General features: G+C 31.6%; 5 protein-coding genes and 2 pseudogenes across 10 annotated transcripts; 1 reads left to right on the top strand and 6 right to left on the bottom strand.

Annotated features, from left to right (window-relative positions):
- Positions 1–1,708: 1,708 nt before the first annotated feature.
- LOC150029473 (uncharacterized) lies at positions 1,709–5,752 on the bottom strand (annotated as a pseudogene).
- A 15,525-nt stretch (positions 5,753–21,277) lies between these two features.
- LOC150029472 (uncharacterized) lies at positions 21,278–25,696 on the bottom strand (annotated as a pseudogene).
- A 6,687-nt stretch (positions 25,697–32,383) lies between these two features.
- On the bottom strand, positions 32,384–38,645 carry LOC137816675 (initiation factor 4F subunit (DUF1350)). 5 transcript variants are annotated; one of them, XR_016518776.1, is made up of 9 exons: positions 38,178–38,594; positions 37,844–38,047; positions 37,317–37,374; positions 37,064–37,126; positions 36,109–36,197; positions 33,777–33,892; positions 33,291–33,380; positions 33,048–33,179; positions 32,384–32,656 (listed from the first exon to the last, which is right to left on the bottom strand). XR_016518776.1 is itself a non-coding variant. In XM_068619924.2 (9 exons), exons 1-9 carry the CDS (start codon positions 38,528–38,530, stop codon positions 32,581–32,583), a joined length of 1,173 nt encoding a protein of 390 aa, XP_068476025.1. In that variant the 5' UTR covers positions 38,531–38,640; the 3' UTR covers positions 32,384–32,580. The 5 variants fall into 5 exon arrangements, 2 of the variants coding, with proteins under 2 accessions (XP_068476025.1, XP_068476024.1); XM_068619924.2 differs by having other exon boundaries at positions 32,384–32,661; positions 36,109–36,184; positions 38,178–38,640; XM_068619923.2 differs by having other exon boundaries at positions 36,109–36,184; positions 38,178–38,640.
- A 5,459-nt stretch (positions 38,646–44,104) lies between these two features.
- Positions 44,105–47,998, top strand: LOC137816676 (RNA demethylase ALKBH9B). Of its 2 annotated transcripts, none has more exons than XM_068619926.2 (6): positions 44,105–44,460; positions 44,555–45,025; positions 46,536–46,621; positions 46,712–47,022; positions 47,130–47,201; positions 47,296–47,998. In XM_068619926.2, exons 1-6 carry the CDS (start codon positions 44,262–44,264, stop codon positions 47,585–47,587), a joined length of 1,431 nt encoding a protein of 476 aa, XP_068476027.1. In that variant the 5' UTR covers positions 44,105–44,261; the 3' UTR covers positions 47,588–47,998. The 2 variants fall into 2 exon arrangements, with proteins under 2 accessions (XP_068476027.1, XP_068476026.1); XM_068619925.2 differs by having other exon boundaries at positions 44,118–44,460; positions 44,549–45,025.
- Positions 47,999–49,177: 1,179 nt separating this feature from the next.
- AIP2 (RING/U-box superfamily protein) lies at positions 49,178–52,414 on the bottom strand. The gene is made up of 5 exons (XM_068619928.2): positions 52,088–52,414; positions 50,752–50,980; positions 50,402–50,604; positions 49,579–49,794; positions 49,178–49,453 (listed from the first exon to the last, which is right to left on the bottom strand). The coding sequence occupies exons 1-5, from the start codon at positions 52,232–52,234 to the stop codon at positions 49,304–49,306; spliced, it is 945 nt and encodes a 314-aa protein (XP_068476029.1). The 5' UTR covers positions 52,235–52,414; the 3' UTR covers positions 49,178–49,303.
- Positions 52,415–59,767: 7,353 nt separating this feature from the next.
- LOC137816679 (F-box only protein 13) lies at positions 59,768–62,570 on the bottom strand. The gene is made up of 2 exons (XM_068619930.2): positions 61,777–62,570; positions 59,768–61,280 (listed from the first exon to the last, which is right to left on the bottom strand). Exon 2 carries the CDS (start codon positions 61,254–61,256, stop codon positions 60,030–60,032), a length of 1,227 nt encoding a protein of 408 aa, XP_068476031.1. The 5' UTR covers positions 61,257–61,280; positions 61,777–62,570; the 3' UTR covers positions 59,768–60,029.
- A 710-nt stretch (positions 62,571–63,280) lies between these two features.
- On the bottom strand, positions 63,281–70,056 carry LOC137816678 (ubiquitin carboxyl-terminal hydrolase 18). Its single transcript, XM_068619929.2, has 11 exons — positions 69,562–70,056; positions 68,760–68,967; positions 67,843–67,931; positions 67,656–67,741; positions 67,415–67,577; positions 67,162–67,285; positions 66,299–66,456; positions 65,327–65,411; positions 64,990–65,202; positions 64,815–64,876; positions 63,281–64,194 (listed from the first exon to the last, which is right to left on the bottom strand). Exons 1-11 carry the CDS (start codon positions 69,837–69,839, stop codon positions 63,504–63,506), a joined length of 2,157 nt encoding a protein of 718 aa, XP_068476030.1. The 5' UTR covers positions 69,840–70,056; the 3' UTR covers positions 63,281–63,503.
- Between the last annotated feature and the right edge of the window lie 2,033 nt (positions 70,057–72,089).

Raw genomic sequence — 72,089 nt, 5'->3', positions numbered from 1 at the left:
TATGATTTTTTTATGTGTATGTGAAAATATTTGTCCTTTCTTACTCCGTATGATGGTTTGACCATCCTTAAGTGAGTCAATTTATTTTAATTATTTCTTGTTAATAAAAAAAATATCAAATATAGTAATTAGTGAAAATTTATAATAAAAATTAGTCATTTATAAAAGTTAATAATACTTTATATCAATAATATGGTTAGTTAAAAGATAATAAATTAAAAAAAACTAATTTTTATATATTTCATTAAATTGATTTAATTAGTTTTTTTATTTTTTTTAACTTTAACATTGTTTATTATTACATTTTCTTATCAGCCTTCCTTTACTACATGTTACAATTTACAAAACAGAATTGCCTATATATCTTAATGGAACATCATTAATATAGACACAACTAATATATTAACTTAGAATGTTTAGTAGAAAAGAGTGGAAACATTTACAAGCTTGTAAAATAATGAAGTAAAGTCATAATTATATACATTTGGTTTAGTTTACTGTGTTTGATTTTTTAAATAAAAAATTAAACCAATCAATTTTGATCTAAAGAATGAAAGATAATTATTCACAAGCATTTTTTTTTGAATTTTAACTTCTAATAATATTTTAGGTTGGTGTGATTCAACTACGAAGAATTATGAAATCTAACCTCAGTTTTTAGTATACAGGTTTGAAAATTTTATTAAAAAGGAGAATATGAAAATGTTTAGTTTTATAAAAATGCTTTCATGTTAAACATCATTATGCAACTTGACATCTCAGCTAGACTGACATCTCAAGTAACAACAATCATCTATCATCCCGTGAAAAAAGTATTATTAAAAAAATACAAAAATATGAGGGGATTAGGCCAAAACTCATATGTTAACAAAAACGATACATAGGTAGACTATACCTATTCATAAAGAATTCTAATAATAGATTATATTAAGGAAATAATAATTATCAAATTATATGCAATTATTGTAGGCAATATTTGACGATATTGTACCCAATTATATGCAATTAATTTAATAATTATAGAATCTCATGATTAGTATCTTACCTAATTAGATTGTAATTTGGGAGATAGAAACTCCCTATATATTTCCTATACATGAGTGATGTAATATACACATAAGAGAATAAGAAACATCTCTTATTCATACCATTTTTTTATCATTTTCTTATAGATTAGATGAAAACTTATTATATCAATGTTGCTTATGAAAAAAAAAACAATGAAATTATTTTCTATGAATAAATCCTAAATTAGTCAACTTATCAGCATGCACATTCACTTCACGAAAAATATGATGAGTAATCATAAACCTGATTTTCCCACAGTAATTAAGAAAAGTATTTCATCAATTCCGAAGCATCCTAGGAACATTTGTCCTAGCAGTAAACGCATCACAAACCAAAGCAGAATCACATTCCAACCAGACACTAGTAAGCCCCATCTTTTGAGTTCCCTCCATAGCATGTATAACCTCATAAAACTCAGCAATTAGAGCAATCTGAACTTCAAGAAACGCAGAGAAAGCTCCAATAAATTCCCTCATACTCCCACAGAAAATACCTCCACAAGTAGCAAAACCAGGATATCCCCTAGTGTTGGGAAAAATGGGTAATTTTCCCACTAAAACAAAACCCTAACAGAGCTACCCGACAAAATCCAGTGTACTAAATCCAGGGAGCACACTATTGTAAGCTTGTCTTACAGATCATTAATTTTCCCATAGAGAAAATTCAAGTTCATCATCAAAGGTCCCATGACATTTCTCAACTTCATTGTTGAATTCAAGTGCATTATGTTCCATTTGGTGTAAGCAATTGAACCTCCAAACTGAAGTGACCAGACTCATATTGTCATCCCATTCCATTTGATGTTGCTCGCCCAATGCTCTGATCTCTTCCATGCCCTCTTCATCCATGTCCACATGCATGCTTCCACTAGCTTGGGTTGTAGTACTGGATTCAACGGTATTAATCACTGTGGAAACTCCTTATCCATGTGGTTGTGATATTTCAATCGAAGGAACGTCTTGACCAGTCACAAATGGAGGGAAAGTTAATGTTGGAGATGAGTAAGAGCACAGTGATGATTTATTGTTGTAAGGAAAAATGGCAGGTTCTAAATTGTTGTTGTTATTCAGCACACGGGTAGGATCTGAAATGTTGTTAAGCACAGGGATAGGATCCAACATGTTGTTATCCAACACAAGGGTAGGATCTAACATGTTGTTATCCAGCAAAAGGGTAGGATTCAAAGTGTTGTTATTAAGCAAAATGGTAGGGTCTAAAGTGTTCTTATTAAGCAAAGGGGCGGTTTTAAACTGTTGAATTTGTGTAGATTAAGATTGAATCCCAATGCCTGACTTGGAAGTATGAAATTGGGAGTTTCTGGATGAGGGTGTGGATGAGAAAATGGGGAAGGAATGGTGTTGGAGTATAAATTTGAAAGTGGAGGAGGAGGAAGAGGAAGAGGAGGTGGAGGAAAATGAAGAGAAGGAAGGGGTGGGAAAGGTGAGGAGAAGGAAAGATCATTTAAGTAATGTGAAATTTTGTTTGATGGTGGTAGAAACATCTTAGGCCTTCTCCTAGCCTTGAATCTTCCATCCGGGCTAAACCTTGAATAAAATGGAGGTTGGAAAGGCACTGGATGATGTTGTTGGAGTTGTTGATGCTCATTGGCCTGTTTCATGGTTGCCCTGTGGTATTTCAGGGCAGTGACAATCTCTTTCCTTGCCTCTGTCATATTCATTAGATTTTCTTGATAAGGCCTATTAGTAAGCCTTCTTCTAGCTTGTCTTCTGAGCTGTTGTTGGCCATGTTGTTGTCTTAGATTTTGATTTGGGGAAACATTGCAATCAACATTAGAATCATCAAAACTTGGGGCTTTGTTGTTCATGGTGGAGTGTATTGGTTTTGAGGTGTCCAGTTTTTTCTTATGATTGTAAGCAAAAGAGAGTTGAGAAGGAGGAGACGGAGGAGGAGGGTCTTGTTGAATTTCTAGTAACTTTTTTTGTTTTGTTGCTTTAGAGAATATCTCTACCTCTCATTTCTATGGGGTTTTGTATGAACTTGGATGTGAATAGAAGGAAGAAGGGAGAGGAAAGGTTGGTGGAATCGTGTTTTTTCTCCTATAATAGATACCAAGTACATAATATATAGGAAGACAGTGAAACAAAAAAGTCATGAATCTCCTTCAAGGCCTCGTGTATTATTATAAAGAGTTGGGGAAAACATAGAGCTTTTATGTTGTTTTGAACTTTTTCCTGTTTTGGCAAACTACGCTTGCTACCCTTTTATTACCACCCACTTTAAATGGATTCTTTATGTTTAATGGTCTCAATTAGTCACACACCAAGCCATGTCTTCAATGCTACAATACATACTTTGCCTCTTTCTGTTGATTAAGATATGAGTATTTTAAAATAAAAATATATAAATTTTTTAAATTTGAAATAAGTTCAAATTATATTATTTCAAGCATTTGCTTCTATTTTTGAAATAGTTCCATCTTTAACAATTTTGTAAAAAATATTTATCATTTAAGTTTTAATTAGCATGTCATGTATATATATAGAGAGAAAAAGAAATAAAGAAAGAAATGTATATTAACTGTATTTCTGTAAATTAATATTGGATCATGCAAATTTTTAGTTGAATGCACATTACTCTGTGTTTTCTTTGTTTTTTATATTATTTTGTTCTCCTTGTATAATCAAGCCAATTAACTAAACTGAATAATTTCACCCATCAACACTGAGATAAGATCGAAAAAAATGAAAATCGAAGAATAATTTAAAAAAGAAATTCTAACAGAAAGACACCAATTTCCTTTTACACAGAAAATAGAGAAATAATAGAGAAATAATTTTATATAGATGCATGCACACATCAATTAAACACTGTTAAATTACAATTTTCGATTCTTTAAGATTCCCATCATTTAAACACTGTTAATTAATATTCACTATAATTAAGTTTAATTCAATTTATAATTCCTAAAGTCGTATCTTAGAGATAAAAGAACTTAATAAGTTACTCCATCAGGTTTTATTATCTTTTTCATTTAGCCAGTAACAAAGAAATATAATAAAAAACTTTATTATAATAAAAATAAATATAGAATTTTCTTTTTTACTTCTTTATTTTCCACCTACATAATAAGTATGTAAATTATTTAAAGATTAAAAACACATAAATTGTGATGGATGAGTGTTTAAAATTCTTCACATTTACTATGAAATAATAACATTCATAACACACTTGTCATTTAAGAACTACAATGTTGTTACTTATAAGGTCTCTTTCTCCTACAAAAGGCGAATTTGAGGGGACCATTATTTTATTTTTCCAAAAAAAAAATCTGTCATTATCACTGATAGCTGTCGTTTTGCTGTCAAATTAATATGATTCTAGCGTAGACTTGTCTAACACTAGAGAGATGATAGTATAATTGTGGACAGATGTCCCCAAGTCGTCTCCCAACGAATCCAATAGTAAAATCAGTTGATCAGGGTTTAAAATCTACCTGCAAGCAATAAAAGTTAGCAATAACAATAAAGATGAAAAAGGGGTTTGAGATAGTTGTGCAAAATATATAAAAGAGATTAAAATAGCAAATAAAAAGCGGTTGATCCCAAGTTCTTCCACCATTGAATTCTTCACAGGTTCTCTAAAGATTAATCTTTTCTCAATCCTTCAACAGAGTTAAACCAGATTGAACATGCGCCAATCTAATTCAACTGAAACTCACCAGTAAAACATGCGTCTACTGGTTTAATCAATACCCACTTTGTTCCATGCGTATACTCCATGGGAATGCTTACCTCCTCTCTCTTGAATCATGTGCCCAAGAAATTAATTAGAACAATGCGAACTAACTAAGAAACCAAAGTTTAAGATAAGGAAGACTCTCAATCATGCGTTCAAGTACAACCTCTCACAAAATCCAGTTTTCCAGGAGATTAGACAATAAAAACAACTGCTATAGAGAATTAAAAATCGAAACTTTTATAGAACAAAACCTCAGAACTCAATGAGAAATTACAAAGGAATCAACCAAAAAGGTTTAGCCTTCCATGCGGAGGCAAAACAAAAGAATTATAAAGAAGAAAAGAAACTAAGAAAACCCTATGAAGCTCTCCCTCTTCTCCTTGATGCTTGTGTCCTTTTATAGGGCTTTTCTGCTCCAAGGATCTTGGGAAAATATTGCAGTTTAGATTTTGTAAACAATTTCCACTTTCCATAATTCTTTTTATTTTGCAGAAGATTTGCTTCCAATTCTGTTTCTGGAATCTTGTAGCTTTTATTTTCTCTTTCTTCTCCTCAAAATTTGTTTTCTGTTTTGATTCAAAGAAGCAACTTGGACTTTTGCATATTTGGCTCATTCACAAAGGTAGATGCTTCAGATAATTTACCCTAAAAACACAAAATTACCAAAGATAATAGTTAAGGCCAAAATAAACCCAATTATATGAATATTAATTAAAACAATGGATTTATTTATTATTATAGTCCAATAATCTATGAATAAGGCTAGTGAGTGTGAATAAACATATGCTCATCAATCACTACCAACTTTTCTTATTTCAAAGGGTCCCAATTTTGTTCAGAATTGCTACCTTTGATAGAGGCAAGTAAAACATAGTGGTCATCACTCCAAAAATGTTTCTCAACAAATTCATACATGCAAAATTGGAGGTGGAATTAGAGGAGGTGTAGGTGGAGGAGGAGGAATTCGGAGGTGGAGGTGGCGCATTTGGTTGTGGTGATGGCTTTGGAGTTAGTGGTGATAACTTTGGAGTTAGTGGTGGTGGTTGTGGCGGTGGAGTTGGATTTGGCCATGGACACTAAGTATAATGTAAGTAAGAGTGTTGATAAAAGTTTGGCATGCAAGAGTGACTGAAATTGTTTTACACATTCCATGTCTTGTTTTAAAGAAAATAATTTATGCTTATAACATTTGAATTAAGTTATATTGCATGTAGTGGTTTCTACTCTTCTATACCAGATGTTGTGCATGAGAAGCAAAGCTTTGTAACCATCCAACAATGGCAGAATAAGCTGGACCATATAAGAAGATCGCAAAAATCCAAAGATTGAATTAAATACTCAATGCTTACATGACTCAGACTCATTTTGGTTCCATTCTATTAATTTTGAAGACTTATGAGTCTTCTCTAGACTCAGTTATTTCAAGCTCAAATGTCTAGTATTTTTGTAAGCAAATGCGAGCACGACAACCATGCATTTCTATCTTTTGACAAATGGTGACTCTATTTTTTTCTTTTGTCTTCATTACAAAAGGTTAGAAAGAAATATGAAATTTTTATCTTCTTTGATCCATATACAACCGATCTAGATTGCATTGCATTCTTTTAATTTAGGATTTCTTTTATAGAAGTAAAGTTTTCAAATCAAATTAACCATCAATTAAATTAATAAATATTCTTTTTAAGTATAAGATTTTTGACTTGGAAAGTCTAAGTAAAGTTTTCAAATCAAATTAATCATCCATTAAATTAATAAATTTACAGTTAAAAATGTAATTGTTTAAGTTTAAATAAATTTAATTTAATTTTCAATTTAATCCATTAGGTTAGCTTGGATTTATCTTCTTGTTACTTCACCGTTTTCAATCCAACCCCTAATTATAGTTAAGTTAATTATAGTTAAGTGTTGTTGGTTTGAGTAATACTATACTCAAAGTAAATTTCGAGTTTGAATTTTATTAATGAAACAAAGAATCATTGGGATGAAAGACCATACGAAAGATAGTCAGTAAAATTTGATAACAAAAATTAGTCATTGATAAATTTTAATACTTTATATCAATAATATGTTTAAATAAAAAAATAATAAATTTAGAAGAAAAATAATTTTTATATAATTAAATTGATTTAATTAGTTTTTTTTATTTTTTTAACTTTAACTGTTTTTATTATTTTATTACGTTACAATTTAGAATACAGAATTGCCTATATATCTTACTCGAACATTGTTAATATAGAAACAACTAAATAATATATTAACCTATAATGTTTAGTAGAAAGGAATGTTTACAAGCTTGTAAAATAAATTAAGTAAAGTCATAATTATATAAATTTGGATTAGTTTAGTGTGTTTGATTTTTTTAATTAAACCAATCAAGTTTGATCTAATGAATAAAAGAGAATCAAATACAAGCATTTTTGTTGAATTTTAATTTCTAATAATACTTTAGGTTGGTGTGAACACTTGTGAAATCTAACCTCAATTTTTACAATAAAGTTTGAACAATTTATTAAAAAAAATGAAACTGTTTAGTTTATATATATATATATAAATTATTTAATGAGCAAAGTTTCAACCAAAACAACATGTTAGTGCATTTTTATATGTTTAATCGCACTTTTGAGTTTGATTGAAAAACAATTCACTAACTCTACCTTTGTAGGTTAGTTTAGCTTAAGTATGATCTATGATGTCACAAGGAAAGAAGTAAAGGAAGCGGTTTGGCGGTGTGAAGGTTCAAAAATGGGTTTAGTTTTAACTTCATCAAGTATAACTGGGATACTCTTAAGCACAACATCATGGAAGTTGTGCTTTGTTTTCAGGAAACAGGTTGCTTTTCGGAGGGTTGTAATGCCTCTTTTATAACCTTAGTACCTAAAGTAAGAGATCCCATAAATCTCGATCAGTATAGACCTATATCTCTAGTGGGCGCTTTATATAAAATTGTTACCAAGGTGTTATACTGTCGGATTAAGAATGTACTACCTATGGTTATTGATGACATCCAGTTGAAGGACAAAGGAACGTTAGATAGCGTCTTAGTGGCCAATGAGGTGGTTGAGGAGATAAGGAGGTTCCGAAGGAAGGATTGTGTCTGAAGGTGGACTATGAAAAGGCGTATGATTCGATAAGGTGGAATTTCTTATATGATATGCTACACAGGCTGGGCTTTCACTATAAATGGATCAAATGGGTCAGAGACTGCTTGGAGTCTGCAACGGTATCAGTTCTGGTGAATGGAAGCCCCACGACAGAATTTTATCCATCTAGAGGGTTGAGGCAGAGAGATCCATCAGCTTCATTCCTCTTTCTTGTTGTAGCTAGAGGCTTTGGCGGGCTAGTTAGACAAGCGCTTTAAGGAGAATCTACTTAAAGGTGTGAAGGTGGGAAGGAGTGAGATTGAATCTTGCATGTTACAATTTGCGGATGATATTCTAGTCATGTGTGAAGACTCCTTCTCCAATATCATTGCAATTAAAGCTATATTAAGGTGTTTTGAGTTGGTCGCTGGTTTGAAAATTAACTTCCACAAATCAAATGTTGAGAGGAATTCCCTTAAATGAAATGCAAAATCTTTAAATTGTACTCTCATAAGGATACCTTTCATTTACTTGGGGTTAGAAGTAGGAGGTAAACCATGGAAAAAGCAGTTCTGGGAGCTAATTTTGAATGAGATAAGTGTTAGGTTGAGTACTTGGAAGGGGAGATTCTTATCTTTGGCGAGAAGAATTTGCTTTATTAAGTTGGTATTTTGTGTCTTACCCCTACTTGATTTATCCTTTTATAAAGCTTCGGCATCAGTGTGTAATAGAATAATCAGTATCTATAGGAGGTTTCTTTGGGCATGGGAAAGATATCATACATCAATAGTCTGGGTCAGTTGGGAGAATGTATGTAAACCTTAGAGGAAGGAGGGTTGGGGATTAGAGATACCAGAATGTTTAACAGTGTTTTGTTTGCAAAATGGAAATGGCGGCTGGTGAGAAAAGAACAAGGAAAGTGAGAAGATATTTTTGCATCAAAATACAGCTTGGAATCAAGGCGAAGCCAGACCAATGTGAAATTTCAATCTTGGTGGTAGAGATACTTAAGTAAAGTATGTGGCGACGGAGAAGACCAAGGATGGTTCCAAAAAACATTAGTTTGGAAAGTTGGATCTGAGAACAGAGCAACATTCTGGGAAGATGTTTTGGTTGGTGATAATAAACTTGCTAATTTGTACCTTAGGTTGTACCCCATATCATTGGACTAGGGAATGATGATGGGCGACGTAGGTGTGTGGGAAGAAGTAGTTTGGTATTGGAGGTTGAGGTGGATGAGGGTCAGGTTTGACTGGGAATCTGTACAAGAAGAATAAATGTCAAGGTTCATCTCTGAAGAAGTTTTGAATAGGGAGGAATCATACCTCCAACTTTGGGAAGGGGATAGGGAATTCTCAGTTAAGTCAGCCTACGTGTGTGTCTCGCTAATCAAGTCAATGGCCCGACTGATGGACTCTTTAAAACAGTTATGGTAGAGTAAAACATTGTCTATTGTTTTAACTACTGCTTGGAGAATACTGTTGGATAATAAACTTGATAATTTGTACCTTAGGTTGTATCCCATATCATTGGACTAGGGAATGATGATGGGCGAGGTAGGTGTGTGGGAAGACGTAGTTTGGTATTAGAGGTTGAGGTGGATGAGGGTCAGGTTTGATTGGGAATTTGTACAAGAAGAATAAATGTCAAGGTTCATCTCTGAGGAAGTTTTGAATAGGGAGGAATCATACCTCCAACTTTGGGGAGGGAATACTATAGGGAATTCTCAGTTAAGTCAGCTTACGTGTGTGTCTCACTAATCAAGTCAATGGCCCGACTGATGGACTCTTTAAACAGTTATGGCAGAGTAAAGCATTGCCTAATGTTTTAACTACTGCTTGGAGAATACTGTTGGATAGAATGCCAACAAGAACCAACCTTATCAGAAGATGAGTGGTAGTTAGTTAATCTATTTGTGCGCTTTGACAAACTTTGGAAGAGACCTCTCAACACTTCTTCCTAGAATGTGCCATTGCGCAACGAGTGTGGGTTCTATGCTTTAGGTGGATAGGTATCATTTTTGTCCAACATAAGGATTTGAAGTGTCACTTTGAGAATTTCCACTTAGCATATTTGAGTATTAAGCAGAATCTGTATGGAAAGGCATATGGGTGGCTGTAGTAAGAGGAATTTGGGAGCAACGAAACTTGGTTATCTTTAAACAAGGAATACCAGATGCTGAAGAAATTCTCCATCAGACATAACTTAGATCATGGTTATGGATGAAACATAGGGTTCGTTCCTTCAATTATTATTTTTTGTATTGGCATTTGTATCCTCACCATTGTCTTAAAAGTTATTGTTAAAAAGGAAGGACACGAGAGTATCTTGGAATATCTTGGAAGTTCCTATTTTGAAGGGTGGAAGGTAGAAGTGGAAGTCTCTCTTTTTATCTTCTTTAATCCATAAACAATCAATATATATTTCAATAAGATTTTGGATTTGAAAAGTCAGTAAAGTTTACAAATGAAATTAAATCATCCATTAAATTAATACATTTTTAATCTACATTTAAAAATGTAATTTATATAAGATAAACTAATTAGGTTCGCTTTTGGATTTCTGTTACTTAACCGCTTTCAATTCAACCCCTCATTATAATTGTGTTGTTGGTTTGAGTAATACTAAACTCAACTTATTAAGTAAATTTCTGAGTTTGAATTTTGTTAATGAAAGAAAGAAGCGTTGGATGAAAAATTATAACGAAAAAGTCATTGATAAAAAGTTAATAATACTTTATATCAATAATATGATTAGTTAAAAAGATAATAAATTTAGAAGAAAATTAATTTTTATATATTTCATTAAATTGATTTAATTAGTTTTTTAAAAAAATTACTTTGTTTATATTCTTTTGTTACATATTACAATTTACAAAACAAAATTGCCTATATATCTTAATTGAACATTATTGATATAGACACAACTAATTAAATTTGGTTTAGTTTAATTTCTCAACCATTATACAAATCGAAAAATAACTTCATCCTTTCCAGAAACACTTTACCAACAACAAACAATAATCAAACCTTTAGTTTTATTTAATTTTCAATACAATATCTTTTAATAGTTTAAAATTCAATTGCAACAAGTCTACTACTATAACTTTAGAGTTCTGAATACTCTTAAAAGCTAATTTTTCAACCCAATCACTGCGTTACTTTAAAAAAACAAATGTTTATACATATAACTTTCCAAAATTTCAATAATTACATTATTGAAATATATTGTATTGATTGTAATATAATATTTGTTTGGTTATAACGGGTTATAACTTTGAAGTTTCTAATTTAGTAACTTATTTTTTTTAACTACAATATATTATATTATTGCTGGTACCTTTTTGCTATAGCATAATTATTTCAAATATAGTTGTAAGTACATGCCTTAAATGTGACATTAATACATGTATTAATTCCAAACCATTAATAAAATAACGTTTTCTTTTCTTTTCTTGATGGAGTGAATGAATAATTTTTAATAGTCAACTCCTAAAGCTCTTATGCATAATAAGTTAGACTCTTAATTAAAGTTTGTTTACCCAACTATAAAATTAAAGATTGATTTTAAAAATAAAATTTATTAATATTTTATAGATTTTTTTTCTTATGAGTTTATTAAAAAAATCTCATAAATATAAAAGTTAAATATAATTTTTGTTTCATGTAATGAAGAACTGTATTTCGTCCCTCATTGAATGTATAGTTATATTGCATCATTATAATTTTGATATAATGTAAAACATCCTCAGAACAATATTAACAAGTTTATGATGTGACAAATGAAGTTTGTGTATTTTACACTACAAGAAAATCATGAAATAGAAACCAATTTTAGAGAAAAAAAATTAATTAGTTGCTATAGTGACTAAATTAGAGACCATTTTAGGAACTAAATAAATTTTTAGTTTCTAAATTAGTTTCTATTATTGTTAAATGGTTTCTAAATTGGTATCTAATTATCAACTAAGGTTTTTGCTACTAAATTTAGAATCTAAATAATTGGTAATTAAAACATTGGTAGCTAATTAAATACCAATTAAGAAACTATTTCACAGTAATAGAAACTAATTTAGAAATAAAAAATTTATATAGTCTGAAAATGGTCTCAAATTTAGTCACTATAACAACTAATTATTTAACGATAGTCATATTTTTAGAGTAAAAACATCTATTGTTACTCATAAAACACCTATTGTTATTTAGACTGCATATTCCTGTCCATCTTCAGAGACCTTGCAGAGTTCTCTTTTATTGCCACAAACCACTGCATTAGTTGAATCACAGTATTTATGGTCATATTGGTTGACTTCTTTTCTTTCTGTTTCATGCACCTTACTCACAATAAATTACAATTTTCGATTCTTTAAGATTCCCATCAATTAAACACTGTTAATTAATATTCACTATAATTAAGTTTAATTCTATTTATTAATCTTAGAGATAAGAGAACACAATAAGTACTCTCAGTTTTTTATTATCTTTTTCGTTTAGCCAGTAACAAAGAAATATAATAAAAAACTTTATTATAATATATATAATTTTCTTTTTTACTTCTTTATTTTCCACCTGCGTAAGAAATATATATGTAAATTATTTAAAATTAAAAACAAATAAAAGCTTAATAATAAAAAATAGTTAATATTATTATTATTAAAACATTAATTGACATATATAAATATATGTAAAAAAAAATTTATAGATAACAAAAAATAAAATTAATAGAATTATTAAGAGTATTTTAACCCATTTAAAAAATATATAATGTAAAATATAATTAAAAGGATTTAAATCTTCTAATCCTCCAACAATTCAGAACCTAGAACAAAATAACCCACATTTAACCATACTTATTTTTTTCTCTTTCTTTATTTAAAAATAATCATATTTATTTTCTTTCCTTTCTTTATTTTATAAAATCTGCAAAATAATTTACATTTTTGAAACAACTTATTATTAATAATAATCATTTATATAATCTAAGAACTAAAAAGAGTTTATCTACATATAAATTTTACTAGGATTATTTTTTTATAATTATAATAATAGGGATTAATAAATAAAACAGAAGAATTAAAACTAAAAAAAGTCACTATAAAAACTAAAAATTTATTTCCTTTAAATTTCATCATGATTTCAAAAGAGTATAGATAAGACACCGGAAGGAGCATGAGACTTTATGTTACCTTCATACAAAATCAACATTGTTTCAAAAACTAGACGATAAATTTCTTAATGTTTGAATTGATTTCTTCACAAGATGAAATTAATTCACATTTACTATCAAATAATAAAATTGATAACACACTTGTCATTTAAAAACTATAAAAAAACTATAATGTTGTCACTCACCTCTTACCTCTAATAAATTTGTGAGGTCCCTTTCTCCTATAAAGACCAATTTGAGGGGACCATTATTATTTAATTATTTTAATTTGTCATTATCACTACCAACTTTTCTTATCTCAAAAGGGTCCCAATTTTGTTCAAAATTGCTACCTTTCGTAGAGGCAAGTAAAAGATAGTGGTCATCATTGTAAAAATGTTTCTCTAACAAATTCATACATGCAAAACTGGAGGTGGAATTGGAGTAGGTGTAAGTAGAGGAGGAGGGTTTGGAGGTGGAGTAGGAGGAGGCTTTGTAACCAATAATATTCTCACTACTAATTTCACTTGTTTAAAACCTACTCTTACCACCTACCTAACTACACTGTTCTAATAATTTTAAACCTAAACCTATGATAATAAATTCAACATAATTGAAAATGTGTGCAATTAATACATTTTTTATATTTCATGGTTCACTATAATGTAAATTTTATATGTTGCTATTTTCAAAATACTTTTTCATTTTTATGAGCATTATTGCAACCTGCACGTCAACACACACATATTTTTGTTTTTGTTTTAACTTGATGTTAGCTTTACGAAATAGAAGGATAGAAATTGCATAGGAACAACAAATAGTTATAAATGCATAGAAATGAAACTTGTTTCTTGCACTTAATTGAGAGCAGTGTGTAAATTGAAGTTTGAGCTAAAATGAAACCATCCAACAATGGCAGGATAAGTTGGACCATATAAGAAGGTCACAAAAATCCAAAGATTGAATTAAATAGATGGATGGTTACATGACTGAAACTCATTTTGGATCCACTCTATTAATTGTGAAGACCTATAAGTCTTCTCTAGGCTCAGTTATTTCAAGCTCAAATTCCTAGTTTTTTTGTAAGCAAATGTGAGCACGGTAGCCATGCATGCCTACCTTTTGACAAATGGTGATTTTATCTTCTTCTTATCTCTTCATTGCAAAAGATGAGAAAGAAATATAAGATTTTCTTATCTTCTTTGGTCCATACATAACTAACCTAGATTACATTTGCCAAATGGTGATTCTATCTTCTCCTTATCTCTTCATTGCAAAAGATGAGAAAGAATTATGAGATTTTCTTATCTTCTTTGGTCCATACATAACTAACCTAGATTGCATTGCATTCTTTTCATTTAGGATATCTTTTCAAGAAGTAATGTTTTCAAATCAAAGTAACCGTCAAATTAATAAATATTTCTTTTTAAGTACATGATTTTGGATTTGGAAAGTGAGTAAAATTTTCAAATGAAATTAAAATCATCCATTAAATTAATAAATATTTCAATCTACAGTTAAAAATGTAATTTATATATGTTAAAGTAATTTAATTTTCAATTTAATCCGTTAGCTTGGATTTATATTTTTGTTACTTCACCTCTTTGAATTCAACCCCTCATTATAGTTAAGTGTTGTTGGTTTGAGTAATAATAAACTCAACTTATTAAGTAAATTTCAGAGTTTGAATTTTGTTAATGAAAGAACCATTGGATGAAAGGAGAAGCCTCTTCAGTTTCCGATGAGGGGAGAGTTTTGAAAAGGTGGCACATACTTTAGTGGAGGAATTAATTCTGCTGGAAGCACTCAAAACTAACTTTGGAACTAAGGAAAGAGAGAAATATTAAATTGAAAAACGTGGATGGTTCCTGCTGAAATATGGGCAAATGACTTAATGTGTAGTAGTGGGCCGGTTCAGGCCCAATTGGGTACAAAAAGTTGGGTGGAAAAATCCTAATTTTTTACCTAATTGCTGACGTGGCTATACAGTTAGGGTTTGGTCTGGAGGAGCGGCGAACAGGATGGGAGGCGGCGGTGCCTGTGGAGGTCACGGCGGAGAATCAGAAGGTGAGCAAGACAGCGTGCCTGTTGGAGCGGAACTCTCTGCGATGCCGAGAATGGCCGCGACGCAGCGGAGGAAAACGTTGGGGGTTCCGACAAAGACACGTTCTTGAAGACGTCAAAGGCGGCAGAGCGGGGACGGAGGTTGGCGGTGGTGCGGTAGCGGGGGCAGCGTTGGAGTCGCGTGTGGCGGCGAACAGCGCTGGCGCTGTTGCGGGAGGTGGGGTACGGCGGCGGTACGGAGGTGCGCGGCGGGTGTGCGGTGGCAGGGACAGTGCAGGTTGATGAGGGGTGAGGTGGAGTTGATTGACGACGAAAGCAAAAGGAGTTCTTTCGACTCACGTGACAATTTGGAGGGTTATTAAAAATAAGGTAGTTTCTAAGATAAATTTGGAGAGACGAGAGATAGCGACCGAGAACAATATTTGTTACTTATTCGGATATTAGAGAGTCAACAAATCATTTATTTTTTGGATGCAAATTTAGAATCTTTGTTACTATTGGTTAAGAGTGAGTTCGGTTGATCTTATCGTCCCTTGACAACCCATAGCTTTGGTGCAAGAGTCCTCGATCACTGAGCTATTACGCACTCTTTTAAGGGTGGCTGCTTCTAGGCAAACCTCCTAGTTGTCTCTGCACCCTACCTCCTTTATCACTGAGCGGTCATTTAGGGACCTTAGCTAGTGATCCGAGCTGTTTCCCTCTCGACGATGAAGCTTATAGGTTAGCGAGATTTGAAGACATATAAATAATTGTTTAGGTAGAGGTGGAGTGATCGATCATACTGAAATTTTTTTTTAACACAAATTAAGGTTTGGTCTTTGATGCTTCAAAGGTGGAGTGATTCTTGATATTTTTTGTTTCTTTTGTAATAGGTAGTGTTGAGAAAGGCAATAGAAGATTTCTTTATAATTTTTTTATGTTTATGTGAAATATTTGTCCTTTCTTACTCGGTTTAACCATCCTTAAGTGAGCCGATTTATTTTAATTGTTTCTTGTTAATAAAAAAACATATCAAATATAGTAATTAGTGAAAATTTATAATGAAAATTACTCATTATCAATAATATGGTTAGTTAAAAGATAATAAATTAAAAAAAAAACTAATTTTTGTATATTTCATTAAATTGATTGAATTAGTTTTTTTATTTTTTTTAACTTTAACTTTGTTTATTCTTTTATTAAATTTTTTTTTTTATCGGCCTTCCTTTATAACGTTACAATTTACAAAACAGAATTGTTTATATATCTTAATGGAACATCGTTAATATAGACACAACTAATATATTAACTTAGAATGTTTAGTAGAAAGGAGTGGAAACAGTTACAAGCTTGTAAAATAAATGAAGTAAAGTTATAATTATATAAATTTTGTTTAGTTTACTGTGTTTGATTTTTTAAATAAAAAATTTAAACAATCAATTTTGATCTAAAGAATGAAAGATAATTATTCACAAGCATTTTTATTGAATTTTAATTTCTAATAATATTTTAGGTTGATGTGATTAAACTACTAAGACTTTTGAAATTTAACATCACTTTTTAGTATACAGGTTTGAAATTTTTATTAAAAGAAGAATATGAAAATGTTTAGTTTTATAAAAATGCTTTTATGTTAGGCATCATTATGCAATTGACATCTTAGCTAGACTGACATCTCAACTAACAATAATTATTTGTCATCACATGAAAAAAGTATTATTAAAAAAAATACAAAAATATGAGAGGACTAGGCCAAAACCCATATATTAACAAAAACGATACATAGATAGACTATACCTATTCATAAAGAATTCTAATAATAAATTAGATAGAAACTTATTAAACCAATGTTGCTGATGAAAAAAAAAATAATGAAATTATTTTCTATGAATAAATCATAAATTAGTCAACTTATCAGCATGCACATCCCCTTCACGAAAAATATGAGTAATCCTAAACTTGATTTTCCCACAGTAATTAAGACAAGTATTCCATCGATTCTAAAGCATCCTAGAAACATTTGTCCTAGCAGTAAACGCAGCACAAACCAAAGCAGAATCACATTCCAACCAGACATTGATAAGCTCCATCTTTTGAGCTTCCTCCATAGCATGTATAACCTCATAAAACTCAGTAATTAGAGCAATCTGAACTTCAAGAAAGGCAGAGAAAGCTCCAATAAATTTCCTCATACTCCCACAGAAAATACCTCCACAAGTAGCAAAACCAGGATATCCCCTAGCAACCCCATTAGTGTTAATTTTAATCTAACCTGGTGAAAGAAACTCTCATCTCACAAGAAGAGGATGAAATCTAACATATCATTTTTTATCATTTACCCATCATGTGAAAATGTTTAGTTTGTCTATCTACTTATTGATCAATTAATGACTTCATAATGAAGCAATGAAACAACTTAGAATGAAATTTCAACCAAAACAACATGGAAAATGCATCTTTATATGTTTAATCTTACTTCTCAATTTCATTGAAAAACAATTCACTAACTTATTTTACTAACTTATTTGATTTTGATGCAAAATTAGTGAATTCTTGAACATTAACTTGCAAAACTAAAAACATTATGGTCAATCCTTTCATGAATACTTAAAATTTGTAACTTATAAATTTGGTTTCATTTATTTTGCTTTATTTTATAAACAAAACTAAAGCAGACAATTCTACTGAAAGAATAAATATAATCAAACCTTTAGTTTTATTTAATTTTCAACTTTTAATAGTTTAAAATTATGTTATTCAATTTATACATATTTTTTTTTATATAGGTGTTATTTAAAGCCTAATAACTCAGTCTTGTCAGCATATTCACTTGCGACATGTACCTACAACTTTAGAGTTCTGAATACTCTTAAAAGCTAAATTTTCAATCCAGCTACTGTATTACTTTAAAAACAAATATATATATATATAAGTTTCAAAAATTTTAATAATTACATTATTAAAATATATTGTATTAATTGTAATATAATATTTTTTTGATAATAACTTAGAAGTTTCTAATTTTGTAACTTATTTTTTTTAACTACAATATATTATATTATTGCTGGTATTTGTTTACTATAGCATAATTATTTCAAAAGATACTTGTAAGTAGACGCGTTAAATGTAGCATTGATACATATATTAATTCCAAACCATTCTAAAATAACATTTTCTTTTCTTAGGAATAGTTTATAATAGTTTCAACTTCTATACAAAATAAGTTAGAGTCATATTTAAAATTTGTTTATCTAAATGTAAAATTAAAGATTCATTTTTAAAATACGATTTATTTATTTATTATAATTTTTTTTATGAGATTATTAAAAAATTTAAAATATATAAGAGTTAAATATGTTTTTCGTCAAATACTGTATTTCGTCCTTCATAGAATGTGTAGTTATATTGCATCATTGTATTTTATGAAGTTATGTAAAACATCCTCAATAATAGACGGTATTTACGAGTTTATGATGTGACAAATGGAGTATATGGTTTGTGGATTTTACTTTGAATTTTAAACCTAGGAATGATTGCATTTGACTGGAAATATTTGAATCATTTATAGTGTAGAAGAAGGTGTTTGATATTGAGTGATTGCAATTGTGTCATTGTTGTTGCAATTGGAAGCAAGGTGAAGAAAATAGTGCTTTGTAATAGTGTGTTTTTCTTCGTTGTGCTAAGTGGAAACATGATTTTGAAATCGTAGTAAGTATTTTTTTTTTCCTTTTGCATTTCTTCATAGATTGTGACTCAATTTCATTGTCTAGCTGATGATGTGGAGGATGTTAGGATTGGAATGGAGAGTGAATAAGGGGTTTGTGACAATGTTTGTGAGGGTGGTCAATCTAGAATGGAGAGTGAAAAGTGTGCTAGTATGAATGTTTGTGAGGGTGGTGAATCTTAAATGGATGATGTCATTATAAATAAAAACTAAATAAAGTCATTATAAAAACTAAAAATTTATTTATTTTAAATTTCATCATGATTTCAAAAGAGTATAGAATCATAAGATATAATACGAGGGAGCATGAGACTTTCAGATGTTACCTTCATACAAGATCTACATTGTTTAAAAAAGCTAGAAGATAAATTTCTTAAAGTTTGAATTGATTTCTTCACAAGACGACATTAAACTATTAATGTTCATTTATCATGTTACCCTTGAAATGATAGATAAAATAAATACTGAATTTTGATGGATAAGTGTATGAAAAGTCTTCACATCTACTATGAAATAATAAAATTGATAACACACTTGTTATTTAAGAACTACAATGTTGTCACTCACCTCTTACCTCTAACAAGTTCGTGAGGTCCCTTTCTCCTATTTTTTTATCCTCAAATAATAAATAAAATAAAATGCGACACTTTAGGGGTGTCCCAACTCTTATACAAATACTTCGGGAGTGTCTCAACCCTTATACAAAAATGATCATGGCCAACCTGCTTAACACCTGATCTATAAACAAACTTCAGGCTCAAGAAACCACCCAACCAATCCTTAATAATGAATATGAATGGTAGGCCATATCAAAAGAAAACATCAACTACACTGTCAGGATCCTTATAAGGGCAAAACACAATACAACCAAAACATCCCCTAATACCACAAAAAACCCACAAAAACATATACAAATGAAAAACCCTCACCCACAAAAAACTAACTCACACTTGAATCCACTTTCTTCAATCCTAAAAACCTTACATGCCTTTCTTCTATAACGACCAATTTGAGGGGACATTATTGTTTAATTGTTTTAATATGCCATTATCACTACCAACTTTTCTTACCTCAAAAGGGTCTCAATTTTGTTTAGAATTGCTACCTTTGATAGAGGCAAGTAAAATATAGTGGTCATCACTGCAAAAATGTTTCTCAACAAATTAATACATGCAAAACTTATGTACCTCTATCACTTGGTTAAAACCTAGTCTTACCACCAACCTAACTACACTGTTATAATAATTTTAAACCCAAACCTAATTTCATCTATGATCATAAATTCAACATAGTTGAAAATGTGTACAATTAATACATTTCTTATATTTCATGGTTCACTATAATGTAAATTTGATGTGTTATCCAAAGTACTTTTCCATTTTTGTGAGCATTATTGCAACCTACATGTCAACGCACACACATTTTTGTTTTTGTTTAACTTGATGTTAGCTTGACCAAATAGAAGGATAGAAATTGCATATGAATAGCAAATGGTTATACATGCAAATTGAAGTGTGAGCTAAAACGAAACCATCCAAAAATGGCAGAATAAGTTGGACCATATAAGAAGGTCGAAAAAATCCAAAAGATTGAATTAAATACACAATGCTTACATGATTGAGACTCGTTTTGGTTCCATTCTATTAATTGTGAAGACCTTTAAGTCTTCTCTAGGGCTCAATTATTTCAAGCTCAAATTCCTAGTGTTTTTGTAAGCAAATGCGAGCACCGGTAACCATGCATGGGATCAAATGCAAGTTCAACATATAGATGTCTAAGGACACAAGAAGTGGGGTTTTAGATCACTCTATGAGGCATTTTGGAGCATTAAGACGTTACCTTATTCAATGATAACTGCTTGGAGAGTTTTGGGGGATAGGCTACCGACTTGTGTTAACTTGGAGAAAATAGGGGTAAATTTGGAAAAAAATCTTGTGTGTTATGTGTGGGGAGGTCGAGGAATCCGGAAGTCATGTGTTCTTTAAATGTAAAGTAGCTTGGAGGGTTTGGTGCTTATGTAGTAAGTGGATAAGGGAGATTATGGTGTACCATTGGGATTCCATATCCCATTTTTTGCAATTTAAACTTGGTTGGGCAACACAAAAGATTAACAACATCTGGGAAAATGTGTGGATTGTTGTGGTTGGGGAAATTTAGAAGCAAAAGAATCTCATAATTTTTAAGAATGGTAGAGTTGATAGCTTAAAGATTTTTACTCATTTGATTTGGTTAGTATGTGGTATGGTGTTGATTGTATAAGAGTTGGGACACTCCTGAAGTGTCTCATTTTATTTTATTTATTTATGCTGAAAAAAATATTCATGCTTACCTTTTGACAAATGGTGACATTTTCCTTGATGGTTTGAGTTGACTTATTTTTATCCTTATTAACTTTCCCTGCTCACAATACATTTTCTTTCAAAAGTAACAAAACATTATATGTACAACTTACCAGAGTAAAGTGGTATCTTGGACTAAATCCAGGGAGCACACTATTGAAAGCTTGTCTTACCGACCATTAACTTTCCCAAAAAGGAAATTCAAGTTCATCATCCAAGATCCCTGACATATATCAACTTCATTGTTGACTTCAAGTGCATTATGTTCCATTTGTTGTTAGCAATCAAACCACCAAATTGTAGTGACCAGACTCATTGTCATCTCATTCCATTTGATGTTGCTCGCCCAATGCTCTGATCTCTTTTAGGCCCTCTTCATCCATGGCTACATGCATGCTTCCACTAGCTTGAGTTGTAGTACTGGATTCAACGATATTCATCACTGTGGAAACCCTTTCTCCCTGTGACTGTGATATTCCAATCAAAGGAACGTCTTGGTCAGTCACAAATGGATGGGAAATTAATGTTGGAGATGAGTAAGAGCATAGTAATTAGTTATTGTTGTAAGGACAAAGGGCAGGTTCTAAAATGATGTTGTTATTCAGCACAAGGGTAGGATCCAACATGTTGTTATCCAACACAAGGGTAGGAGGATCTAACATGTTGTTATCCAGCAAAAGGGTAGGATCCAAAGTGTTGTTGTTAAGCAAAATGGTAGGATCCAATGTGTTGTTATTAAGCAAAAGGGGGGTCCTAAATTGTCGAAACTGTGTAGATTGAGGTTGAATCTCAATGCCTGACTTAAAAGTATGAAATTGGGAGTTTTGGCTGAAGGGGTGGATGAGCAAATGGAGAAGGAATGGTGTTGGGGTAGAAATTTGGAATTGGAAGAGGAGGTGGAGGAAAATGAAGAGAAGGAAAGGGTGGGAAGGGAGAGGAGTAAGAAAGATCATTTAAGTAATGTGAAATTTTGTTTGAGGATGATAGAAACATCCTAGGCCTTCTCCTAGCCTTGAATCTTCCATTTGGGCTAAACCTTGAATAAAAGGGAGGATGGAAAGACAGTGGTTGATTTTGTTGGAGTTGTTGATGCTCATTAGCCAGTTTCATGGTTGCGTTGTGGTATTCAAGGCAGTGACAATCTCTTTCCTTGCCTCCGCTATATTCATTAGCTTTTCTTGATAAGGCATGTTAGTAAGCCTTCTTCTAACTTGTCTCCTGAGTCGTTGTTGGCCATGTTGTTGTCTTAGATTTTGATTTGGGGAAACATGGCCATCAACATCAACATCAACACAACTTGAGGCTTTGTTGTTAATGGTGGAGTGTATTGGTTTTAAGGTGTCCAATTTTTTCTTATGATTGTAAGCAAATAAGAGTTAAGAAGGAGGAGATGGAGGAGGAGGAGGGTCTTGTTGAATTTCTATGAACTTTTTTTTTTTGCTTTAGAGACTATCTCTACCTCTCATTTCTATGGGGTTTTGTATGAACATGGGTGTGAATAGAAGGGAGAAGGGAGAGGAAAAGTTGGTGGAATCATGGTTTTTCTCCTATAATAGATACCAAGTCATAATATACAGGAAGATAGTGAAGCAAAAAAGTTTTAAATCTTCTTCAAGGCCTCGAGTATTATTATAAAGAGATGGGGACAACATAGAGCTTTTATGTTGTTTTGGATTTTCCCCTATTTTGGCAAACTACGCTTGTTACCATTTTATTACCACCCACTTTAAATGGATTTCTTCAGCTCATTGGTCTCACTCAGTCACACACCGAGTCATGTCTTCAACGCTACAATACAAACTTTGCCTCTATCTTTGCTAAATACCCTTTCCCTTACCAAAATCATTCAACAACAAAATAAATAAATTGCATTCTCAAACAACAAAATCAATGAAATTTGTTCATAATTTTTGTAACCATTTTTTTAATTTGATTGGTATGAGAAATTCAATATAGGATGAATGCATGTTTCTATTGTAAAGGAAGGTTTATGATTATGATATAAGATGATTCCTTCCCAAGTCTTACATTATATAGTTTATTTAAATTTGTAGTGCTCTCTTTTTCATTAACAATTGATTATAGTAATTATGAACATTAACAACTTATTATAGTAATTAACCAATTAAAATTAACTGTCACTACAAGTTTTAACTTAATTAGCATAATATTGAATGAAATCTCCATTCAAATAGAAAAAAAATAAAAAAATAAAAGTAAATTTAAGGCTTAAATTCTTGAAGAAAAACCGTATGTATAAATTTGTTTATATGTTTTCTCATTTCACTATTTTCATGTTTTATTTCTCATTTGTTTGTTGTGTTGTGACTAAATATTTTCTATTTTCATGGTTGAAAATATGACAGAAACCGTAACGGCTATTCAAAACTTCATCTTTTGTGACGGATTACTTGAACCATAATTGTGTGCAATAATCCTAGAAAACATACTATTTCTGCAGACACCTGAGAGAAGATTTGGAAGTGTACTTTCCGATAATTCAGCTTCTGAGCACTGCAAAAATTCCAACATGAAATATTCGTACACAAATTAAATACAACAAATTCATTTTAAAATACACAGAAAAAAACTAATATACAATTTTCTCCATTTTCTTGTTCTAAAATATTCAGTTCTTCAATATTTTAAAATAATGATTTTATTCTAACTGTCTCGATTAAAATATTGTTTGTTACTTTTTTTAATAGGATAAACAAAAAGTTTACCAAAAGTACATACACAAATAACGTTTTATTCGTAATTATAAGAAGTTTTCGAGTCATGAAAAAAATTGCGTATATTTTCATGTTTCCGTTATTATCATATTAATATGTGACGTGTAAGTTAACATTATAATGTTTTAATATTAATACTTGAGTAATAGACTAATTTCGCCATCAAGATTTCTAATATAGGAAAACATACCAAAAAAAATCATAAACTAAAATATTAATTTATACATAAATTAAAATGATTTTTTTTTATAAAAGAACTGCTACAAATTAAATTTAATATAAACTAATTTTATCTCGTGAGAAACTAACTTTAATTTTTGTTTACTTAAATTCTTATGCATAAATTTATTGAAACATGACCTACATATCAAAGTCTTAATTTGCATAATCAAAGTAAGATCAATAATTTTAAAAAAAATGAAAACCAAATATCTATATTTTAAAGTAGAGTGATCAAAATTATGAATTGAAACAAATAGAAAGATCAAAATTATATTTTAGCCTATAAATATCATATAGTAAGAAGTATAAGTGATATTATAAAAAAATAAAATTTTTATCTATTTTTTTCTATATCTAATAAATGATTTATATGATATGTTTTTTATTATTTGATGCTATACAAAAATGTTACAATGAAAGCTTAAGTTTTTTAAACTTATATGAACATACACGAAACCTAAATTATAAAAAAATATTATGTGTAACAACCAAATTATTTAAGTTAATAGAATTACGTGGAATAAAATGAATTTTTTTAAATATTATAAATAAATTTAAAAAACTTTATTTTTCTTATAAAATTTCATTTCTTTATATTTATTAATTCTCTATACTTTTTCTAAACTTCTTTATTGTCTTTATTTTTTCACTATCACATCACACCTTTGAAGAGATAGTTAATAATAAATTAAAATAAACTAATCAAAATCTTAATCAGAAAGACACCAATTTCCTTTTACACAGAAAATAGAGAAATAATTATAATAAAAAAACCTTGACTTGCAACATTTATTTACACTGCATCTTTCTGTCCATCTTCAAAGACTTTGCAGACTTCTACTTGATTGAATCACAGTATTTATGGTCATATCGGTTGACTTATTTTCTTTCTCCTTCATGCACCCTACTCACAATAAATTACAAATTTTGATTCTTTAAGATTCCCATCAATTAAACACTCTTAATTAATGTTCACTATAATTAAGTTTAATTCAATTTATAATTCCTAAAGTCGTATCTTAGAGATAAAAGAACTTAATAAGTTACTCCCTCATGTTTTTATTATCTTTTTCGTTTAGCCAGTAACAAGAAATATAATAAAAAAACTTTATTATAATAAAAATAAATATAGAATTTTCTTTTTTACTTTTTTATTTTCCACCTACATAATAAATACATATGTAAATTATTTAAAGATTAAAAATACATAAAATGTGATGGATAAGTACTCAAAACTCTTTACATTTACTATGAAATAATAAAATTGATAACACACTTGTCATTTAAGAACTACAATAATGTCACTCATGAGGTCCCTTTCTCTTATAAAAGCTAATTTTGAGGGGACCATTATTATTTAATTGTTTTAATATGTCATTATCACTACCAACTTTCCTTATCTCTAAAGGGTCCCAATTTTGTTCAGAATTGCTACCTTTGAGAGAGGCAAGTAAAAGATAGCGGTCATCACTCCAAAAGTGTCTCTCAACAAACTCATACATGCAAAATTGGAGGCGGAATTGGAGGAGTGTAGGTGGAGGTGGCGGATTTGGTGGCGACGGTGGCTTTGGAGTTGGTGGTGGCTTTGGTGGTGGCGGTGGCGGTGATGTTGAATTTGGCGGTGGGCACTAAGTAGAACATAAGAGTGTTGATAAAAGTTTGGCATGCAAGAGTGATTGAAATTGTTTTACACATTCCATGTTTTGTTTTAAAGATAAGAGTTGATGCTTATAACATTTGAATTAAGTTATATTGCAAGCAATGATTTCTACTCTTCTATATTAGATGTTGCATGGGAAGTAAAGCTTTGTAACCATCCAACAATGGCAGAATAGGCTGGACCATATAAGAAGGTTGCAAATATCCAAAGATTGAATTAAATACTCAATGCTTACATGACTAAGACTTGTTTTGGTCCCATTCTATTAATTGTGAAGACCTATGAGTCTTCTCTAGGCTCAGTTATTTCAAGCTCAAGTTTTCAAATGAAATTAATCATCCATTAAATTAATAAATTTAAGTTTAAAATGTAATTTATTCAAGTTTAACTAAATTTTATTTTATTTTCAATTTAATCCATTAGGTTAGCTTGGATTTATCCTCTTATTACTTCACCACTTTCAATTCAACCGTTAATTATAGTTAAGTGTTGTTGGATTGAGTAATACTAAATTCAAAGTAAATTTTGAGTTTGAATTTTATTAATGAAACAAATAACCATTGGGATGAACGACCATACCAAAAATAGTTAGTAAAAATTTATAACAAAAATTAGTCATTGATAAATGTTAATAATTCTTTATATCTATAATATGGTTAGTTAAAAATATAATAAATTCAGAAGAAAAATATTTTTTATATATTTCATTAAATTTATTTAATTAGTTTTTTTTTTAACTTTAACTGTGTTTATTCTTTTATTACGTTACAATACAAAATTGCCTATATATCTTACTGGAACATTACTATTAATATAGAAACAACTAATTAATATAGTACCCTAGAATGTTTAGTAGAAAGGAGTGGAAACATTTACAAGCTTGTAAAATAAATTAAGTAAAGTCATAATTATATAAATTTGGTTAAATTTAGTGTGTTTGATTTTTTTTTAATTAAACCAATAAGTTTGATCTAAAGAATAAAAGAAAATACATGCATTTTTGTTGAATTTTAATTTATAATAATACTTTAGGTTGGTGTGATTCAACTCTCAACACTAAAATCTAACCTCAGTTTTTACCATAAGGTTTGAACAATTTATTAAAAAAAATGAAAATGTTTAGTTTGTCTATATATATACTAATTGATCAGTGACTGGAGTTTCAACCAAAACAACATCGGAGTGCATATTTATATGTTCAACCGTACTTTTCAGTTTCACTGAAAAACAATTCACTAACTTTACCTTAGTAGGCTATTTTAAGTATGATCTATAATGTTATAGAGGAAGAAGTAAAGGAAGAGGTTTGGCCGTGTGAAGGTTCAAAGAACTCATGACCAGATGAGTTTATTTTAACTTCATCAAGTATAACTGGGATACTCTTAAGCACAACATTGTGGAAGTTGTGCTTTGTTTTCAGGAAACAGGTTGCTTTTCGAAGGGTTGTAATGTCTCTTTTATAACCTTAGTACCTAAAGTAAGAGATCCCATAAATCTCGATCAATATAAACCTTAAGAATGTACTCTCTATGGTTATTGATGACATCCAGTTGGTTAGATGAATGTTTGATAGCGCGTCTTAGTGGCCAATTAGGTGGTTGAGGAGATAAGGAGGTACTAGAGGAGTGGATTGTGTTTGAAGGTGGACTATGAAAAGGCGTATGATTCAATAAGGTGGAATTTCTTATATGATATGCTACACAGACTGGGCTTTCACTATAAATGGATCAAGTGGGTCAAAGGCTGCTTGAAGTCTGCAACGGTATCAGTTCTGCTGAATGGAAGCCCCACGACAGAATTTTATCCATCTAGAGGGTTGAGGTAGGGAGATCCATTAGCTTCGCTCCTCTTTCTTGTTGTAGCTGAAGGCTTGGGCGGGCTACTTAGACAAGCGCTTTAAGGAGAATCTACTTAAAGGTGTGAAGGTGGGAAGGAGTGAGATTGAATCTTGCATGTTACAATTTGCGGATGATACTTTAGTCATGTGTGAAGACTCCTTCTCCAATTTCATTGCAATTAAAGTTATATTAAGGTGTTTTGAGTTGGTCTCTGGTTTTGAAAATTAACTTCCACAAATCAAATGTTGAGAGGAATTCCCTTAAATGAAATGCAAAATCTTTAAATTATACTCTCATGAGGATACCTTTCATTTACCTGGGGTTTGAAGTAGGAGGTAACCCATGGAAAAAGCAGTTTTGGGAGTCAATTTTGAATGAGATAAGTGTTAGGCAGGAAGAATTTTCTTTATTAAGTTGGTATTTTCTGCCTTATCCCTATTTTATTTATCCTTCTATAAAGCTCCGACATCGATGTGTAATAGAATAATCAGTATCCAGAGGAGGTTCCTTTGGGCATGGGAAAGAGATCATACATTAATAGCCTGGGTCAATTGGGAGAATGTATGCAAACCTCTAGAGGAAGGAGGGCTGGGGATTAGAGATACCAGAATGTTTAACAGTGCTCTGTTAGCAAAATGGAAATGGCGGTTGGTGAGCAAAGAACAAGGAAAGTGGAAAGATATTCTTGCATTAAAATACGACTTGGAATCAGGGCGAAGCCAGACCAATGTGAAATTCCAATATTGGTGGTGGAGAGACTTAAGTAAAGTATGTGGCGACGGAGAAGACCAAGGATGATTCCAAAAAACATTAGTTTGGAAAGTTGGATCTGGGGACAGAGCAAGATTCTGGGATGATGTTTGGATTGGCGACAGTAAACTTGCTAATTTGTACCCTAGGTTGTATTCCATATCATTAGACTAGGGGATGATGATGGGCGAGGTAGGTGTGTGGGAAGACATAGTTTGGTACTGGAGGTTGAGGTGGGGGAGGGTCAGGTTTGACTGGGAATCTGTACAAGAAGAAGAAATGTCAAGGTTCATCTCTAAGGGAGTTTTGAATAGGGAGGAATCAGACCTCCAACTTTGGGGAGGGGATACTATAGGGGAACTCTCAGTTAAGTCAGCTTACGTGTGTCTCGCTAATCAAGTCAATGGTCTGACTGATGGACTCTTTAAACAGTTATGGCAGAGTAAACTAATTAGGTTAGCTTTTGGATTTATATTTTTGTTACTTCACCGCTTTCAATTCAACCCTCATTATAGTTAAGTTATAACTCTGTTGTTGGTTTGAGTAATGCTAAACTCAACTTATTAAGTAAATTTCTGAGTTTGAATTTTGTTAATGAAAGAAATAACAAATGAAAAGTTATAACGAAATCATTGATAAAAGTTAATAATACTTTATATCAATAATATGGTTAGTTAAAAAAATAATAAATTTAGAAGAAAGCTAATTTTTATATATTTCATTAAATTGATTTAATTAGTTTTTATTTTGTTAGCTTTAACTTTGTTTACATTCTTTTATTACATATTACAATTTACAAAAGAGAATTGCCTATATATCTTAATTGAACATTATTAATATATACACTACTAATTAATATATTAACCTAGAATGTTTAGTAAAAAGGAGTGGAAACATTTACTGCAAAATAAACGAAGTAAAGTCATAATTATATAAATTTGGTTTAGTTTAGTGTGTTTATTTTTTTAAATAAGAAAATTAAACCAATCAATTTTTATCTAAAGAATAAAAGAGAATCAAACACAAGCATTTTTGTTGAATTTTAATTTCTAATAATTTTAGGTTGGTATTTATGAACCCTTGTGAAATCTAACCTCAATTTTGAGTGCACAGATTTGAACAATTTATAAAAAAGAGAATATGAAAATGTTTAGTTTGTTATTTACTAATTTTTTTTTTATTAACAAGAAAGAATAAAATAATATAAACCACTTCAGGATGATCCATCCTTTATACAAATTGAAAAATAACTTCTAATCCTCCCCCTAGAACACTTTAACACTTTACCAACAACAAACAATACCTAGACCACAACAAAAAGCCTAATCAACCACTTAACAAACATTACTGAATCAATCTCATACAAATCAAAAGATCAAGAATAAAAAAAAAAAAGACTGAAGATACCTTGAAAGTTACCTATGACTAAATTTTTAATTGTATAAAAGTGAACATTTTTTAAACATCAATCACATCATCTTTAAAAAATAACATTATTCTTTTATTTTCTTATATTTATTACAATATAAAAATGCATCTTTATATGTTTAATCTTAGTTCTCAGTTTGACTGAAAAACAATTCACTAACTTATTTGATTTTGATGCAAAATTAGTGAGTTCTTGAACATTGTCTTGAAAAATGAAAAACATTATGGTTAATCCTTTCATGAATACTTCAAATTTGCAACTTATAAATTTGGTTTCATTTATTTTGCTTTATTTTCTAAACAAAACTAAAGCAGACAAGTTCTACTGAAAGAATAAATATAATTCAAACCTTTAGTTTTATTTAATTGTCAATACAATATATTTTAATAGTTTAAAATGATGTTATTCAATTTATACACTTTTTTTATATTTGTGTTATTTAGAGCCTAATCACTCATTCTTGGCAGCGTATTAAATTCCAACGTATCTTCTGAATACTCTTAAAAGCTAAATTTTCAACCCAATCACTGTGTTACTTTAAAAAACAAATGTTTATACATATAACTTTCCAAAGTTTCAATAATTACATTATTGAAATATATTGTATTGATTGTAATACAATATTTGTTTGGTTATAACTTTGAAATTTCTAATTTAGTAACTTAATTTTTTTTAACTACAGTATATTATATTATTGCTGGTACCTTCCTGCTATAGCATAATTATTTCAAAATATAGTTGTAAGTACATGCCTTAAATGTAGCATTAATACATGTATTAATTCCAAACCATTCATAAACCTTTTTTTTTTCTTAATGGAGTGAATGAATAGTTTCTAATAGTCAACTACTAAAGCTCTTATGCAAAATAAGTTAGACTCGTAATTAAAGTTTGTTTACCCAACTATAAAACTAAAGATTCATTTTTAAAATAAGATTTATTAATTTTTTATAGATTTTTTAGAGTAAAATTATTTTATATACTGTTGGTTAGTAAGGTGGGTGGTAGTCATATTTTTAGAGTAAAAACACCTATTGATACTCATAAATGTGAGAGGTATTTGCTAACAGAAGCAAAAATAAAGAATGTGTCAAAAAGTAATCTTGAAAAAAGTAATCTTTAAACTGCAAAGATAATATGAATGCATGAGTTTGTGGTTTTGTTTTTCTTACTTGTAAAAATACAGGTTTTTCTTCGTTGTAAGTGTGAGACTTCTAATTATTAATGTATTGATTCTAATATTAATAATTTAAATTATATTATATTATGAAGTTGGAGCAAAATAATTATTTTCAAAGGTTTTTTTTTAGTAATTGTTTATTGGATTTCATTTTTGAATAAATGTTTTTCTTTAAAACAATATCAGCCCATGAGTTAACCCTTGCACATAAGGTTTTTGTGGGCTTTTAGATCATGTGGGTATTTTTTATATGGCAAATGCTCCTTACACCATATCAATTCCATGCACCCAACCTGTTATTTAAAATGACATAAATATCCCTTTAAAATGACGAAAATAACCTTAAATAAAAGAAGAGTGAAATTACTTCAAGAACTTTTATCCAGAAATATTCCTGATTTAGATATTCGGAACACATTTTTTGAATTCCAAATATCTTTATCCATAATGTATTTTTTTTATTTTTGAATTATATTTATTATTCTGGATTTTTAAATCCATAATAAGGATAATTTTGGAAATTAGAAAAATGAGATGGTTCAAGTTAGAATTGATATGATGTAGGAAGAAATTGTCTTTTTTTATGGATTGTTCTTATCCTTATCCAGTAGGTCAAACCCTATGACTTGATCTAAATTAACCACTATACTATAATCTTAACATTACTACTATCAAAAATTAAAATATAATTAGACTACGTTTTGACAATCTTCTCCATAAAAACTTTCAAAAGAAAAAAAAAAGAATTTTTTTTTTAATTTCATTTATTTATAAATTAAAATTAACTTATCCACAAATTAAAATTAACAAACTCTATATTTTCAAGCAAATGATTCACAATTTGAATTTTAATAATTTCATTATACATATAAAACAAACCACGTAAAAAAAGTATCCACATTATATATGTGCTCAAGTCCGAAATAGTTACTTATTGAGTCCGACAATAACTAATTCATAATAATACTGAGATTACAAAAGAAAAACTGATATAACTTTTTTTTTCTTTTCCAAAAAATCTTTAGGAAATGTTTCTCAAAACATATCCTAACTACAGTTATAATTAGAAAACTTTGAAAAGTACAAATATACTATGATTTTTTTTTTAACTTAGACTCTAAATACGGCTAATTCGCACTGCACCATATCAATGACCTACACCCAACCTGCAAAGAAAATGTTTTGTTTTATCTTTATTTTTCGGATATTTATATCCGCAACGCAAATAAGACAGTTCTGAATATACAAATCCAGAACTGAGATGTGCCTTCGGGAATGACAATCCGCAGCACAATAATGTCTTCCAGATGCTAAAATCCGGAAGCTTTTTTTCATTCTGGATGCAAAAATCCAGAAAAGATGACAAGGGCAATTTGGGATTTAAAAAAATGATGGGTGCAGATCAAAATTGTTGTGGTGCAGGGAGAATTAGCCCTAAATACATCTAAATTCTAAAAAAAAGATAAGGACATAAGCATAATCCAATAAATTATATAAGCTACCAATATTTATCTTAAACTACAAGTTATATACAATACATGGGTTTTTCAATTATCACCTTTGGGTTCAATTATATTGCATTGTGGAATGGGAAGTGTTCCCTTTCACTTCAAGTCTCATATCGTCTGAACCAGTCGCTGATAGTTCTTGCAAGGATCTTTGTATCATTCAAAGAAAGAGATGTAAGCCTTTGAGCAACAGCATCTGCAGGAGTATACAATTTACCCACTTCCCACCTCGCTCCCTGATCTCCAAATCAAAAATGGCCACCACAAAATTTAGACAAATTATCTTATTAGCTGGTGAAAATTTTCATTTCATTTTTTCTTCTTATTTTTCTCTCTTGAAAGTGTTTGTAATCTGCTATTCCTCCATGGATTTTAGAATGCTTAAACTGTATTTCATATAAAGCAATTTGCATGTGAACGAAGGTACTTCATTGAAAATCCTACGTCGACTAGAGATAATGATACTTCATAATACATAAATCTCACTTTATAAGTCGATTTTATAAGGTTAAGATAGGCTTAAAGTTCACTTCTTAATAATTCAAGAAAGTAAATTCCAACAATAAGGAAAACTTTACTGTGATGAACATAAGTTTGGTACAAAAGGAGGATGCAAGGAAATTTGACCTGAATGCATGGTGTGATGTGGTTACCACTTAATGTTACTTTCTCTAATGTCCCTCCCAATGACTCCACACGAGGCTTAATTGTTTCTTCAAGAATATCTGTCTCGTCAATTGCGTCAAAATTGAACTTCACCTAGAGTGGCAGAAAAACAATATAAGACAAATCTTACCAATGCCACACCATCTTTCAAGAATGAGTTATGAGTTGAAGAACAAGTTCTAAGGCATAGAGCATTAGACAAACCAATAATGTGTGCTCAACGTTGTATGAACATTTAAAGCAATCACGGTTTTCAGATGGTGTTGGCTTGAACTCTGATACTCCTTGCGAAACCTATATAAGCATCAAGAAACATGCAGACACATCGCACTCATTAATACGTAAATTAACTTTTAAGCATCATAATCAAATTTACATTGAAAGACAGATATTCAACCATTCTAAGGTTGGCTTCATACTTGTCCATCATTATTAGTAGTCACTAAAAGTCAATGATCACAAAGTTCATCCATATTTATTTACCCATTGGCTTAGAAATTATACATGCATCCACCAATACATGAAAAATTAACTAGGAAAAAGTTATGCAGGATGTGGTTGGTGCATAAACAAAAACAGGAGGCATGGGAATGAACAACAAAACTTCACCTGCAAGGTGTTCCCATTAACACATGTGCCTAAGTGAAATAAATAGCATAAAATAATCCTCAATCAACAGTTAACAAGTACCTCATTCATTACTGATGGCAACTGATCAACAAATTTAGTTAAGGAATTCAGTATTTCCTGCTCAGATTCTTGTAGAGTTGATCTAACAGCATCCAACATTACCTTCAATGCATCTCCTACATAGATTGCAGATGACATGCATTATCATCGTAGATACAAAAAATTAACATGGTTAATGTTAAACTTACCAAAGAATCCAACTGAGTGTTGAGGTGGTAAGGCAACAATTACTGATTGTATAACAGCAGAATTATATTATTAGACGATCAACAACAATCTTGGGTTTTAGACCAAATCCTTTGATTTAGAAAAAAATTGCCATATCATATCTAACTTTCTAAATTCTCTAGTTATTCAATCACCTCACCTCAACTAAAAACTAATGCACCACAGTTTCATAAGGCTCTTGCAACGCAAAGGTGTGGGGGAGGATCATTCTAAACAACCTTTAGAAGGGCAAAAAAGTAAAAGGTTGAAGGATAAAACCTAAAACACAGCAAATATTAGAAAGCAAAAAGGTAAAGCTACAGAGAGGAGTCTCTCAAATACTTCTACACTCGCGCATGTGTTGTGTTTAGGTAAGATGCCCAATCAAAGTCGTTAAAGGTCTTCTGATTCTAGCTGAGGTTTTCAAGAACCTTGTTCTTGTTGTTTCCAGCTGCCTTTCTTGTGAATCTCCAAAGAAAAAACTCTTTTTATGTTAGGAAAAGGCTCAATAAATGGAATTCGTGTTTTAACAGTGTTATAGATCTCACCAAGACCTTTTAGAAAACACATAACATACTCAAATCCTCTGTATTGAAAAAAAAATTTAAACAAAGCACAACTGCAAAGAGTGTTACAAACACAGCTAGGTATAGGTCTTAGACATTCAAGTTCCTCCCAAAGAATTTTCAGATCAGTAAAAAATTGAGTTACATTTCTTTCTTGCTCCTTAATAGAATGAACCTCTTGAAGCAAATATGAAATCCGAAAATGGTCTCCCTTTGAAAATATTAGGCATTGATCAAATGTACAAATTGTATCTAATAAAGATGACTCCATTGATCTTTGAAAATATTATCAAGAAAGAATAAAGAACAAGGAAAACAGCCGCAGTAGAAGCAGAGTAGGCCTTAACCTAGAAGATGGCAGCCCATTAAAGAAGCGCAAAAGAGTAAAAAGGTTGAAGGATAAAATCACAAAACGCAGCAAATCTGAAAAAGCAAAAAGGTAAAGTTGCAGGGAGAAGTCTTTCGAACACTTCTACACTCATGCAAGTTGAAGAGCTCCATCAAGAGCATGGAGATGAAGAAAATGCGACCAGAGAAGATGAAGGAAGAAGTCATGGACCAGGTAAGAAAAAAAACTGGAAGACTTTATTATTTGAAACTTTATACACACTAGACTATCCTCATCTAATATATGCTAGACGGTCCTCATCTAGTTTGTATTAGATGGTCCTCGTCTACTACTGTTAGACAATCTTGTCTTCTATACATTAAACAGTCCTCGTCTAACACATGTTAGACTGGCCTCGTCTTCTACTATGCACTAGACACTAGACGGTGACCGTCTAACACATGTCGTGTAACACTTGTTAGACGGTGGTCATGTAACACATGTCGTGTAACACATATTAGATGGTCCTCGTCTAGTACATATCTCAACACAACAATCCCCATGCATATTGTTGGAAAAGCTTCTTCTATTGCACTCATCCCTACCTTAGTTACAAAGTCTTTAGGGACTCAATTCTAGTCTAGAGGACGGTAGTTTATTTTCACATCAACTGGAAATATGGTTTAAACAAACTTTATAAAGTTTGGGCAATCCTTACCATTGACTTTCAGTCCTAGGTGTGAAGAGATTTTGGGAAAAGTCACCTTATTTAAGGTCACCACTAACCCAATTCAGTTGTGATTTCTTTGGAGATTGTCTTAATTGCAGCCTCAAGCTGGTGATGTAGTTTCACATCATTGAGAATACATATGGCTTAACTAAGGTTTATATGTTTAGGCAGTTATCACCTTACAAAGGTTTTATAGGAATGAGTGAAGTCCTAAATCTAAAATTCTAAGAAATGTATAAGGTTATTTTATAGATTCGAGCCTATGTTCAACCAGTCACCAAGGCACAACTCTACTGTTGCACCACTGAGGTCGGTCGCGATCACCTTGTCTCTAGTAACTGGTAAAATAATGAATATGTAGGATCTTAGACAGTAACATATAACAAAGAAGGTAATGATGGCAATGCTGCCATTTTTGGATAGTTGGAAGAGTGAGATATCTAGAGCATTACAAAACGCTGATGCAAAAGAAAAATCATCAGAAGCAAGCTGAGGAGATACCTGATGCATTTCTAGCTATTGAATAAAAAGGAGCTGCCTCCATAACTGGCATCATTTGGCTGACTGCAGGACCCAACTGCAGGGCAGCACTGCAAAGTTTTAGAGCACAATGGAGATGAACAACTTACAAAAATGCTCTATCAGCTGAAGTTCAGATCGAATATGAATAATATTATCCCCTTTGAAGAACATATTATCTCTGTAAGGACATACGAAATTATTTCATGAACCATGTTGATCTCAGTGGTTATGATGCCATAATGGATTATATGAATAAAGACAGAAACAATCACCTCCATGAGCATCTTCATTTCTGTTCTAGACAGATTAAATTTATCTGTGAATGCCAGTTAGTTTATGGTATGCCAATAATTCTTATGTCAACATGTATAAATGTTACATTTATTTAGCTTACTAGCCAGTTATTTAAATGGGATCAGAAAAGGAAACGGAAGTATTCCTAAGCTCATTTGCTTTCCATCTAATTGGACAGATTTATAGAATTCTTTTGCAGTTATGATGAATGCACAGAAACAGAACAAGAAATATTAAAGCTGGTTCAGGTGTGTTTCCACTTTCAAACATATTTATAACCAGTATTTATGTTTTCATCACAACCTTGATCATTTGGTACAAATCCTCCAGGTGAAATACAAAAATATCAAGGAATCCTGTCTAGACAATGAATATTTCTCAAAAAGAACTTATTCTTATTTAAAGTCATATGTCGAGCAAGCAGTGTATAACAAAAGTTCTTCAAAAATTGGGCATCCTCAATCAAACTTAGTTCTAAATTTCATAAAAAAAGTTCTGGAGGGAAGGTAAACACTTAACACAGCTTTTAGAAAAAAATAACCGCAAGAATGAATAAACAGACATTAGAGTAAAGTAATAGCCTATAAAGACTCATGGATAAATTGATGTAATAGATTTCATCAATTATGACTGCCAATACCTGTTCAAAGTATGGGACTGCCTCCGTTGCTGGCCTGTTGTTGTATGAGATTATGGCATTAGCCTTCCACAAGAGACATTTTCGTCACATTCCTTGTATGAGTTATATTTAAGTAAATGAAACTTCATAATCCACAACATAATGCTTCCATAAACTAAAATTATGTTATAATAATTTAATTAGTACACTACTACTATTAGTTAAAATATACAAATTCAATCTTTTGCTGCCGCAGTAAGAATAATAACCAAACCTTAGGTATTTTCTCTGAATATAAGCTTCCTGTGAGTAGTTGAAGAAGTGCACCATTGCTACAGATTTAAAACAAAACAGAAATATATTACTTTCTTGACATTAATTATAGTAAGAAGATCTTGCCCCAGTATAATATTATAATATAACAAACAAATAACTAATCACTACGACTAACCAAAATAAATAGTTAGGTTGTTTTTTCCTACTTAACAACATAATTTTAAATTTTATTCTAAAAATGTTCATAGGATTAAATGGTTTAAGTGGTAACTATATAAAGTGGCATTACTCATAAAATAAATTATTTTCTCACAAATGAATCTGACTTGTGTTATTAACAGTCCAACAAATACATTCACTCATGGAAAATGATAGAGTGTATCATGAATAAACTTTACGACAAATAAAGTAAAAAAGAAATTAACTATTAATACATCTCAAAAAAGGGTAACATGTGTTTCTTATAATTAAGAGAAAAAATGCACATATAAAAGGAAAAGAGGTAGTATTAAACACTAAACAAACCTATGGCCAACAGAGAAAAGAGGAAGGTCTTTAAGCTGAGCAGGAGACAGATTGGCTTGGGGCAACCCAGATGTCAGGATAGTACCCAAACAAGCTTGGAACCTCTCATATACTTGCTTAGCAGCTTGAGAATGGTCAAATGTCACATTATAAGGCACCACCACCACAAGAAAACCCTCCTTTGCCAAAAACTCTATTAGGTACCTGCAAATTGCAAATTAAATGAACAAAACTCATCACACCATCAATATCACCACCCACATGAGAAAATCAGCTATCAATGATAAAGACTCAAACTTTGCATTGAAAAAACAAAAGGGTAACAAAAAAATACCCGTAAGTAACCTCAGGAACAGCACCAATGAAGGCACCACCCAGGAATTTGATTATAGCTCGAGGCTTGGAAGGATTAGGGGTAGGTGGTACCACCAAACAAGAGTCCAACTTGGTGTACATCTTGCTATTGACTCTGGTACTTTTGTCTCCACCAACAAAAACATTAGAAACCATCTTTGAAGTCCTTGCCACCATTCTCGTGGATAGAGTGTGAAAGTGGAAGAATTTGCTGAACAGACCATTAGGTTGTGTGTGCCTCAGTGCACCAAACCCAGACATAGTACTGTTCCTAGAAGAGAGTATGCATTTCAAATCTGAACCTAAGACGAAGGATGAGGAAGCCATTTCCATTAATTGTTAGATTAGCAAATGACTGTCGAAACTGCAAAGTGTCGTGAAAAATAAGGTTATAAAATTATTATTATTATTAATATCCGTATAAATTTTGTGTCATTCAGTTGTTGCTGAGAGAAATTTGAAGTTTTTTGCACATATGTAGAAGATTTCGCCACGATTTTGAGGTCTCTTTCTGTCGTTGCTGATATATGTTTTTTACTTTTTCGACCTCTATATTTTTTCTTTTTTCACCTCTTCTTTACTTTATAATGGCAAAGATGTTTTTCATATTTTTTAAGAATATATTAAAAATTGAATTATATGTTCAAACAATATTTTAGAATTTTTTGTCAGAATACATAATCCAAAGTGTATTTTCCAAAATATTATTAAAAAAGTGTAAGATTTTAATATTTCAGTTTTCACAATAAAATTTAAGAATAAAATAAAACTATAAAAACAATCTTAATAAATAAAATAAAATTTAAAATATAAGCAAATTAAACAATTAAAAAATGAGCAAATTAAACACTAGAAAGATAAAATCATGTTTTGTGCTCAATCATCTCTTCTTAGCAACTCATTCAGCTCTATGTTGAAATCTTAATTTATAGTTGTTCTGCCCCTCCAGACAAATAATAACTGTTCTGGATATCATCATTCACCACATAGCACACAACTCAAACACATAAAAACAAAACACAGAAATTAAAATAATGGGTTGTCTCCCAATAAGCGTCTCTTCAACCTCATATAGCTTTACGCTAGTTTCTTTATATCTCTTTCAACAAAATCACTATGATGAGTCTTTCAATTTCACTACTTAAATAAGGCTTCAGCCTTTGGTCATTGACTACCCAACTTTTGTGTCACACTGGGTCCTCCAACTCCATTGCTCCATAGGATTTAAAAAGTGTTCTTCTAGGTGGTGGTTGTTGTCCTTCCTTAGCCATGTTACTTTCTTTTTAAATTATTTCAATGTGAGGGATAGACATAATCAGATTCTTTTCTAACTTCTATTTGTTTTTCTTTCCTTTTTTATTTTTATTTTTCTCAATTGTCTTCTCAATGTCTAAATTTAAATTGCAATTGATTTCTATAAACTTGTTCTTTTAATATCATAAGACAACTCAAACAATGATTAACATATAAAATAAATAAAAAATAACAATTAAAAAATTTAAATAAAAGAAAAAATAAAAAAATAAAACAAATTTTTTTTAAAAAAGTAAAAGAAAAACAAAACAAGAAGTGTATAATTAAAGTTAATTAACTAAATAAAATTAAAATTAAAAACAAAATAAAAAAAATAAAAAAATAAGAAATATATAACAAAAAACAAAAACTTACTAAAAATAAAAACTAAGAATAAAAAAATTAAAAATTAAACAAAATACTAAGAATAAAAAAATAAAATAGAAACTTATAATTATAAAGAACTAACTAAAATAAATTAAAAATAACTACGTAAACTAAAAATAAAAACTAAAATAAAATAAAATAAATATAACAAAACAAAAACAAAATAAAATAATAAATACAGTAATATTAAATAAAATAAATACATTATCCAAAAACAAACTTTAAAAAACATTCACATCTAAAAAAACAAAATCTTTAAAAATATTCACAATACTTGCAAATTATACTTTCAAATTTTAAACAAAGTTGTTTTCCGACAACGACAACAAAAACTTGATTAGTCTTTTTTACACCAAGTGTACAAAGTTAAAAGTAATAATTTGTACATAAGAACGAATATCAAATCCACAAGGACACTTCAAATATTGACAATAGTTTGCATGAAAATTAAATAAAAGCAATGAGTAAAAGTTTTCAATTAAGAAAATAGGGAATATGGTTAATCATTCTCACTCGTTTGTGGTTTTAAACATATAACATCCCATCATGATTAACATTGAGGCACATATAAAAGTTATTCATATTGATTTATCGCATATAAAATTATTAAGAAAGTCTCCTAAATATCGATATCTCACATATTTATAAAAACTCTTTATCATTAGGAACAAATGTTATAAAACAATTAACATTTCAAATTTATTCATGACATTTAAATATATTAAGTATTATCATTTAGGTCAAATGCTTAGAAGTACTTTCCACTCAAATCTAAGGATCAAAATCATTAATAGTTTCAAGCTTTGAAAATAAAATGATAATACCAATCATCAATCAAGAACTGATTATTATAGATAAATATCACCTCAATACATAAAGGTTTAAACATATTACTCTCAATCCCAAAGAAAATAATTAGTTACTCATGGTGGCTATTACAAGCATGGACAACAAGAAAAAAAAGATCCATAGCGTTTTTCCTTGACTGTTGCCTCCTTTAGGGTTTCCTTCCTTTGGTTCCTCCCAATGATGTCAAGGTTATGTCTCATGCTTTCTACTTAATCTAATTGGGCTTAACTAGGTGACATCTCGCTTAAGCGAGATATTACTTGCTTAAGCGCGTTTTACTATAAAAAGCCCAACTTCACTAAAGCGAACTCGCTTAAGCGAGCCTTAGGCGAGTTCCTCTGTAGTGATCTTGCTTGAGTGAGTTTGTGCAAATTTTCAATGTTCCAAATTTGTCTTTTCATTTTGTCTTTCACTTGTCCATTCTCCTTTAGCCCTTTTACCTCTATTTTCTCCTAGATTCCTAAAATTAACACAAATTTGATAATAAATCGTTCATATTCATCTTATAATCCAAAAATATGTAAAAAGGTTAAATTTCCTAAATTAGAGGTTAAATTATAACTATTTTATCAATTCAAGTTCATAAGTGCTTATCTTTTTTTATGAAATACTATTGAATTATGACACTTATCATGTATCAGAACACACTGGAAAAGGATATATCTTGAAGTCCAACACACCATTGATGCTTTTGATTAAGTATTAAACAATAACGTACAAAGATAAATATGTTTCATCAGGTCGTGTGAGATGCAAATGTTTTATCTAAAAAATAATATAGCACATTATGGTCACTTGCTTTGTCTAATAAGTGAAGGCTTAATGAGAAAATATGCACGAATCTTAAATTAACATTATATCTCAACAAACTCTTTACAACTTTGTTATATGTTACATAGAAAGTTTTCATCTTCATGTCTACCAACATCCCATATAACTCATGTCTACATCAAATATCTCTTGAAGAACGCATTAAATTGTTGTATGCCAACAAGCATCCTAACACACCTTATGTCAATCTTGAAAAGACTATATGCCGCATTTTTACTCCAGTTTGGATGAAAGCTTTATCACCTAGGCATGATAAGTCATGTTAGCTATCATGATGTTTCTTAAAGAAGAGATAATCTTTAATGTTGCATGGAGCACAACATTTAATGCATCTTTACGTTCTTGTTATAATAGACAAATGCTTAAATGTGAAGACCTGAGTTGAAACTACTAAACAAGCACACAAGAATTTACAATGTCTCTTTCCTCAACACTCTATATAAAGCACTTTTCCAAGTTAAAGAACAAGAAGAAGTGATGAAGAGTTGTCAAAAGACTGTCAATATTCTCACCCAAAGCTTTTTGTGCCCTAAACTTTATAAAAATACTTTTGTGTTTATTAGCAAAATAGAAAAATGTATAAATTTTATATTCGTTGAAAGACGTCAACTCTATGTCTAGTTAGCAAAACCCTGTGATTGTTTATATCGCCATTTCGTTTTAAAACCATTTTGGCCAAGAGTGACTATGTTATGAAAAATACTTAAGTTTTAACTAAGATTAGTTGTTGTTCCAAATAATACCTGAGTTGCTCAACCAAAAGTAATTGAGCTAAACAATAGTTTGGGTTGTTAGGTAGTGACTGAGTATTGAAATAATATTGAGGTTATTTAGACAAAATTGACTAAGTTTCAAATAATACTTTGTGGTATTTATATAATGTTAGTATGACTAGTGAAATTTGATTAATAATTGGATGTAGAATGTTTTTTTACAAATGAACCAATTTAAAAATGTCCCGCGTCCTTCTTTTCTTTATGCTCAACTAAATTGTATGTTATTAAATATGTCCTAAGGAAAGAATGAGAGATTTTAAAAATTAAATTTTTAGTAAATCATTTGTCACATTAAAAGTTGTTTGTACTCCATCAGATGAGATGCAACTTTGCAAAAATTTCAAAAAGTTTTAATAAACAAGCTAACCTTTCATTCTTGTGTATTTTGACTTGTTTTTCACAATATATTTTAAACTCCATGTGATCCATGTAGTCGAGGTTGTATTATTGATGTGCTAAAATTGATTAGGTATTAAATATTTCTTGAAAAATAAAAAAAAATTAACTAGGTATTAGTAGATATTTCTTGATAAATATCTTAAAAATGTGGATGCATGTATAATATGAATGTATTTTTGTATACATTCGATTAATATAAATGATAAATTGTGTAATTATGTACTTTGACAAACAAACTACACACAGCCCTAAACTTACTTTCGTGTTAAGTTGAATAAATTAAATATGAATTTTATTTAGTTAATTTTGATTAACTTATTCCGTATTATTATCTACGTGATGACGTATTATGAGTGTATTTGATAATTGAGAAAACACATTGTAGACTCTCAAGTTATCTCAAGTTATGTAAGTACAAAAATAACTGTCCCACAAACAAACTACAAACACACATAAAATCTCAAGTTATCTCATGTTATATTTTTATTATTTTGACAAACAAACTACATATATATATATATATATATATATATATATATATCCGAAGTTTAGTTGTTGGGAAGATTTTATGTTGAGTTTAATAACGGAATGATTTTTTTAGGTTACAATTTATGCATTGAGAAGTATTTATTTAATTTTAATTTCCCTGGTACAAAATAAAGATAATCCATGATAAAAATACTAGTTGCAATTAAAATTTATAACACAAAATATTTAAGCTTATGACTTATATTATTATAATAAATAAATTATAAATATTATATTTAACTACTGATAACTTTTAATTATTAAAATTAAACTTTAAAACAAAGATAAAAAATAAATAATTAAAAAAAATACGCGCAATAATAATAACCATCATATTAAATGAAATTAAGCTGAAATGGTTGAGAAATAACTACTTTAGTCTAATTGTCCAATCAAATCTATACAAAATTGAAATTATTTGAATTTCAAGTTAAAACATGTGCCGAGATTAAAATAAAGCTCAAATATAACTAAATAACGAAAATATCTTTTAAAAATACCCTGAACAATATTTTGAAAATAATCTTGTTATATATATATATAAATATTACCATAATTTGCATTTATCACACTTGAATAATTTTGTTTTACATATCTTTAACATATTGACTCCGATTACTCAAATCTTATAAAAGAAATCTTAACTATACAAATTACATTCCCAAATTAAGATAATTGTTTTTCAATAAAGCAAGAATTGAAAATCAAGAAAATATTTTGGAGATCAAAACTTGTTTGTTAAGCCAAACTCAATTTTAGTGCCACCAAAGAAAATAAAATATCTTTATATCTATATATTTATATATCTTATATCTATATATCTTGTAACTATATATCTTTAGACATCTATAAATAATAAAATAAAACAGTAACATCAAACAAGAAATCCTAGCAAGAGCGGAAACAGAGTATCTTCTTGTGTGCGGTCTTTACTGCTTTCTCTGTTATTATTCTTCTTCTTCTACTTCTCCGATTCCACCTTCCGAGTTGACTCACTCGCCATGGAGGAACAACACCACCGGCAGCCTAAACCCAACAGCATCAACGCTTCCGAAAGCGACCCTTTCCTCCTAAACTACACACCTTCGGATCTCCGAACCGCTTCGGAGTTTCTCGCCACGTGGCTCCCCTTCCTCTCCCGAGATCTCTGCACGCGTTGCACCCAATCTCTCTCCGATCGTATTCAGTCCATCGACCCAGGTCGCAATCCCCTCACTTTTCTCCAAAATTCACGTTTTTTTCCATCTGGGTTTCACCCGTTTTTTCTTACGCTTTCTGGGTTCTTTAGTTTCAGGTGAAGTGCCCCAAAACGACAGCCCCAATGAACAAATCGATGCTGAAGATAACTGCGACGCGCATTCGCTGGGGAGTTGGAAAGACGGGGCGGAGGTGAATACCTCTGTGGAGACTCCGAGCCAGAGAATTTGTTGGGCCGACATGGCCCAAGAGGACGATGAGTTTGGCGAAGAAGAAAACAGCAACAATGGGGTTACTGTTGATGTGGGTGATTCGAATGATACTTCTGATGTGGGTACAGTGGTGGCTGAGAAGCCGACTTTGCCCAGGGAGCAGAGGGAGTACATTAGGTTCATGAATGTGAGGCGCAAGAAGGACTTTATCTGCTTTGAGAGGGTTAATGGGAAGCTTGTCAACATTCTTGAAGGGCTTGAACTCCACACTGGTATTTTCAGTGCTGCTGAACAGAAGCGGATTGTTAGTTATGTTGCTTCATTGCAGGAGATGGGGAAAAGAGGAGAATTGAAAGGTTTGTGATCTCAATTCTTGACTTCTTTCATCCGTTTATGGTTTTGTTTATGTTTGTATGTTCTTTGTGATCTTGTTATGTGCTTCTGTTTCGTTGTCTTATAGTTGTTTAGTGTCAAAAGAATTGAAGGGTAATTTTTATATGATATCATTAAGTGCTGTGCAAGGATTTATAATTTTTTTACAGTTTAGTCTACTAAAGTTTACTTTTTTTTTACTTATAATTGTGTTCGGAGTGAATGCTTAATAAAATCAAGCACGTAGCAGAAATTGCTGTCACTCTGCATGGCTTATTATGCTCAAATTTGATGAAAATTGTAATATCCAATTTTGCATTTACTGTTACATGTGTTGCTTTAGCGTTGCAAGTTTAATTGTTCCCTGATAGTATGAACTTATTAACAAGATAACAACTTCCACGGGGTGATTTCTGTTCTTAGCAAGTTTAGCACTTGTTGGGACCAATGTGTATAAAAATACACTTTCATTGGAAAAGTATTTTTGAGGGTTGAATTGTATATTTACTTATAATATAAATTTAATCAGATTATGTGCGGTGTTCTTCTGCACAGCTGCTAGTGTAAAGTAATATTATGAATTTGATGATCTATAACTGCAACGTAATTGTAGACTTATTAATACGTGTCTTCCAAACTGTTGCTGATAATACAAACTGTCAATAACTTGTTTGTGCTGTCACATCAGTTATTCTGTTAACTATAGTTGCTTTTGATTTGTCAAATATCCATATTTGATTCTTTTTGTATTGCTAGTTAATGACTTGAATCATTATACATATACCATATTCGTTAACATTGTCTTGTAATTTAACAGAAATAAAATTTAATCTATCAGCTTAGTCAAAGGAGAAAAGTCTGGCTGCCCTAGAGTCTGTAACATTAGAAAAATATTAAAAATTGAAATATTTCACTGTTTTTTTCGTAAATTAACCATTTTTTATTGAAAAATATTAAAATATTGAAATATTTGACATGTTTTTGTAAATTAACCATGCAAATTAACTTCTCAAGCCTTTAAAAGAGATTAGAACCTTCAATTTACATCCTCAGCATCATTATTATCAACTTAGGGGGCTAAAACTTTTTTGATTTGAATAGTTATCAATAAGGTCCTAAGATGTGGCTTTGTCTCATTCAGAAAGGCATGCATGTGCCTCAATGAAGAGACGGTGCCTCAAACAGCCAGGGTCGCTTATCCCTTCTATTACCACACTTCACCTTCTGATGCCTTATCATGTTTTCCAAAATTTAGGGCTTCCCAAGATTTGGGGAGGCAAATGATTTTGAAATTAATGTAAATATTCTTCTTATTTAGGAATAAATATGGTGGGGCTCAGACTTTAGAGCCTGTGGTGGGGTCAATATCCGAATGCTAATGACTTATCTTAAGATACTGAAAACAAAAATTACTTTTTTCACACCAATTTCCTTGACTATTTAGTGAATATGTTTGGTGGTGTTGTTTCTTATGTTAATTCTTCACTTGTTCAGAGCGGACGTTTTCTGCTCCCCAAAAGTGGATGAGGGGCAAGGGACGACAAACCATCCAATTTGGGTGCTGTTACAATTATGCAGTGGTTAGTCTATATCCTGAGCTTAAGTTTCTTTATTTTGAAACAGAGTAAAAAGTGAGGTAAGTTTTAAGATGCTAACTTTTTTGGTTACAGGATAGAGATGGTAACCCTCCTGGTATTCTTGCGCATTCAAAGGTTGATCCAATACCTGATCTTTTCAAAGTCATCATCCGGCGACTGATAAAATGGCATGTACTACCTCCTACTTGTGTGCCAGACAGTTGCATTGTTAATATATACGAAGAAGGGGACTGTATTCCTCCACACATAGATAACCATGACTTTGTTCGACCATTTTGCACTGTCTCATTTCTTAGCGAGTGCAATATAGTTTTTGGATCAAACTTAAAGATTGTAGGCCCTGGAGAATTTGATGGTTCGATTGCTATTCCTTTACCTATGGGGTAAGTATTCAACTATTATTACATTTCTTACAGTTAGATTGAATTCTTCAGTTTTCTTATTTCAATATAGAAGATTCAGATTCTTATAGGTAATCTTTTTTCTCCAGATCTGTACTTGTCTTGAACGGAAATGGAGCTGATGTAGCCAAGCACTGTGTGCCAGCAGTTCCTTCGAGAAGGTATTAAGCAATATAATATTCTATGAATGGCTTTTAAGTTTTGAACAACTCACAAATTATTGATCTGTATTGTTTTTGTTGAAACTTTCACTAGGATATCAATCACATTTAGAAGAATGGATGAGTCAAGGAGGCCTTTTGGATATGTTCCTGAACCTGATCTTCAGGGAATTCAACCATTGGCCTATGAAGAAGTTGAGCAGGAAAAGAAATCTGGTGGACACAGAGGTGGTCGTCATATGAGGAGACATAGAGACAGGAGAGGAGGTGGCAGGAATGATGCAATGGGATTTGCATCTAGAAATGATAGGTTCTCAGAGCACCGTGACTCGAATCATAGTACACCCAGATATGGAAATAGGTGGAGTAGAAAGCCTGGTAGTTGACAGGTGCCGTGTTATTAGGATCAAAGGTTTCACAGTTTTCTGAACTTAACAACCACATGTTGGTTATGTTCATGAAAACCTTTACATGTCAAGAAGTGTGTTATGGTGGTATCTTCACTTTGGTTCCTGGGAAAGCTTTGCACAGCAGCAATTTTATATGATTGTATACTCAAGTTGGTCACTTGGGGTGCTGCTTTGTAACTTTGTCTCCTAGCCTCAGGCCGTGGTGTATATTTGAGTGAACTTTTTAGTTAATAAAGGTTGCTATTTAGTGAGAAGTTCTGATTCATCTGTTTTGTCAGTACCAAGCTAAAATTTGGCTGGGCTATAATAAGGCATTTTGATATATTTTAAGCTTGATACTTTATATAGTACTGATGAGTGGATACAAAATATTCATTGTTGAGGTAATAATGGTTGCATTGTGAATGTTTTATGTTAAGTTTCTTTATACACTGATTTAATTTTAATTGTTTAATTGGTATTAATAAATAAAAACAGTGATGAACATTTGAGAAATATTAACTCAAATTTACTGATATAAAAACTAAAAATAGCACATTTCGCAAGTATCTAACATTTATAATAAATATGAAAATTAAATATATCATAATAATTAGGTTTAAGTTTCAACAAGAAATTGCTTTACAATCACAAGTTTTTTGGAAGGAAAATGATACGTTCTAATTTAAAAATAAAAAGTATTGGAATTTCCATTAAAACCTACAGAAAATTTTCATTGAAAAAAAAAAACTTTTTTTACAGAATAGTTTTTGGTGATATGCTATGTACCGATATTTTTTTAACCAATTTAACGGGTCCAATTAAAAATCAGACACTAAATTGGTTAAATATTTATAAATACATAAGTTTTGTTTTAATAATGGTATTGATATGAATTATTTGTTACCGAAAGTAGTTACTAGGTATTTTCATCTCAATACAATATATTTATTCTATACTCAATTATTTTATCACGATTTAAACTCTATACCACTTATTTAAACTCTATACATTTTAATATAAATTTATAATAATGAATATTTTAAACATATCCTATTTACATCAACTATTTAAAATTAGTTCTATTAAAATCTTAAGTATAGTCAGCTAAACAAACGCTTGACTGTGTTAACGGCACTTAATGCTCGAGTATTTGAAAAAGAGTAAATACTGTTCCTACTTCACATTTTCCCAATTTTCTTAACAAAAAGCTAAACAAATAATTTCATTTCTGTAAGGGTAATTAATTTTTATTTTGTCTCTTTTAATTTAGCCCCTTGCGTATAATGAATAAATTAAAAATAAATTACTCATGAACCAAATTAAGAATGTACTATTCATATAATATCTAAATTGAATATTGCACAAGAGCAAAATAAAAAAATGGTGTGAGGATCAAATTTTGTCAAAAGGTTATTAGCATACAAAAATAAAACAATTACTCGTGTCATGTAAAAACAATTACTGGTGATATGTCTAAGTAATAATGTTAAGTTCTAACTCTGTTGCCATTATAGTAAAAACTAGAAGTTCTAAGCTAAATGGTTAATTGGGAGCATATTATGAACTATCCTTAAACCCTAGAGCAACCCTGAAAACTTTATATATCTATAGCTTGAAATAACAAAGAATACAACTACTTCACCAAATGAAAAATTCACATCCATTGTTACACGAACAACCATATCATTAAACATAACATTGAGTGATTATTTAAACATACATATATTCACCACCTCGAATTGCATTTTCAGCACCTTTTCTCTCCTCTTCAGCTTCCTTTTCTCGCTCCTTCCAGCTCTCATAAGCATGATCATCAGTTTGCAGCTCATACCGACAGATGGGACAAGAATTGTGCTCATCCTGAAATTGAACTCAATTTATATTTAAACATGCCATTTTCAAAGAATTCGATAGTATGAAATGCACGAAGTTGATTTTAGAAGAACATAAAATTTCCAATAGAAAAGAGGAGTTAGGGACAATACCAGCCATGGCTTTAGACATGGTGGGTGGAATGTGTGTTTGCATGGCAGCTCTTGCATTTTGTCATTTAAAACCAAGTTCTCCCTGCAAATGGCACACTCTGCATCTTTCCCCAAAGTAGCCAAAATTTCCTCTGTGAGAGTAATGACTGGAAGTTTTGCCACAACCTCTTTACTGGCAGGAGGGGCTCTTGGAGCTACAGTACCTTCATCCACCATCTAACACAAAAAGATACAGTATTTATATCTTCCTTGAGTGAGAAGTGCAAATTGTAGCAATGGAAAGGCTGATTATAATAGAAAAAATATATATCAATCAAAAGGCAAGTAGTTGGAAAGAGCTAAAATATGACCAAAGAATTAGCAAAATGAGTCTAACTGAGTAAGATGTTTATATCAAGTCACCCTTCAAATGATGCATTAACATCAATAACAGATCCACCAATGCAACTGCGGCATGGGACAGTAAGTATAAGGATTTAAATAGAAGTTGACTTGATACCTAGGCTGTCTGTTTGCATTGATTCCTAAATATATTGTGAAAATAGTACTCCACTGAACCAATTTCAAGTAGCTGCTTTTGTTAAATTTAACCTGAAGAATTCAAGTACCAAGTAGAGCCTAAAATGGTCCTAATGCTTCTACAGTGTCCTGGTTTGCTTAGGTTCAATCAATGACTAAGCCACATTATACCTCTTTCTTAAAACTTATTCAACTTTAGAAACTCAACCTGGAAATGCAAAGCCATGTTGATATTTAAGAGTGTAAATTGAAAGTCTGATAAATGATGGTTATAAAAAGCATGTGATAGATTTTGAATAAATACCAACGGCACAACTTCTTCCAATCTATTTATAAGATCTTGAAGCATATTTGCTGCATCCTCTTGGGTGGTTTCATTTGCTGCAGAAGCTTGAGAGGATTCGGCAGCAAAGAGTGTAGCAGCTGTTGACAAGAGGTTTGACTGCACCAACCATTGAGGTTGTGGTGGTTCAGGATCAACCGTAAGGTGCCCCTCAAAAAGATATCCTGAATCATTGCGAAATGAGATAAACACAAGAAGACAAAGGTTAATTATTTCAAAACCCCTGGAGGATATGTACGACAGATAAACGTGAACAACTATAAATAACGAAAAACGAAAAAGAAAACATAACTAGTTAGAAAGAAAATCACCTCTGTGTGCTTGATTATCTGAAAATTGTGAAGCTTGTAGTGATGGGTTGTCTTCCAGATGTAAATGTTCTCTGGCCTGAGCAATGCAAGCCTTCAAGTGTTCCTTCTCAGAAGGTTCAGAAACAAGCAAATAAGCCAGTTCAAAAAGTCCCAGTCCAGCATTCCAGAAACCTGGTGCTGTATATCTGCTCTTCAACACAGTAGCAACTCGGCATATAACCGAATAAAACTGCCAACACCAGAAACAACAGTCAATCTCCTGCCTTTTAGCTCCTCAGCAAACAATAACAAACATTTCCTTTAACATTAAAGTTTAGAGGAAGTAAAGGTTGAACCCTATTCACACACACAGGTCACACCTGAACGAGGGAGCCTCCAAGAAAGCACAGATACAATATATGACACAAATGCAAAATTACACAAAGGAATTTTTAAAATCACAAACACTATACTACCATAATAAAGATTATATAAAATTAATTTAAATCAACACAACATAAAAATGTTAAATCATAATTCATAAGAGGGAATCCAAGTTTAAAAAATGAGTACAAGTCAACTTAGATCAAGGTTTTAGATTGTGGTTGCAATCATGCTTGCAGTTTTGTCACAATCTTTCCTATTACTGAAAGTTGCAAACAAATGCAGTTCGTAAGTTGACAATTACAGTTGCCAAGCAATGGGAAACACCCAAAAGCCTTGCAGTCATAGATTGTATTTTAAACCTTGACCTAGTGCCTGTTTTGACGAGTTTCTCCATAAAGACTACTAAAATAAAAAATGAAATTGTCTTCTCTCCATGTACTAAAATTAGTTTCTGCACAAATTAAAAATAAAAATTTGTAGAAAATACGTGAGAGAGCTTCTACAAATTAGCTTTTGCACAAACTAATTTTCTCTTGAAGAGAAAACAATTTCATTTTTTCTTCTTATTTTTCTCTCCTTGAAGTCCTCAGGGAGAAGTTTGAGAAATCGTTCCCCCACATACAAAATCCTACAACTTGTATAGGTATCTAATTAGTGATATAATGATATTCTAATTTGTATTGCTTGAAGACTTTAAAGTGTTCATACAATTTTTTCGTGCTTCCAAGGTGATTGAAGATGACATGCAAACAAAAACAACTTCGATCTAGGTTAACCAAACATTAATTTAATAAATTGTTATTCCACACACAACCATATTTATCAACTCAAGCATATCAAAATCAATTCTTTGGGACTAAAGTAAACGAAACAGAGCAAAAGGAACTAAACCCAGAAGTTACAAAATTAAATTGAAGAACGCAGCAAAAATTATAATGAGAAATTGGAACATAAATAGAGAAGGGCATACGGATTGGCGAAGCGATAGAGAAGCTGAAGGATATGAGCATTGGAGAAGGCATTTGAGGGACGAAACAGAAGCTTCAAACTTCTGCTTCTTCCCCAATTGTTTCTGCAATTCCTCCAATTCCTGTTTCACCAAATCCTCCGATTCCATTTCTTCCCTTCCTTTTATACACAAAACTCAAATTGGAATTCTAATTGAAGTGGTTTTTCTTCAGATTGTGATCAAAACATGAAATTCAGAAGCGTTGTGAGTTCTCGTTTTCCGTGTTTTGATATTTTTTATATACTTCCGAAAACGTTTTCTTCTGGAAGGGGAAAACCAGAAGCGGTTATCGCCTACGGACGAGCTTACTGGTATCTGAATGAATCTCCCAATTTTCTCTGCCACGTCATTCCAACAAAAGATTGAGCTAATTTGAACTATTTTTACTTTAATTTTTATTAAATATATTTAAAGATTAATTTAACAGTAAATTAGGAGCTATTTTATCATCAAACTATAATATTAGAGAAAGATTTGAATATTTTATATATTTTTTTCAAAAAGTAAATTAGTTGTCTCATATTCAATATTCAAATTCTATCCATTTAATTTTTCTGCGTCTTCATTATAATAGATTATTAGTTTGTAGTTTTTAAAGTGGTTGTACATATGAATACAATTATTATATATGTTAATTTATTATTGAATTTTAGATGGAGGATAAAGGTGGTGTGAACCTTAACTAGGTTAAGTATAAGTTGTTCCATAAGTAATCCTTAATAAGTAAAAGGTACTTATAATATTAATTTGGTATTTGATAGAAACAAGACTACAATTTAATGTTGTTGGATGTGTAAACAAATTTGTTAAGTTTGGTTTACCAAATTCATTATTTGAATAAAAAAATGGTTTGTGTTTGGCTAGATTTATTTTATTCAAACCGAAAATGTTGTGTTTACATAGTTTAGGATATTTCTGTCCTTAACAATAAATTTGTATTTTGAATAAAGTTAGAGTGAAAGTTGTATGGTCCCAACTTTAAGTGGTATCAGCACTCTGTTCATGAGATTGTTACATTTTTTAAGCTCGTGAATCTACAAGCACTATGAGTCCAAACTTTTGAGTGAGACATGTAATAGCAGGAATATTTTTGTAAAATATACTTTCACAAAAAAAAGCTGAAAAAAATAACAGGTAATAATTGTCATAGTAATATTTTATATAAAAATATAAAATATATTTATTGATAAAATAACTATAATTTAACTCTTAATTTATGAATTTAAATATTTTTACATTTTTTTGTGACTATAACATGAATAAAAATGATCTATTCCTAAATTTATGTTAATTTCAAGATTCTATGGAAAAATGGAGATGAAAGGACTAAAGGAGAATAAACAAGATGAGAATGAGTTGGAACGCTCAAAAGTCGTCCAAAAACTTGCCTAAGCCAGAAGCACTCCAGAGGAATCCAAGCGAGTCTAACCTTGCCTAGGCGAGATCACTCTAGAGAAGTTGCGCTTTATCTCGTCCAACTCACTCAGGCGAAGAAGTCACTTAACCCAAGACCAACTAGGTTAAATATGAGTTGTGAGACACAACCCTAAACATCATTGGGAGAATAGAAGGTGATAGAAAACCTTAGAGGAGGCAATCGTTTGGATCTTCTTTTCTTGTTTTTCATGCTATAATGACCAACATGAGTGACTAATTCTACCCTTTTTGGGATTGGTAGTAATTTGTTCAAACTCTTATTGAAGTGAGATCTAAATATAATATTTTGTTCTAGATTGATGATTGATATTGCCATTTTATTTGTAATGCTTGTTTATCATGATTTTAATCCTTAAATTTAACTGAAAAATACCTCTAAGTTTCTGACTTAAATGATGATGCTTAACATATTTGAATGCTCAGAATAGATTTGAAATGTTAATTGTTATCAACATCTAATCATAAGGATAAGGAGTTTTTATAAATATGCGAGAAATCGATATTTAGGAGACTATCTTAATAATTTTATATGCGAGAAATCGATATGAATAAATTTTATATGGGAATCAATATCAATCAAATGATAGAATATTATTATGCTTTTCAAAATACAAAAAAGAGAGATGGATGAAACTCAATCCCAATTTTCCCAATTGAATCAACAACTCTTTACTTTGCTTTATTTATATTCTTGCAATCATACACAACAAACATCCTACAAAATTTTATTTATTGTTTTCTATTTAGTAAATCTTATACTTGATATCTATCCTTATGGACAAATTATTATTTTTGATACGGTACATTTGTAGTAAAATAATCATCAGCAAGCCTAATGGTTCATGTTGGAACACTGATGAATCTATCATGCGACTTGTTGCATTATAAGTTTCCTCCATTAGTGACACATTTAGGAAAATATAAGTTAAAGATTTAGTCACAAAGGAACCAAAAGTGCTTCAAATGATCATATTTATGGATTTTTGATTACCATCCATTATTATTGTCATTTTATAATGTTTTCAGCTTTGTTTGATTTTTTTTATATCTAGGTTTCGTAAAATTTTGAAGCTCTTTGTATTTTTACATACAAATTAATGATTTTGGCATTTTCAGTAGATCTAGTTTAAGCATACCAAAAGATTTGTTCTTGATCTTTCTATCAACAGTGGTCACGCTTATAAGGATTGTATTGGTGAGTGTTGTCTTCATTCAATATTTGACATGAGTGAATTGTTTAGTGGATCCTCAAACAACTTTTCTTCACAATTAACATTGTCAACTTTGCTCTAATGAGGACTAACTACAAATCATATATTCTCTATTGAACTGGTGATTGGAAGAACATTTTTCCTTTGGACTATAGAAATTGAGGCAATGAATTCTTGTTTCTCTTGGTTCCCCTTGTGATACAAACCACCTCGACAAGTAGATGACTAAGGACACAATAAACACTTCACAATTAGGTCAGTCATCTCAACACACAAGACCAGGCCCCACCAAACCTCAGGAGAGCCTTAGAAAAAGAAGAATCAAACATAAACCAGAACATCAGATGTTCTTCCTTCTAGTCTTTTCACAAGACAAGTTTATGTAAATAAATTGGGCACAGTTTGGGTCCAAATAGAAGAATAAGCTAGAGTAGGGTGTACTTAGTAAACTGGGTTTGTGCTAAGCCCACCTTTCATGACATGTGCACCTAGGTTTAGGGTTGACCTACCTTCTAGAAGGTTTCTCACAAATGACACCCCTACCCCTCTCACTCTTGCTCCCCATGTCACTTTTTCCTATATAAAGGCTGACTTGTCTCATGTATTTTCACATTGAATTTTGAAATAGAAAGGAAACTCTGCAAGAGTGTTTAGTGAGTCTTGAGTGCTCTTAAATTGGGTCTTATTTTGAGTGTAGTGCACCTCAAGTGGCGACTCTTCACCACTCATCTTGGAGTCTTCTCCCCCACCAAGTGGTGTGACTACACCTTCATCATCCTAAGCTTCTCTTTCCTTTCATCTTTTTATTTTTCTTCCTTTGTGCCATTTCCATTCCTTTATGTTCTTATGTCATCTTTTCTTATTTGGTTTCCATCTTATTTTTTTTTCCATCATATGCTCTTTAATTTTGCACCTCATCATCATCAACACCATATAATTGTGTTTTCTTTTTGCCCTTTAGAAGAGAACCTTCACACGACTTAACCACTTGGTTAAGTTCGTTTCCAGTGACAATCTTCTTTGGGTTTCTCACCATACTCTGCCTAAAACCAAAAACTCATAAAAATGTGAAACTCCTCAAATGTACAATCTTAAAATCAACTTACATCACTTGTCTAGGTGTTTCGTTCATTGTCTTACTTGAACGCTTTTTTGAAATGACAACAACGCTAATTTTGTTCTATAGTACTTTTCCTAAAGCATCTGAAGAGATAAATCAAATATAGATTTAAAATCAATTTAAGCCTTTTTTGTTTCAGATATGGTGATAAAAAGTATAGTTGGATTCAAATTTTACCAATGATATTATTGCATTTATTTAATTTGTATGGAAAGAAAAATTTGTGATGGCATTAATTAGAAAAGTTATGGAAAGTTTGATTCAAAGAAGCTAATGGTTATACTTAGGCCCTTAAATATCTATATTATTTCAAAAGGCAAAAACTTGGAATAGGGCATGTTTTAGTTGGGCAATTAAGGACATGTAGGGTATCCTATATACAGGAGGCACATAGAAGTCAAAGTAGTTGTGCCCTTTGTATGTTTCTTAGAAACGGTGGAAGGGGAGAAAGGTTAGATGGAACTGTCCTATTTGATTTTACAATTCAAGTTTATCTTTAACACTTGCTCATGAATGTAGTTCCCCGATTATAGTAGTTGTTTCTGTTGAACCAAGTGGTGTTCAAGCTTTGAAGAATCCAAACCCTTTGAAGGATGTTGAAGCCTTGGTTGTGTTTGCTGTTGTTGTGCTGTTTTAGTTAGGATCTAGGGTAGATTGTGTATTGTAATTCACCTCTTGATTGAATCCAAAGCATAGGCATTCTCAATCTTTTTGAAAGAAAAATGTTTTTCAAACTAAGTTAGAAACAACCGATTGTTTTGTCAAAACAACCGATTGTTTATACTTAGATGCTTTTAGAAAAGATTGAAAATTGTTTTTCAAATGGTTAAGCTGTTAAAACCAAAACAACCGATTGATTCGAGGAAACAACCGATTGTTTGTTTTGGTACCATAACAGAAAAACTGTTTTATCTTTGACTGAGCTTTAAATGCTTTAAATGATTTAACTGCTTACGCTCCAGTCTTTAAATGCTTTGACCAATCTTTAAATGCAATTTAAGAGTTTGTTAAGATTTGATAACAAACAACATCTTTGAATAAATTCAGAAAAACAAATTTGAGTAACAAGTTTTTAATACAAATTTTGAGTTTTTCAAAGAGCTGAGATTGCTTAGAGTTTGTGATTGATCAAAGTGTGTGGAATAAGATTCTGCTTGTACTGATTTTAGATTATCTTCTGTAACAAGTGTAATCCTTGTACTCTGTTAAACAAGTTTCGTTTGTGTGTTTGCTAAGATTTGTTGTGTGTTCTTGAGGGGATCAAGATAAGAAATCTTAGTGTTGGTGTGTTGGCCAAGAGAAGTGTGTGTCTTGAGGGGATCAAGGTCACTTTCTTGGTTGTGGTGTAAGTCATCAAGGTGTGGTTGCTTAGTGGATTTCCTCAGTGGTTTCTGAGAAGACTAGATGTAGCTCTGGGTTTAGAGTGAACCAGTATAAACATCTGTGTGCAATCTCTCTATCCTTAATCTCTTTTAATTCAGTTTTTGTTTTTGTTTTCTAGTACTGCTGTTTTTGCTTGTTGTTTTGGCAAACTGGATTCCTTATCAATTGCTTCTTGAGATAATTTCATTCTTGACTTAAAAGTTTGCGAAAACCCTCTTTAAACAATTCACCCCCCCTCTAGTTTAAAGCCAACCATTCTAACAATTTCTTTGAATGTGGCCAAAGATAACCCAATGTGTGGGGTATTATGTTGGCGAAGTTGACAATCGTTGGTTACCCATGTTTGTGTATGTAGTTACCTGAGTGTGAGGTTTTGCACACTTGTCATGTTTCAAAGTCTTACCCACAAGGCCAAGAAGGATGATGGGGAGGTGACCCGACTTCCTTTGATGCACATCATGGTTTGCTCTAGTGATGGATTTGATGAAGTGAGTTAGTAGTTTCCTCAAATGAGGACTTTTGTTTGTCGACTTGACCAATTGTACCCCAATATCATGAAAGTGCTTGTGTTGCCCATTTAGTGATGTTGTGTTGGTTGTAAAAGATGTCATTGGTTGAGGATTGTAAGGAATGGATTGTGCCAAAAATAATCCATTGTGTGAACAATTGTGGGGTAATTCAGTGGTGCATATGAGAATAATTGGTGACCGCAGTTTAGCTAAGTGGTAACCTTGATATTTGTTTTTGCACAATATGTTCTTGACCTCTTTTCCATATTTTATTTTACTATTGAACTTATTATTTAGCACTTGGTCATGAACGTAGTTTCCAATTACAAACGATTATACATTCGTCCATGCAAGAGTAGACATAAGGTATTATCCATCAATCTCACTTAGACGGGAACAAAATTGCTCAAGCAAAACATGAACATACATTTGTGTTGTAGTTTCACTCAAACCTCGCAATATTTGCTCAAGTGAGGCTCCAATTACATAGTTGTAGTCCATTTGACGTAGATTTCCTCAATCAATATGTGACTCACTTAAGCAAATAGTGAATTCATGTATGTCATTAATTTTTGCCAACTTTTGCCAACATATTATTAATTACATGTGTAGATCAATTTTTTTTAAACACTTTTAATAAAATAAAATAAATAAGTAAAATAAACTTTATCATAAATTAATATAAAAACACTTATATTAACCAACAAAATATTGAGTAAAAAAATAACACTGATCTACAATGACAACAAAACTAATTATATAACAATTTAAATAAAAAATAACACCTATCAATCTTAATAAAAAAATTCTACTTAACATCAATCGAAAAGTAATTATTCCAACAATGTATCGATTGAAAAAATATGATAAGAAAACACATGAATTTGAAAATATGTTAAATTTCAAATTCTTATTTTTTAAATCGAATTCAAAATTATGTAGTTTTAAGTAATCCACATATTCAAGATTTTTTCAACTTATGTTTGAAAAAAATAAGATTGGATTAATGTTAACCGGGATTATTTTCCATTGATTTTAAAAGTTATTTAGGTTGACATCAATCAAAATTATTTTTACTATATTGATAGTTTGGTTGTTCTTCAACTTTTTTAATCAATGTCGGTTTTTCTAGTTAACACTAGAAGAAAAAAAACCCTAAAAAACTATTTTCAAAGAATAACATCCATGTCAACGTTACAAAAATATTCACTCTAATTATCAGGACAAATACCAATTGAAAAATCTAATTGTCTTCCTAACAATGATCGAGAAAATTCTAGTTTATAATAAACAAAAATAATTTTAACAATTTAAATCATAAAATAACTCCGGTTAACATAAAAAAAAAAAAAACTATCGTCGATATTAACCAAAAAGAAGCAATCATCTCAACCAAAATCGAATTAAGGAGAAAATACGAAAAAAAAACATAAATTTAATAATATGAAGATTTTCAAATTCTTACATTTTTAGTAAAAATTTGAAATTCTCCTATCTTAAGTAAACCAATTACTTTGATGAAATTTGAAAATTCAATTTATCCCAACAATATATTTTCTCATAAATCATTTTAAATTCTATTTATAGAGAATGAATTACCCTCTTAAAATAGTTTGTCCAATGATTATGAATATGCATTTCTCTGCTTTGACTTTATAGTGCAAGGTGTAGTAGGAAAGGGTTAGGGCACTACATTGAAGACAAGATCATAAAGTAAGAAAGAAAGAAGACAATGCCATGCACACACTTTACATGTCCTTTTGATCTAAATATGAAGCTTAACAGCTTCATTAACAGTGTTTTGGTATCAGAAAGTGTGATTTTAAACCATTACTATGCATAAATGAAGAACTAAATTAAAGTAAACTTTCTTCCACTGACCAAATTGATATCATATATCTTTGAGGACTAAAAGGATTCTTAAAGAAACAATTCATGGATCAAATCATGACTTTAGGAAACTCAGTATTTGAGCATTCTGTATCTAACATAGGGTGCATTCATTGATAATGCCATTCAGTGAAAACATTGTACATCTAACAATCAATGGAGAGCAATACAATATCTAAGTTAGAAATCAATCATTTGGTTAGAGCTTCCATCTCTACTTTCATACCAAATCAGCCCTAGCTATTTTGCATGACAAATTCAAGTACAAGGTGGAAGGAAATTTAAGCTAACAGAAGAACAACAAAAAACAGTTGATAACCAAAATCAAGATACCAGGCTGAGGCTCTTCAGTGTCATACACAAGCCTCTATCCTCGGCTCAAATGAGAAGGCAGACATGAACTCCATGACTTCTCCATTCATGCAACATTTCGGCAACTCGGTCCAATTGTTGGTCGCCAAATCACATAGAATGTAAGTGCATAGCTCAGGGGAGTTCAAGCATATAAATATCTGATTGCCAGATCCAACACAGTTGATATCTGCCTTCTTTCCATACCATTCTTGAGACATTGCTGCAGGCATTGCAGCAATCTGTTGCCAGCATCGATTCGGGTCATCGTATTTCCACACCCTAAGACTTGTGCTCTCCAAGAACTCTGATAACAAAACAACCAGCATCTCACCACCACACTCCACAATATCAATGGAGTACTCACTGAAAACAGGCAACAACCTGGGGTACTCAAAAAAGCACCTGGATGTCAAATTGCAAGCTACTACTGTCCCTGAGGAGCTCAGGAAATACACCATTTCCTGACCATCTTTGTGAGTAATAATAACTGAGGAATATTGCTTAGATGGGCTCCTCTGCATGCTACTAGCCACCACTGTACCAGCCTTGCTAAGGAAGTACACAACATGGTCATCATCAATTGAATCACAACCAATGGAATTGTCATCAACCTCCCTCCTCAGTGCAGTCTCCTCTTCCCAACAGCAAGAGCTTGAGTCATAGACTTTGAACATAAGATTAGGGAGTTCACCGAAGACTAACACAATCTTGTAGGAGATTTGATCTCTGAAAGTTGTACTCATCACAACGGCATTGAGAGGTTGATTTTCTGAGGGGAAATGCAGTGGAGGGAGTTCACTACAGGATCCGGTCACTGGATTGCATACAACAAAGTTTCCTGAAAGTTTGCGGTAGCAAACCAGGCCACCAGAGGCTGCAACAGGCATGCAGTTTATGTTGGAGTCTTCGAGCGGAAGACGCAAGTGATTGAGTTTTTTCCAACTGTTTTCAGCAGCATCAAAGACAATAGATTGGTTGAGGCTGGGAGAAACCATCAGAAACCAAGGATCCCTGGAGGGAATGTGTGAGCAGGCAAGCTTGAAACTCACAGAAGCAGCAGCTGACTTCCATCTCTTGCACACTGAAGTAAGGCGGAAGAAGGAGGAAGTCGGTAGCCATGAAAGCACCCTCTCTAAGAGATCTTCATTAAGGTCATCCAGAGAAAAGCTGTTCAAGACTAAATTGTCTCCATTTTCTGGACACTTTCTTTTCAAACTGTGTTCCATTGACCCCAAATTTGGAGGAAACAACTGTAGAAACAACAAAGGGAATACACGTTATCAATAAATCGATTTTTTTTCTCACTTTAATAGCTTTTACCAATAATAAAGGCCAATTGATGTGAATTGAGACTTCCAAATTAAATGGGTAACGCCAAAAGTTCTTATCTTCACCCAAAAAGATCAAAATTTTCCCCTTCTTTCTCCAACCCCTTGAATTTGCAAGGCTCATTCTTGAATTTTGTTAACCAATTAAAGCACCCAACTCCGCCCCCCCAAAAAAAAAAACCCTCAGAAGCTATACTTTAGAAGCAAACATGAAACTTGAGAGTTCAAAATCCAGATAAATTTCCTTCTTTTCCTTTTCCTGACTAACCCTACTGGTAGAAATCCACGCAGAAGAAAAGAAAATAGTGGAAACAGTTAAAGCAGACAGAAGGGGTTTCATTACAACAATCGTGAGTAACCAGCAAAGGGCAGAATAACGATGAGACAAGAACAAAAGTAATGAAGGTAAGACAAGTACCTGATAACAGAAGTGAAGCAGTTGGTCCTGTGTTGAGGGTGGATAGGATAGGAAATCTAAGCAACAGAGAGTGAGTGAGTGAATGTTTCGGAGAACACAATATGGTGTGTGTTAAAAAGGAGTTTGGAGGAGGAAATCAGAAGAAAGTGAAAAAGGGGAAAAGGGAAAGCGAGCCCAACAAGTAGGAAGAGAGGTAGGAAGCTTCCTGTGGAACTCTTTTGGTTGGATATCGGATGGTTGACACTTGAGACAGTATCATGTGATGACAAGGCACACGCACACGCACACTTCACACTTCACACCACACACCCGTGTGTTGCTTACTCATAAAAACATAAAATCCTATGCCGTTGGATTAGATAAGAAGAGCATAAGTGGTTGACTTTTGATAATGGCCTTAGAGTAGCTAGCTACCTATGCTTTGGATTCGGGCTGAAAAATGAGAAAAAGGGTGCACTCAGCACGCAAACAAAAAACTGCTGGGGCAATAGTTTAATGATTTTAGGTTGCATAAAAGAAAGAGAAAGGACCACTGAGTTGTTTCAAAGTGGATATCAACAATGTCAAAGGGAAGAAGGGTTGGGTTTTGTCTGGGACTCGTGTGGTTTTCGGCTGACCTTCCTAGAGCAAAAGCAAGAAGCAACCCTCTATTCTTCCTCCCTTTTGGCTCCTCGTTGAAGAATCTTTGTCTTCTTTTGCTTTGCTATGTCGTTTTTGTGCAAGTCAATGCTCAAGCCCCATCCACAAGACAAGTATTTTTTATTGCAACAAACCAAAGGGTTAGAGATTAGTGTGGGAAGGGAAAATGTTGAAAAGCAAAAGCCGTTAGTTGTGATCTTTTTCTTTTCCTGCTCCTCGTGTGCTTTCACCTCTACCAGATGCTCGCACAACCAAAAGCCGCTAAGGTCTTAATCCACGCATGATACAACCTTATTTTCTTAAATTAGCCTTTACCAAAAGAAGTATAAAAAGTCTCTATTGAACTTCCTCCATGGAATCTTCACAATTTTCTTAAACAAAACTAGTTCATGGGCTTCAACAAGACAATGGATGCACGATTAAGGACTCAAAGTTTCTGTATCAGATACATATCAAAACACAGTCTCGTTTCAAAATGAAATGTTGCAGTATCATTTTTTTTTATCGATCTCTATCATTATTTCATGTAATAATTAATAATTAGAGGAACAGAGACAAAGATGTTATTGTATGAATTTATATACAAAACATTTCTCAAATGGAAAAGATATTCTTAATTGTAACTTTTAACATGATAGTGTTTTGGTTTTTATAGGACGCTGGAATTTTCCATGGATACCATTTCATAATGCTCGATTTAAATCTGTCACCGATTAAGAATAGTGTCATTTGAGTGTAATTAATTAATTCAATAAACATTTATGCATTGGCTAAAATTTTGAAACTATAAATATTATTTAAAAAATTGTCTTTCAAAATAATTAAACCAAAGTCAACAATGGGAGTTCAAAGGAAACTCAGAACATAAGGACAAAGGGATTATATTCTATCAGAAAAAATAAATTAGGAAATTCATCTAGAATTGTTACAAATAAGATCCAAGGTTATTGCAAATAATGAAACCCCGGACAAAAATTTCCCAACTCACCACCTTTTTCGATGATGGGATAATTAAATGATAAAGAAGAAATAACAAAAATAGCTGCACCAAGAAGATGTCAGCTGATATTTCCATTTCCTTTGTCATTTCAGTGGGAAGAACCGATGCCAGAAATTTTGCCAGCGTCTTCAACTGGAATAGAAGACTCGTTTGCACTGACATATCCATTACCATAATATGTATTATCTTTAGCTGCAATCAACTTGCCTTCAACCACAGCTATGTGTTCTAAATCCTCTTCCACGTTTCGATGATCCCTTGAAAAAGAAGAATGTTTATCGAAGAAGGAAGAGTCATTTGGTGAACCAGGACAAGGGCCAGACGACCTAACCATATCAGTATTTTCTTGCTCTTCCTTGCAGCCTGAAGTCTCTTCAAATGATCTGTCCGTTATATCTACATCCCCCAAATCATTGACGGGTTGAGAAAAAGGCACAGATGTTGATTCAACAGCACTACAAGAAATTTCATTTGCAATACCAGTTGAATCAACATTAATCATGCCCATATCCTCAAACTGCTCTCCTTTGGCTTCTGAGTTCAATCCAGCAGAAGACTCGCAGTCGTACGTGGAAGAAACATTTGAGTCTGGACTAATATCAGATGGCAAAACCTCAGAACCGCTACTACAAGTCAACATCTTCGTATTCGAGAGGAGGCATTCATCTTGCTCAGTTTGTCCAGACTCCACTTCCACTTCCACTTCTGTTGTTTGAACTTCTGCTATCCCTGAAGATTCACTAGTTTGAATTTGAAGGCCTGATGGCCTGGCACTACACCTGTCCAGGATCAAATTGAAAATTGCTTTACCAGTTTTTCGAGAAAGAAACTGACAAATATTATCATTCAAAAAGGGCAATGACAGAGCAAAATGAAAGATAAAGCTTGACAAAAAAGTAAACACCAGAACTTAATCTTTTCTTGATGATGTATATACAAAATGAATAAAACTCTAATTAATCTATGAAAGTTGGCACCAAATGAATTCAATCCTTAAATATTGTAAATAACCAAATTGCATCCCTAACTTTAACAACTGTCTATCAACTAGTTTCATGAAAATGTATCATTAAAATTTTTGTGGCTGACATTACCTAATCTATTAATTGGATTAGGAAACCACCAGTCAATTTGGTACAAGATGGTAAGGACTACATTTATAATGCACATTAAAGCCAGGGACCAAATTAACCAATAGTTACAAAGTTGAGCAAAATACAGCCCATGTTAGTCAACAAAATCACCTAAATTTGTACTCAAGCTCCATTGAGACAACGTTAACAGAACCCAGCTATTTGGGAAAGAAATATGTGAAAATACGAACCACATACTCTGAAATTATTGGTGTGTGACAGAGAAATAAAGAGAGCATTAGCCTTTAACAGAATCACAATAATACCTGCTATACAAAAGCATGTATGCTCCCTGAGAAAGTACCTCTTCCAACTCCACAGTCGTAACCTGAGAAATGTGATGGAACACAAATGAGGATACTGACAGTTTAAGTTAGACAGGGTACTCGATTACCGAAAAGAAAAATATTCAAACTCAGATTAGGAGACAAAGAAATCTACCTTCCAGTCATCAATCCTGTACCAGTTCCCCAGGAAGTCCTTGATGTAGCAGATGTAATGACCAAAAAATGAAGCATTTAGCATATCAATATGTACTACAACACCATACAGCTTATAAACATCAGATCCATCTCCAGCTTCACTCATATAAGGGCTAAGATTTAAAGCCTCAGGGAAGGCTATTCTCTTGTTAAGTTTCCCAAACCTCCCACTCTGCATGTACACAACACCCCAAAAAAAGAAATGAGAAAGTTCACAAAAATAATTCACAATTCAAGCCTTTCATGCTTCTGTATACTAGTGGGCCGTATGTAAGTTTAGATGATATTAGTAAGACCTGAAATCTTTTCAAGGCGATGGTAAGAATATTTGGAGCGCATTTCACAGTAAGGCGTTTCCATGCCTTGACATAATCCTTGCACCTGACAAGCAGCAGAAAACTTCTTTAACAACAGGATATTCCTAACAGCAAAAATACATTATCAAAAGCACATATTTGAATTATATTTTAATTGAAAACTTACTTTCCACTATTGAAACTTTCCCTATTTATAATTTTTTTTCCAAAATTATAAGTCTCAGTTATCCAAATACACATCAAAATTAAAAATCAAAATAAAAATCAGAAGCCTGCATTAAGCAGGAAACAAACTTGAATGAGAAATCCAGTATCATCAGAGCAAAAGAAACTGCTAAACTAAAGACAATTTTATGGTTAATTCTCAAGCAAAACACATTTTGCTACAGCGAGAAAACTACAAAGCATCGTCATAAATGAACTTCAAGTTTGAAATTTGACAGGAGACATCATATAATCACCACCTTCCAAATTCTTTAATAAAAGCTAAACCAAGAACGCAGATGCATAATTTTTATAGATGGTCAAAAGCCTTATAAGCCGATATCTTGGTTATCTTATCAAAATTAAGAGATGAGGAAAACTTTATGCAGATGAGACTAATTCAGTGACTATATTATAGTTCCAAGCCCAAATTTGAAATTGAGTTTCAAAGATAATAATTTAGTTAAGTTGGTTAATTTATTACATTGTTACTGTTCATGGTTTACCGCCACAGAAGATCATTGTGGACTTAATTTTCTCCCCCGACCGAGGAGGGCTAACTTCCCGTTCAATTCATAATCTAAAATCATCACCTTATCCTCCCCATTCAATTCATCAAACTACAAAAACAGTTATTATAATTAATATTATTACTGACACCAGTGGCAAGAAAAAATTTGCAATGTTATATTAAACATTGGCATGGTACATGGTACAAGTATATTTCAATAGAAAGAGTAACCTTACCCCTCACATTTATACATATTTTCCCCATCAAGTCGCTCCTTGGCAGTAAACTGATCTAGACATTCCTCCAAGGAGGCAGCATCTCCATGAATTTCAACTGTCAAATCCATCATATTTTCATACTGCTTTGAAATCTTTTCACATTTTGTGCAAACCACCTATTTAGTTTCAGAAGAAAAAAGAATAAACAGACAGCCACATCCATGTCATTATCAAAATAGAAAATTGCATTTTCTTTACATTATTATATAAAAGGCTTTATTCTGTAGTACTGAAAAGGCTTTTTCCAATAATTATGTATTGCACAATAAACTCAAAATCTAAAGTTTTGATCATGGAAGGAAGAGAAACAAAATTCAGCCTTCGAGTCAATTTCATCAAAGAGAACAGAAAATTACAAACTAGAGACTTTGGGGGCATATCCAACTATCCATGTTTGGTTCAGTCTTTGTTTCTTTGCTTTTTGAAATCAATTCTGTAAAAAGCATAACTTGCAAACAGTTTTGTGGAACAAAATGTTTTTATAAGAAAATTGGTTATGTAATTTGATTCCCTTGTTTCTACAGATCAAAATTGTAAACAAATATCATTGTTATCATAATCAAATGGAGTTCAAATAGAAACCAAATAGGTTATTAAATAACTCTACAAAGTCAAACCTTAAATAGAGATGCAAATTATGGACTCCTACCTCTTATGTTAGACAACTTATAAAGTTCAAAAGATAGATGAGAAAAAATAAAGCAAATTTCACTTCATCCCACGCCAACATCATCATTCATTAGTCTGTTTGCATTATACACGTAATCAAACAATAGAAAAGTAACAAGAAAAGCTTATTTCAAACTGATTAAATGTCCAACCTCAGATTGTAGACGGCCACCAAATATGTGTTGAATAAGGGTAGTCTCCTGGAGGTTAGGAGGGACAGCTTTTTCTCCACCAAACTCATCAAGGCAAACAGATTGCATGGTATCAATGGAAAACCTACAAAAAATGTATTGGAAAAATTACCTTCTACATTTACCAAAAGAAATATAACATCAAGAGATTATTCAAAACAGAAATGAATAATTCACACAAAAAATGAAACGATAGTTAAAAGGAAAAACAAACCTCATAAACTCGTGAGCATCCTCTTGTCTTCCATAGCCCAGAGTACCACCAATATTAGGCAAACGAGAGAGAATATTCATAGGAGAAAACACCTGTGAACTTAGCCTTGTTCTATCAACATGATTTTCAAATTCACATAGAAAGCACCAATCATTACAAGTGCCTGGAGAATAAAAAATGATGACATAAGCATGAGGAATAGTTGAGATCACAGAAATAATGATCTGAGCTATGACATTACATTCTCTGCGGTGACCCTTCTCCAACAAGTAGGCAACAAGTGGCCTTGTGAATGAGAGGCACTGAAGAACCACATTTGCAAAGCAACTAAAAAAAGGCAATAAATATAAATTACTTCCCATACCCTCTAATTGCAAATACAACAATAGTGAAATAAAGTTGAAGCTCAGTCATGAAAATGGGCAAACCTGTTTCCACAATTCAAGAGCCCACAAGGAGGAAATCCTGGCTTGTTCCAGTTAAAAAATTTGACAAATTCATCATAGGGAAAAAGAACCTAAACAAGACAAGGCATATATTTTAATGTGCATTTGAGAAAATAAACCAAATTTAGCTCTGTAAACAAATAACATCAGAGACTAAGGCACTTTAGGAAGGCTCCAGAAGGGGACAGCAACTCGTGCTGATTGAGGAACTGCCCGCTGAGTAAAGAGCACAACATTCTAATCTGACTTCCAAATATCAAGGGTCTAAAGTCCCAACCCAGAAAAGAAACATCAAGAGCACACCACTATTGCCTTATGAAGTTGAGGAGCAGCACACCTTTGGTAACTTATTGATTATTACATAAAAATTCTAAAAGCCCAACAATTTACCATTCTGATCATTGAAGCTGAAGGGGTAAAACAATAAAACCAACTTTGGTCTTTCAGGTCCCTTTCCAGCAAGTAGATTAAGGTTTTTGCAAATTGGAAATCATAATCATATAAGACTAATGCAAATAGGCACACATTAATATTTTCCTTTTCTTAATTGGAAATCATAGTAAGATAAGCTTATTATTTTGTGTATTTACTTATAAGAAAGACAAATGAAAAACAGTCACAAGTACAACTATTTTCCCTTTTCTGAATTGGAAATCATTATATTCTTATTATCTTGTATAATAACTTAATAAGGAACAGTAATGCAAAATAGTCACATGTATTACTATTTTCCTTTTCTTCCCCTGACATGAAGATTTTATTTACTACGCTGCATGCCTTTTGCACATCATCTCAAGGAAATAAAACCTAGCCCCTCGGATTGCCCTTTCCCTTTCACAACCAACAGTAAGCAAAGCACATAACGTGAATTTGTAATTACATCCACTAAAGAAGCTTACATCTTTAGGCTGCTTGATTGGCCTAGAAATTGTTCCACAACCAGGTATCAGCGCAATCGAAGACGAGCTCTTTCCCCCAGCAGCAGAAGACTTAAACCCACGATTAATTACCCCATTTTGGGTCGGGCTTCTTGCACCGACTTCACGAAAATCTTTGCATACTGTCTTATGCCCAGACCTCCAATGCGACTGCTGGCATTCTTGGGAGCTGCAAATTCCAAATAAACATATACAAATTAATCCAGCCACCCCTCCCCTTTCCCACTCAAATAAAAATATTATTCCCACCAAATTTCTTAAATACACACACACACACACATATATATATATATATATATATATATATATATATATATGTATGTAGAAACTCGTCAATTTTATCAGCAGAACCCACATTCATTTCACACCACATAACATACTCAATTAATAACAAGTAACAACCAAAACTTCCACACAAAAAAAGCTACATTCTTATTTTGTTGGTAACTATGTTATTAGTACGAAATATCTACCGATTTTATTAATGACAAATCTCTACACGAGAATCTAACCACTTTTAGTATGTAGGCATATAATTTTCATCCACAATACTCCAATTCAAAACTTTACTTAAAAATTTCAAACAAAGCTCCAGTACTATTCAAACCACCAACACAATTGTACATGCTCTAAACTACCACTAAATCAAACAAATACATAGATGATACGTAAATAAATTAAAAACAAATAAAAAGATAAACGAATTAATAAAACGCCACATAATGATAACGATCACATTGGTGATTGAAGAAAGGAACCGTACCAATAGAGGACGGCTTTGCAGCGCGAGCACTTCTTGGAGCTGGGGGTGGCGCAGACGGCGCAGACGGGGCAGAGAGAATCGTCAGCGGAGGAGAGAACGCCGGGCATTGCGTCGGCGAGGGCTTGGTGGTGGTCCCCTTCGAAATTGGCGTCGACCTCGAAGTACTTGGAAGCGGTGGACTTGACGAAAAAGTGAACCCCAACGGCCACGACGATCACGGAGAGCAACAGTTGCAGGAACCAATTCAGATCCCACGACACTCCAACCACAACAAGCATCTACGTCGTCGTCAATTGCGCCCCTACTCCGATTCTAGGGTTTTTCCATCGATCGCGCAATACATCACATCCTCCAATTAGGGTTTTCTCCTTCTTCAAATATACTTATATTCCTCTTCCAATCGTATATCTTCTTCTGTCTATCACTCTCCCTCTCTCTCTCTCTCTCTCCTCAATTTCTGACATTTGCATCAGGAACTTCTATATGCATAATTATAATATATTATAATAATAATAATAATAAATAAATAAATAAATAATATCTTACTCTAATTATAATATTATAATATTATTATAACTGCTTTATCTTCTTGTTTTCCTGTGACACTCGTGCTTCTTTCTAACTGAAATAATGAATGCTCTATCATCACCAGGGAATCCATTTTGGGAGAGAGAAAGAAAAGCGTGATAATAATAATAAGATCCTCATCCACATCAAAACCACTTAAGTGTCAACAAATTATAATTTTTTTTATAATTATTCATTAATGATTCTTTGCATGGATTATTGATTTATGATTAGAGTTTGATAGTCTTGTGTTCCTAAATCACATTGTAAAAATTATAGATTCCTAAAAATATAATATAAAAATTCATTTATTGGAGTTTACTTTTTCTCTTACACTGATACTAAAAATCCTATAATTTAGTTTGGAACAACAAAAGGGTGGAGAAATAAACAAATTTTGGAATTCGTGTCTTATTTGGAAATATAGAAATTGAAACGTGAAGAAATAGAGTGCAAAAAGTGAGAAAATAAAACATAATCAATCATTACTTTTTTAGATTAAAACTTATCTAAAGTTTATAGATATTAATGAATTAGGTATCACCAATTATTATATTATATATATATATAAACTCATTTTAACTTTTTTTTACATGCTTACTTCTCTCTATTTAATCTCCCTGTCTTCATAAGACCAAATTTAACTATATTATATGTAACTTTTAAAATAAAGGAAAGAAGAATAAAAAAGTTTTTGAAAAAACATCTATAAATATGTGTTGAACCACAATTTACTTGGAGATATTTTTTATTACATATTACTTTTAGGTAAGAGGAAATAATTAAATACATTTATTTATTTAACTTTTGAATTAGATGTATTGAAATGTAATGTTGTTTTGAATTGATGTTCAGAACTTTTTGAAATGGAATTATAGTTTGAATTATGTATATCAGTTTTAGATTAAATTAAGGTTTGGAATATATTACAAAATAGAAACTAATTTTAAAGATAAAAAATAATTAGTTGTTATATTAACTAAATTAAATATTATTTTAGAGAGAAAAAATTTATTGATATCTAAATTAGTTTTTATTATTGATAAATAATTTTTAAATTAATATTTAATGAGCTATCAAAGTTTTAGATATCAACTTTAAAATTTAAATAATTGGTAGATAAAACCTAGGTAGTTAACTAGATATCAATTTGAAAACTAGAATAATAGAAATTAATTTAGATACCAATAATTTTTTTAGTTTCTAAAATAGTATCTAATTTAGTTAATATAACAATTAATTATTTTTCATCTTTAAAATTGATTTTCATTTTATGATTTTCTAGTAATGATAGTCGAGTTTAGTTTTGATTGATTAGTTTTTCAATTAGTTTGAATGCAAGATATGGTGTTTTTGGGCATTTAAATCATGTGGAGTGGATTGAATTTTGTAGAAGGAGTTTTAATTATTAGTTCACAAATTAGTTTGAATTTTTGTTTTTTATGCATATCTTACTTGAGTGTTAAGATGTCACTTAAGTAATGTTTAAGCAATGAGTAATCATTATTGCACCAAATTCCATTCTTTAAGTGTCATCATGCTTGCTCAAGCAGCAATATTCATTATCAAGCTATGACTTGATGCTTGAGTTAGAGAGATATTAGAACAATTATATCTCTTCTAAAATTCCCATCACTCAAGTGATGGAGAGTTTGAGTTTGAGATAGTGTTCTAAAATGAGTTGGCTTATACGCTAAGTCATGTCACTCAAGCGACAAAGTGATACTTAAGTGATAAAGAATTAATGTTAATTCTCTTTCCTTAAGAGAGAGGTCAAAATAATCATCTCTTGTGTATAATTAATATCATTTATGTAACATTGATAACATTAAGCGACACGAGTGGTCACTAAGCGACATACATGGTATGACATATTGATGATGTGTGTTTATATATTTGTATTGAAATATGTACATGTTTATGAATTAGATGTGATGCATATGAAATGAATCTATGTTATG

Source organism: Phaseolus vulgaris, chromosome 1, assembly GCF_051622355.1.
Source record: "Phaseolus vulgaris cultivar YP4 chromosome 1, ASM5162235v1, whole genome shotgun sequence".
NCBI lineage: Eukaryota > Viridiplantae > Streptophyta > Magnoliopsida > Fabales > Fabaceae > Phaseolus > Phaseolus vulgaris.
The sequence above is the reverse complement of the archived record's forward strand: the minus strand, read 5'-3'. Positions and strand labels throughout refer to the sequence as shown.

Excerpts from the sequence above, each read along its gene's own strand:
- LOC137816675 (XM_068619923.2), bottom strand. The coding sequence starts at position 38,530 with ATGGAAATGGCTTCCTCATCCTTCGTCTTAGGTTCAGATTTGAAATGC. Across the intron at positions 33,381-33,776 it reads TGCCATCAGTAATGAATGAG|GTTTCGCAAGGAGTATCAGA; the intron begins GTACTTGTTAAC and ends ATGCTTATATAG. Across the intron at positions 33,180-33,290 it reads ACGTTGAGCACACATTATTG|GTGAAGTTCAATTTTGACGC; the intron begins GTTTGTCTAATG and ends CTGCCACTCTAG.
- LOC137816676 (XM_068619925.2), top strand. The coding sequence starts at position 44,262 with ATGGAGGAACAACACCACCGGCAGCCTAAACCCAACAGCATCAACGCT. Across the intron at positions 44,461-44,548 it reads TATTCAGTCCATCGACCCAG|TTTCAGGTGAAGTGCCCCAA; the intron begins GTCGCAATCCCC and ends TGGGTTCTTTAG. Across the intron at positions 47,202-47,295 it reads CCAGCAGTTCCTTCGAGAAG|GATATCAATCACATTTAGAA; the intron begins GTATTAAGCAAT and ends AACTTTCACTAG.
- AIP2 (XM_068619928.2), bottom strand. The coding sequence starts at position 52,234 with ATGGAATCGGAGGATTTGGTGAAACAGGAATTGGAGGAATTGCAGAAA. Across the intron at positions 50,605-50,751 it reads AGATAATCAAGCACACAGAG|GATATCTTTTTGAGGGGCAC; the intron begins GTGATTTTCTTT and ends GCAATGATTCAG. Across the intron at positions 49,454-49,578 it reads CATGTCTAAAGCCATGGCTG|GATGAGCACAATTCTTGTCC; the intron begins GTATTGTCCCTA and ends GTTCAATTTCAG.
- LOC137816679 (XM_068619930.2), bottom strand. The coding sequence starts at position 61,256 with ATGGAACACAGTTTGAAAAGAAAGTGTCCAGAAAATGGAGACAATTTA.
- LOC137816678 (XM_068619929.2), bottom strand. The coding sequence starts at position 69,839 with ATGCTTGTTGTGGTTGGAGTGTCGTGGGATCTGAATTGGTTCCTGCAA. Across the intron at positions 67,286-67,414 it reads GATGCTCACGAGTTTATGAG|GTTTTCCATTGATACCATGC; the intron begins GTTTGTTTTTCC and ends CATTTTTTGTAG. Across the intron at positions 64,877-64,989 it reads ACAGGATTGATGACTGGAAG|GTTACGACTGTGGAGTTGGA; the intron begins GTAGATTTCTTT and ends CACATTTCTCAG.